Genomic DNA, 72,089 nt, shown 5'->3' with positions numbered 1-72,089 from the left:
CGATGAGGGAATGGATTCAACGTTCTGGCCAGCTAATGTCATCTGTGATTTCAGCAAGATGATGTCATTGCTTACGACCTTGATGGGAAATCGGACGCAACGATCACAAAACGGACGCAACGTTTGGAGGAATGGACGTTCCGTTCTGCTTCTATAAATAGAGGGTCCGAGAGCTCATTTCACTCCCACCTCTTGTCTCTTCTCTCTCGATTCCTTAGCCTTCTAGCTTAGATCTAGGGAATTCTAGGCGTCCTATGGGGAATCCGGAAGTGTCATAGCGATCCAGGCATCGTAGCGGAGCTGTGGCCTAGTTTTGAGGCAAGCGGCAGCAAAGGGCTGACGACGGATGCAGGTATAGCTTTGGCTTTCTAAAAATATTTAGGATTATGAAATAACTTAGTTAAGGCTTTTAGAGCTGATTTAATGATGCATGGGTATTTGCATTGTATTAGCAGTAGTGCGGTCTAGTAGGCATGTGATATAGACCAGTGGTGCTAGGTTTGACCCACAGTATTAGAGGTACGTAAGTATTGACAGCTGACATGATATATATGCTTATATGTTGCATGAGTATGTGCTATAGGTTTTACCGGATTTACTGCTTTAGCACATGCATGTTTTATACGGGACTACATCTTGTGAGATTGGAGTCATTGACAGTCTCTATTGGGAGCTTGTAACTCATCATGGACTCGAGTCAGGTATTGTCAGTTTCCATGTGAGCCTTGTGTCCTGTTTTGGATTCGAGTCAGGTTTTTGGGGAGGCTCAGCCCCTGGTTTTGCTATCACTAGGAGCGACCACGATGGTGGAGTAGACGCTATAGTTGATAGGGTGAATATACGAGTACCCCCGCGATGTCGCTCTCTGGCAAGGTACTGTATATTCGATGGCGCCCTGAGCAGGCTGTTTTACCTAGGATTTTAAAGTCATTTGCTTGATGCATATTAGTCTATATATCATTGCTTTCGTATTGATCGTTGTCGCTCATGCCCTGTGTTTGGTGTTCTTGGGATACCTTGTGGCGGGGAAGGTTTGAGGCTGAACGGTCCTGGAGGCTCGCACTAGGAGTGAGGCCGGTGCCGGAGGCAGTGAGAGTTAGGGGTAGGGTTATGACCCTATGAACTTTCTATTTGGTTGTATAAGTATTTTACACTTTTGTTATCGTCGGTTGTATTCTGCCGATCAGATTTGTTGTATTTTGTGTAATCCGCTATTCACGCTTTTAATATTATTGCATGCGCTTTATTAAATCTGATTAGGTAGTAAATCCGGGTAGGGTAGCTACAATAATTATTGTTGTCAAATGAGTCATAGAGTGTATTTACAAAATACACGAGTCAATAATTCAATGATTTTGACTATTTCTGGATATCTGGTAATAATGATATTTTTGAATAATTGTTGAAATATTGGAATTAAAAATAATTATTTATGCTAGAGAATTTAATTTAGAAGAATGTTTGACCGAGTTGATTGGTCAAAGTGTTGGATGTTTGGTCAGAACCTAAGATTGACTCAATTTATTTGTTGGGAAATTTACTGGTCAAGTTTACCAGTCAAAGTCAACTATTTCAAATAAATTGTAAAAATGTGCTAAAATACATATTGGAGTAAAATAACACAAGATTATTCAATTGGATCGGACCGGGTCATTTTAGGACAATTTTCTATGCTTAGTAAGTATTTTCCTCTCTCACGCACAAAACACCAAAACACACACTAAACCCTAACCCCCAATTTTTGCCCCTCACGTCGCCGGTCGTCGTGCGCCGCCCATTGCCGTCGATTTACCATGCCATCTTTAAGCTCTCGTCAAGGCGTTCACAATCATACCAAGAATCGTGAGTTTTGATGTCCGTTTGGTCCGGTTCGAAGCAATTGGTGGTCACTGTTCATCGTCTTCCTCGGGCGAAATGGATGAATTTGAAGTCTATTATTGTTGTTTTTAAGTTGATAAGAAGTTCTAGGATGTGTGTAGATCATTTTCCAAGCTTATTACAGCTTTTTTCGTTGAAAAATCGCACAGATCGAAGCTCGAGTCTCTCGCCTGCGCCGCCTCTGGTTTTCGCCAATTCCAGCCGCCTCGTTGGTCCGTTTGGTCGTGGCCTAGTGCGTTGGAATCATCGCATTGAGCTCTACAACCTTGCCAAATTTCATGAATTTTGGAGTATTTTTGGACATTGTCGCCGTCTCCCCCATTTTTCCCGCGACCATCGACATGGTAATCATTTTTGATCGGTTCGACGCGATAGATCAAAAAATCCAAGTTTCGAGTCGAGATTCAAAACCGTGAAGCGGTGAGAACGCAATAAACTTTGGAAATTTTTTGGTCAAAGTTTGACCAGAGTTTACTAGGGTTGACTTTTGACCATTATGTGATTTTTTTGCTGATCGAAAGATAGTTGAGGATATTTAGAGGCAGAAATCAACCGTTTAGGGAATTGATCTTTCCACAATTGGGAATTATGAGATTCCTGAGTCCTGATATACGTAACCACAACTGTATAATTTTTTCGTGCGTTTTAAATGCAAAGCATGTTATACTCTTCCTTGCTCACCCATTTAGATCATTATATCCATTGTTTTGATGATTAAATCGTGTTGTTGAATTTGTATGTGGATATGATAGCTCAAATTTTAAGTTTCATGCATCATTCACGTTTTATGCATTGTGGCTTGGTTTTAGATGATTTTTCTATCATGGTTGGGTCTTAGTTGCTGCTCATTGATTTGGTGGTTGGGTTAGTTCCCTTTGGGTCTTTGATAGAGATGGCTTGAGCTAGTGTTGGCTAGGTGAAGATCTGGATGATTGTAAGGATGGTCTACCTAGCGGGCAGCTCAGGCAAAAGGGTTTTCCAGGTCAGGTCAAGTTTATTAGGGTCATATGTTATGGGTTTGGGTCCGGGTTATTTTATTTCGGGTTGGGTAATTTATTTAGGAGTCCAAGTGTTTAGTTTTTTTATTGGGCCAAATTCGTTTATTGGGCCAAGTTTATTTATTGAGTCAAGTTTGTTTGTTGGACCAAGTTGTTGGGCCAAATCTTATTGGACTTAAGAAATTTATTGGAGGTTAATTTATTAATTGGGCTAAACTTTTTAATGGGTAAGTTGATTAATTTATTTGGTTGGGCTAAGTTCTAAGTTGGGCTGAGATTATTGGGTCAATCTAGGTTTAATTGGGTAATTTTTGGCCAAGATAAATGTTAATGAGTCAGTCTAAGTTTATAGGGTTTAGTTAAGGGGCAGCAACTCAAACTAGCCAGTAAAAAATAAAATAGTCCGTAAATATATATTTAATAAATATATACGTATATTTTGATATAAGTATGATTTTTATGGAAAATGAATGAAATATATATTTACGGGCAGAAATTTTTTGGAAAATGATATTTTTAAGTTCATGATTCATTCATGTACTTTGTGATGAGATAATGGGAATGTAAAGAAAATATTTTGGGAAATTGATGTGATTTGTGACAAATACGGGACTGAAGGTTGGGATACCGGGCCCGATTACCTTTCCACTCATGTTTATGAGCCTTCGGATCCCCAGAGGTTTGGTGAAGAGGCATAGGAGGCGTAGAGAAACCCCATAGGTTCGGTGAACCTTTCCGCCACGTACGTTGGTTTTTAGATTGATCAATCGCTTAGGTTGCACTTTACTGATATGACCTACAGGAAAATTATTTTTTATGTCTATGACATACCAATGCTTATGTTATGTATTTATGTTACGTATTATGTATGATCCAGATCTTGATGATGTTTATGTTTACGTTTATGATTCAGTATTATGCAAACGTTTTTACGATCATGCATGCATTAGATACCTCAGGATATTTTTATACAATACGTGCTTACATGCAATTTTATTATGTAGTATTTGTTATTAAAGGGTAGAGCATGATGAGCCTTTAGGCTCATTGGATCTAAATGGTGTGCAGGTGAGTTTGATGTTAGTCAGGAGGTTGTGGTCCCGACTGGCAGCGAGGACTTCTGAGCATCTGTGGCGAGCTAGCACGCCCATGACCTTCTCCAGCTTATGTCTCAGTTGATTTAGTTTATGATGGAATATTTTAAGTATTGAGTTATTTTCCGCACATGTTTCTCACTGGTTTGCATACTTTTGAGATTCTAGTCGTTTGCATGGATTTTAAATTGTTCGAGTATTTAAATTTTTTGACATGCAATCGATTTTTATTATGTATTAAATCTTATGAAAATCTATTTTCATTATAGATGCATATATGTATAGGAATATATGCAATATAAAAAAATTTCAAGTAAGGGTCGTTTCATGATGACCCTCATGAAGTCGGTAAACGAGTCAAAGCACAACCATAACCACGGACTTATCCATTCGATGAATGATAACCACTTGGGAAGTCCGAGGGAGGATATTTCAGTGAACTCATTGTATGAGCACCAATATATTTGATTGAACATCTCTATGTCCATACAAATATAACATGATACACAACATCACAAATTCTAGACTCGATCTCGAGTGATCCTTATCCTTATTTTGGACGACCCAATCGATAGGAACTTGATTTAGAATATATAGTAATTTAAAATGTGTATTTCATGATTGTCATCACATGCACAACCTCATATTTATTTACTATAGTATATTCAAGGTATTTATCTATGAATCTTGCATGGGTATGTAGATAAAGTAAATGCAAAAATTGAATAACAGAGTATTTATATTGAAATAAATATTGTTTATTACACTTAAGTCAAAATCTCTAGCCAATAGTTGGCTTGCAGGACATCTACTCAAATAATCTTTCACTTGCTCTAGAGCCAACTATTCATGAATTTAAATCTCATTGCTTCGCGATGCTTTTCAAACAATGGTCTTGACAATGGTTTTGTAAGTGAATCGGCAACGTTATCTGTAGAGGCAACTCGTTCGACTGATATATCTCCTCTTGCCACTATCTTGCAGATGATGTGGAATTTCCTCAGTATATGGTTGGATCGCTGATGAGACTTTGGTGCCTTTGCTTGTGCAACGTCACCAGTGTTGTCCCAGTATATCGGGACTGGATCAACTCAATTTAGAATAACGCCCAACTCTTGGACAAAATTCCTCATCCAAACTCCTTCTTTGGCTACATCAGACGTTGCAATGTATGCGATTTCAGTTGTGGAGTCCACAATTATGTCTTGCTTGGAACTTTTCCAAGAGACAGTAGCACCATTAAACATGAATACAAAACCAGACATAGATTTTGAATCATACTCATCACATTGGAAGCTAGAATCAGTATAGCCTTCCAATTTTAATTTTCCACCCCCATAAACCATGAAAAAATTCTTATTCCTTCTCAAGTATTTAAGAATATCCTTCACGTCTTTCCAATTCCATGGACCAGGGTTCGCTTGATATCTGCTTTCAACACTCAGAGCATATGCGACATCAGGGCGTGTTGATATCATATCGTACATGATACTACCAATCACTGACGCGTAGGAAACGTGTGTCATCATCTCTATCTCTTCATCAGTCTTGGGGCACATTTCTTTGGATAGAGTAACACCATGACACATTGGTAAGTATCCTCTCTTAGACTCTTCCATAGAGAATCTCTTTAGTATGATATCAATATAAGTGACTTGGGTGAGCCCCAACATCCTTTTTGATCTATCTCTATAGATCTGTATTCCCAATACATAGGAAGCTTCACCCATGTCCTTCATGGAGAATTTACTTGTCAATCATACTTTAGTCGATTGCAACAGTCCTACATCATTCCCAATGAGGAGGAATACATCAACATAAAGCACCCAAAATGTCACTGCACTACCGTTAACTTTCTTGTACACAAATGGTTCCTCAAGATTTTTAACAAAATCAAACTCTTTGATAGTGCCGTCAAATTTGAGGCTCCAACTTCTAGATGCCTGCTTGAGACCGTAGATCGATTTATGAAGTTTGCATACCTTATGCTCACTTCCTACTGATGTGAAACCCTCAGGTTGAGAAATGTAGATCTATTCTTTAATGTCTCCATTAAGTAATCATGTTTTCACATCCATTTCCCATATTTCATAGTCATACCATGTATCTATGGCTAGCAATATTCTAATGGACTTGAACATAGCAACTGGTGAAAAGGTTTCCTCATAAAATCTTTGTCTCTGAGTATAGCCTTTAGCCAGTAGTCTTGATTTGAAAGTCAATACTTTCTCATCCGCCCCAAGTTTTCTCTTGTAAATCCATTTGCATCATATGGGAACAATTCCCTCAGGTGGATATACTAAAGTCCATACTTGGTTCGAATACGTGGAGTCCATCTCAGACTGCATGTCTTCAAGACATTTAAATGATTCAGCATCAGATATCACTTCTTTAAAATTTCTTGGATCAAACCCATCACTAGGAACATCATGGCCTTGGTCATGAAGAAGTGTATATTTAGCAGGCACTATGATCATTCTATCAGACCTTCTAGGTGCGTGTGATTCAACCACTGCTGTTGGGGATCAGGTTCGATTGTAAGTTTGATTATTACAGTCATGGGTATGTCTCGGATTTCCTCGAGTTCTATCATCTCACCATTTATATCTCATAGAAAATCCTTCCCTAAGAAGGTGGAATTTCTCGAAAAAAAACACCTTTTTTTTGGGATGATTGGTAGCGCTAAGTCGTATCGCGGCCAAATTACCCAACTCAATCAGAAACCACAAAAATGTAGTAGCGTGAGTAGGGATCGTTCCCACGAGAAAAGGTAAATTTAATGTGTCCTAAGTAAACTAAAGGGTGGTTTTGAGTTTTGGATTAACTACTAAAAATTTAAGCAATTAAAAATTGATAAAATCACTAGCATGCAAGAATGAAAATTAAATTGAAGAAATCAATAGGAGACAAACCTTGGTATCAGTCGACTACACCCTTGATATTTATTCATTCAATCATCGATTCCCTAAAAATAATTAATCCTATCAAATATTCGTCATTGAAAACCAAATTCCTATTTCACCTTAATTTTAGTTAATTAGACACCAGCGTTCTAGATTAACCCTTACCAATAAATTAATCTGGATTCCAGCGATCTAGATTTAAATCTAAGATAACATGCAAACTAGTAAAACTGACGAATCTAGACAACACAAACACCAGCGGTTGTATTTAGCCTAGTCAATAATTGATCCTATGATTTAATAAATTCAACAGCAGAAAATATCAAACATAGTTGCTTCGTAAATTAGTTGATTCAAACAATTACAGATTTGAATTCTAATTTAGCTATAGTTTATGTAGAAAAATCCTAAGATGGCCAGTCTAAGAAATTCACATACAAACATGAAATAAAACAGATCTAAAATTGATACTTAATAAGAATTAAACACTAAAAATCAAATCGCATGAATAAATTATATCAAGGTTCCGTCTCCCTCAACCAAGAATAAAAGTTTAGGTACAACGATTGATCACAAACTCAAGAAAAATTCAAAAGAAAAGAAGAAAACTTGAGAGAGATGTAAAATAAAACCTAGCCTCCTTAGAGATCTTCAAAGTCTGATAATAATCCCTTCAAAACGGAATTAAAATCCTAATAAAGCCTAGAATCTAAAATAACAAAGTTTCCAAAATTAAAACAAATCTTCCCGAACAGACTAGCGCGCTCGATCGCATGAGTACGTCCGATCGAGCGCGCTAGAATATGCAATCTTCTGTTTTCAATCTCCTCGGCCGCGCTCGATCTCATGAGTTCCTCGGATCGAGCGCGGTAAAAATGTCTCGCCCACTGCCTTGAATCTCCAGATGCCGTGCTCGATCCTATGAGTTCGTGGGATCGAGCGCATGAAAAATGCCAATATTCTGCCTTTCTTCTTCAACTTTGATATCTCCTACACATTAAACCCGAGACCATGTTATGAAGATAAATGCATGCAAACAAAAAAAATAAGATAAAACATGAACTAAAACAAATTAATGCATGTAATCTACTAACAAAATAACATAACCAAATGCAAATAAAACACAACTATCAATGATAGAAATAATAACCAACAGATTTCTTTGGATATCACACAAAGTAGCACAAAATAGATCTAATATCCAATTTATCTCTCACTGTCTGCTTCACGTAAGCAGGACATCCTCATATTCTTAGGTAAGAATATTTGGGAGGTTTTTCCATCCATATCTCATATGGTATTTTATCCACTGCTTTTGTATGGATATTATTCAACAACATTATCGCAGTTTCAAGCGCAAATCCCAAAAACAATGTATGCAATTCATTGAATCCCATCATAGATCGAACCATGTCCATCAAAGCTCGATTGCGACGTTTAGAAACATCATTCAAATGTGGCGTGGCTGGCGGAGTCCACTGTGAGAGAATCTCATTCTCTTTTAGATAGTCCAAAAATTTAGTACTAAAGTATTCTCCACCTCGATCAAATCAGAGTGTTTTAATACATTTTCCTAATTGTTTCTCAACTTCAGATCTGAATTCTTTGAAATTTTCAAATGCTTCAGACTTGTGTTTCATCAAATGCACATACCTATACCTCAAGTAGTCATCAGTAAAGGTAATGAAGTAGGACTGTCCGTATTTAGTACTAGCTAACACTTAGTGGGCCACATATGTCTGTATGGATCAAATCCAAAAGACCATATGCACGTTTTACATTCACTTTGAAGGGATTCTTGGTCATTTTTCTTTTTAGACAAGATTCACAAATCGGTAGAGAGTTTATATCTGACATGTCAAACATACCCTCTCCTACTAACTTGTTCATCCTTCTTTGAGAAATATGACCTAGTCTAGTGTGCCATATATGTGTAGGGTTTGGATTATCTTGCTTTATTTTTTTTGTTGTCGTTATCTTTTGTACATTGTTTAATGAAATATTTTTCAATTTTAAGTTGTAGATATCGTTTTGTAATTCGTCAGTTTCAATCAAACATTCATTCTTGTAATAATTGCTAACACCATTAGCAAAAAAAAAACACAAAAATAATCATATTTATCAAGCATAGAAACATAACTAATGTTTTTAACCAAATAAAGAACATATAAAACGTCTTTCAAAATTAACTTAAAATTCATTGTTTAAAACAACGTCTCATATGGTCTTGGAAGCAACTATTTGCTCCTTCACCTAAATCTTAGAAAGCTCTCTCACTCTCTAAGCTTCTTGTTATCATTTGCAGATCATCACAAAATTGAGAACCATATCTCGTATCCAATATCCAAGAAGAATTTTCTGGGACATTAACTTTTATATTAAACAAATCATAGCCAGAACACTTTTGGATTATATATTCCTTATGATGTCCATATGCTTTTCAGTAGAAATAGATTTGTTCAGTTTTGTTGGATTTAGTGGACTTCTTGTTTGTTTCATCGAATGAGGTTGTGCACTATACAACTCTTGCAATTGCAGATGAATGTCAACAACATCCACCTTTTCATCGAACCATCTCTATAGTTCTTTTGATATAGAAGTCAACATATAACACTTTGCTTGCAGATCATAGTCCTACCATTTCTCAAGCTTTTCAAGTTCTACAAGGCTGACATTGATCATGCGCATCCGTTGGATGGCCTTCGCAAGTTCATATGCGATTCTTTTCGACATTAGAAAAATCTTCAAATTTCTTGGTTAGTCTTAATTGTTAGTTTTGGTTGATAATCATGAATAATGGATTATAATAAATCGATTCAAAATATATACTGAGTATCAAGACAGATAAATATCGCAGACTATTTTAAATAATTAAATAAGATATAAAATAAAGACTTTATTGTTATAAATTTCCTCTCACTATTTTTGAAATTTTCACCATCCTCTGATGAAAACGGGAAATCATATTTCTTAAGTGAGCAAGTGGAGTCCATTTAGACAATCATGATCCCTAATTATATTAGCCAATCATAATTTCTAAAAGGTAGAGCCCAATTTCATCCCCATTTAACCTCCACATGTTTCGACTCACTCTTGATAAGGACCCAATAATATGACGTCGTTTATCATTGAGTGTCAAGCCGACCCATAAATGTTGAATCATAGTAGAAGGTCGACATGAGTTCCCTCAATAATATGAGCCGAAGTCATGAGAGTTTCACCCAATTCAAATCATATATGTCAGTGGAAGTCACAGATTTCCGGCGTCCAGGCCTCCCCAATAATATATGTAACGCCCAAAATTTTTTTTTACGTAAACCTGCATGCATAACTAGGGAATTAATAATTTTAAAAATATAAAAAAGGAATGATGTTTTATGTGAAATATGTGATGTGTTTATATGTTTTAAAGTTAATTATGATATTTAATTCAAGTATGTTGAGGATTATGGATTTTTAAGAAAAATTGATTTACAATTGCGTAGACGGAACCGTGAACAAACGAGGTAAAAGTTTTTCATCGAAATTTATGTCTAATATTTTTAGGGGTCTTAAATAATTATTTTAATACTTATTTTAAAGAAAATTATGAGTAATATATATGAATATTTAAAAGCCCGTTTCTCACCTAATTAAGCTATTTTATGGGCTTTTTGAGTATTTAAAAAACCCAATATAATATTATTACGAAAAGTAACACTTTTATTTTTTAATTAACATCTTTTAATTTTAATATTAATGGGATAAATCTATTAGAATCCTATTACAACCCTAAGTCTGATTTTTATGTAAATAAATACCTAAAATTAAGATTCCACCTCCATTATTCTTATTTTCACGTTCAAACTTTGAGAGAAATAAAGAACACAGCCGTCACACACTTTACACACACTTACACATGAACTTTGAAGAAAAATCAAGGGTTAGTCGCCCCGTTCGTCCCGGACAATGATCTACGCGACGGTTTGTGATTTTCGAACGTTTTAAACGCAAATGCATGTTTTATCCATTATTTCTCAACATTTAAATCATATGTACAATTTTTTATGATAAAAAAATTATGATGATTGCATGGTATGTGGTTAGAACAAGAAAAACATGAGTTCATGCATGGTTTTCACGTTTTCATGGTTGATGCTCAACCTTTCTCACGTTTTTTCTCATGGCTGTCAAAGGGGGCTGCTCCAGGGTGTTCATGGGTCAAGTTAGGGTGCTTAGGAGTCTAATGGATAGGTTGGATTGGTCTCTTAGGGCAGGAGAAGGGCTGGTCGATCGAGTTCTCTTCTGGTGCGCGTGCAGGTCTAAGGTTCTGGTAGAATGGCTTGTTCTCTTCCTATGGGGCACGGTTTTGGGTCAGTTTTGCTGGGTTAGAACTGAATGGATTTTTTGTAAGTCTCGGTAGTGGTTTTACGGCCAAAGGTGGCCGGAGCATGGAGAACGAACATGATTTGTGAAGTCGCTACAGCTGCGCGCGAGAAGAAGGTTGGCTGGAAAGTTTGGGTTTGTTCTATTCCTGTATGTCTGAGTTTGGTCTGGGCCTTGGCTGATTAGAACTACCTAGACCTTGGGAAGGTTTGGGTGGCGGGACTTTGGCCATTGGTGGCCGGAGCAGTTGGTCCGATTATTATTTGTACAACTGCGCAGGTTTGGGCGAATTGGGCATAGGGATGTGTTCTATTGGTTTGGGCAGCCAGGCAACGGGTCGGTCAGGGACGTTTTGGGTTGGGTTAGATGTTAAGTGGGTCAATTCAGGTTGTTTTGGGTCCGGGTTAGTTTATTTCGGGCTCGGATAATTTAATTATGGGCCTAAGTATTTTATTAAGTTATGTTATGGGCTTGAGCGTTTAAGTTGGTTAATGGCTTAAGTTATAAATTTATGTTGATCCATTGGTTGTATTGGGCCTAGTGATCCATGAGAGTAATCGGGCTCAGTTGTGATGGGCTAAGTATTAATGGACCGAGTTATGTTTTTATTGGCCAATCTAGTTTAACAGACTTAAGGAAAGGATCAGTCAAATCGATTAAGTCATGACAAGTAAAAAGTCCATAAATATATATTTAATATATATATATATATATGTATTATTTTTATATATGCATGTTTTTTATGAAAAAAAATTAAATATATATTTATGGGCAGATTTTCAAAGATTATGAAAAAGATGATTTTTAAGTTCATGCATCATGCATTTATTTTATGATAGATTATAGGCATGTAAGAAAAATATTTTTGGGAATTTGAAGTGATTGTGGCAATTACGGGATTGGGGATGGGATGCCTAGGCCCGGAGGTCTTTTCATATGTTTACGGGACTGTGCCTTTCCATATGTTAATTTTTATGAGCCTTCGGATCCCCCAAAGGTTTGGTGAAGAGGCATAAGAGGCGTAGGGAATCCCCATAGGTTCGGTGAACCTCGCCGTCACGTACGTTAGTTTATAGATTGATCAATCGCTTATTTTTACGGTCCACACATCATGGATATGACTCATAGTAACGATTTTATGATTATGACATACCATAGCTATGTTATGTATTATGATATGCATTATGATTATGATCATGTTACGACTAAGTATTATGCATAAATTTTTATGATCATGCATGCATACGATAGTATAATGTATTATTTTTATCTGATACTTGTGTGCGATTTTATTATTTAGTATTTGTGATTATTGGATGGAATATGTTGAGCCTCTAGGATCTTTAGATTTAAATAGTGTACGTGCAGGGTGAAAATGATTTTATAGTTGATGATGTGGTCTCTACTACTGGTGAGAACGTCTGAGTATCCAGTGCAGCTAGTGTACCCGTGACCATCGCACGCTTATGATATGATTATTTATGAGATTTTTAATATGTTATTATTTTTATTCCGCACACGAATTGTAATACCCGAAAATTCATTTACGTAAACCTGCATGTATAACTAGGGAATTTAATGATTTAAAAGTAAATAAAAAAGGGTTAAAAGATTTTTATGTGCTATTATGTGAATTATGTGATGTGTATGCATGTTTTAAAATTATTTATGATGTTTAACCCATTACTTTGAAAGTTATGGATATTAAAGAAAGATTATTTAATGATCGCGTAGACGAGACCATGGACGAACGAGATGAAGATTTTTCATTGAAAAATTTGACTAAGATTTTTTAGGGCTAGAAATAATTATTTTAAGATCTATTTTACATAAATTAAATATTTATATATATATATATATATATATATATTAGAAATATATTTTTCTCAAAACAGACCATTTTAAGGGCTTTTAATACATTTTTAAAAATAGGGCTTTTAATATTTCGAAAATTATGAGTTTTAGTCTGATTATTAATAGGTTTAAATTATAATTAAGTATTTTTAACTAGAATCCTAGCCCAAGTCCAAAAGTAAAATTTATTTAAACCTAGTCTCCTACATTGAACTCTATTTCACGTTAAAATCTCTTCTCCTTCACCACACACATTCAGCAGCCATATTCTTCACCATCACACACACTTTCACATAGAATTTTAAGAAAGTTTGAAGATTCGAAGCCCCGTTCGTCTCGAACAACGTTTTACGCATCGGTATAGTATTTTCGAACGTATATAACGCAAAGGCACATTCGAATCCCTTCTTGAACACCATTTGAGTCATATTATTCTTATTTTAGCATGAAAATTATGATCTTTCCTAATGTATGTGGTTTTAATGAAGAACATTCATGAACATGCATAGAACCCACGTTTTTAAGGCTTATGCATCAATTTTCTCATGTTTTTATGTCATGGATGGTTTTAGCTTGCTGACCAACGGGTTTAGGGTTGAGACAGGGTCCCTAGGGTCATGGTTGGATGGTGGTTTAGGATGGATAGGCGTTGGTTTAGGCTGAAGTCACCATAAAATCAAGATGAAGAGCAGATTGAGCAGTTTTTGGAAAATGGCTAGTTCTTGGTCCACAAAGCGAGTTAGGGTCTGCTTTTGGTGGGGTTAGAACCGAAAGACAATGAGAAAGATAGGACAGGTGGTTCTCTAGCCGGTGGTGGCCGGATCTAGGCGGCCAAATGGCCTAAATCTTGGATCGTGTTTTGCGCACGTGAGCAACAAAGTGGCTCTGTTGTTTTGGTTTGTTCTCCTTCTACGGAGCTTGTTTTAAGGTAAAATTTGTTGGGTTAGAACCGCCTGGATGTTGTCTAAGTATGGGAAGTGGTTTTATAGCCAAAGGTGGCCAGATGAGGCAGCACAAATAGATTTGCTGCAACTGCTCAGAGCTGCGCGTGAGTTGGGCTTAGGGAGAGGAAGGCTAGGGTTGTGTCTTGTGTTCAAGCGGGCCGGGCTCGGGTTTTTGGGTTTGGTTTGGGTCTAAAATATAACGAGTCAAGTAAATTGGGTCCAGGTCCGGTTTATGTTAGTTGGGCTTGGGTATTTTTAATTTTATTTAATTAAGAGTTTAAATTATAAATAATGGGCTTGAGTAAGATTAAGTAATTAATTGAGGTACTTGAATTTATGTAATGAGCTTAAATAATTATTTAAGTGAGCCCATTATTTTTCATGGGCCACGTGGTCCGTGGGAATTATTTGGACAGATCACGTTAAATTAAGTTTAATGGGCCAGATTAGGTTGTTATTCGGCTTGGGTTGTTTAATGGACCAAGTTGAGTGTTAATGGGCTTGGATATTTTATTTTGGCTAAAACTTAAATTAATGGGACTAAGTTTAGTTATTGGGCCAGTCTGGTAATTTATGGGCTCGAACAAGTCTTTGGAAAATAAAAGGTCCGTAAATATATATTTAATGCATGCATGCATTTTTATTAGATATATAAGTATGATTTTTAAGAAAATAAATTAAATATATATTTACGAGCAAATTTTCATTAAATCAAGAAATAATGAGAATTTTCTTTGCATCATGTAAGAATTTTTATGAGAAGTTTAAGGTCATGTTAAGAAAGATAAATTTTTTAAGGTAGTTGAAGTGAATGTGGAAAGTGATGTGGTTGGAGGCCGGGATACCTGGGCTCGGTGACCTTCCAGATAATGTTTATGTTATAATGAGCTTATAGATCCAACATCGAGTGTTGGTGAAGTGGCAGCACAGAGGTGGAAACTCCACCGTCACGTACGTTGGTTTTTGTAATTGATCAATCGTTAAGTATGAGGCCACCGACATGGATACGACATGTTGAAATTTAAGAATTTAAGACATGCCATTTTATGAGACGTACGTATTAAGTATAATGTTTATGATAAAGTATGATGATATTGTTTATGTTTAAGCGATACATGTTTATATGCATATGTTTTTAAAATCATGCACATATAAGTATATTCATGTTATTTTATATGAGGTGTTCTTGCATGTGGTTTCATGTCGTTATGTAAGGATAGAACGTGTTGAGCCTTTAGGCTCACTAGATTTAAATGGTGCAGTTAAGCCTGAGAATATTGAAGAAAATGTGGTCCCGACTGGCGATGAGGGTGTATGAGTATCCAGACAGCTAGCACACCCGTGACCATTGCAAGTGTTGATATTACTCTTATGAGATTTTTAAGATGCTATTATTATTATTATTATTATTATTATTATTATTATTATTATTATTATTATTATTATTATTATTATTATTTATTCCGCACATGAATATTAATTATCTTTATTGGTTTGCATGATTTTAGGATTTTTATGTATGCATGGGTTTGACGAGGGAATAGTATTTAAGTATTTATGTTATGAATTCTCAATTAAATTTTACTTCATGTAATATATATTAATATATTGTATAGTATCTCATGGAAAATTATTTTAAGTATAATATGTATATATATAGTATTATTATTATTATTTTGAAGTAAAAAAATAGAATAAAATATAAAAAAAATTTAGTAGTATTTTTTGGGTCGTTTCACGAATATTATTTATTATTATGGTTTGCATGGTTTTGGGATTTTGAACGTATGCATGAGATTTACGTATGCATGGATTTTTTAGTATGTTTAAATATTTAATTTAATGTTTTAATTGCATGCAAATATATATTATATAGTATGTTTTATGAAAAACTAATTTTAAGCACAAATATTTTAAAGATATTATGTATTATATTTTATGAAGAATTAATTTAAGTATAAATACATATATGTATGGACATATATGTATCATCAATATTTTTAAAGCAAAGTATTAAAAAAATTAGTAGTAGTATCGGGTTGTTTTATTTTGTATCAGAGACATGGTCATTGGAGGGTAACTAGCCTGCTACGTTGAGCTCAGAAACCGCACTGCCAGTTTGTGAGTTTTAAATATTTTAATTATGTTTTTACGTATGAGACACGTGATTTATGTTTTCAATGATTTATGTTATGAGAATTTTAAGTTAAGATACTTACTTATGTGTGGTGGTTACGTGAGAAATTTATGGAAATTAAGTATGCCTCTGAGACATGTTATACGACAGGATGAACTCGAGGACTTTCGAAATTTGGGAATTAGGTTATATTTATTTATTTTTTATTTTTTTTGAAACTAAGTTTGAAGATTTATGATATATGGGATTTTATTTGACATTTGAATTTTTGGTAATAACTTATTGATTTTAAGTTAGCATGATTTTATAAGTGAATTATTGGTTTAAGTTAGATTAATTTTATGATTGGTAATTAGAGTAAATTATAGTTGTAATTATTAAATCGTGATTTTGAGGTGTATAGGAAATTATTTGAGAATTATGGTCTACACGTATATGTTATGATATTGGGATTTATAAAAAAATCATACGAGAACTATATAGTTTCCACTAAGTCGGGAAAAATATTTGGGAATTACATTATGATTCCTCAAGTTTAAGTTTGACATTTATATTTGTAGATTAAGTTATGATTTTAGAATTAAGTTTGACAAGTTAGAATTTTTAAGATTTAAGTTGAATTTTAGATTTGCAAATTAAGTTATGTTTTTGGGATTTAAGTTTGAAAATTATTTTTGAAATAGTTTAGTCATGTGTTATTAGACGACTAAGTTAAATCAAATTTCGAGAATAAAATTCCATTTAAATGGGGAAGAATTGTAACGCCCAAAATTTTTTTACGTAAACCCGCATGCATAACTAGGGAATTAATTATTTTAAAAATTTATTAAAAGGGGTTAAATGATATTTTATGTTAAATATGTGATGCGTTTATATGTTTTAAAGTTAATTATGATATTTAATTCAAGTATGTTGAGGATTATGGATTTTTAAGAAAAGTTGATTTACGATCGCGTAGACGGGACCGTTGACGAACGAGGTAAAAGTTTTATATCGAAACTTATTTATAATATTTTTAAGGGTCTTAAATAACTATTTTAAGACTTATTTTAAAGAAAATTATGAGTTTTATATATATGAATAATTAAAAGCCCATTTTTCACCTAATAAGCTATTTTATATGCTTTTTGAGTATTTAAAAAACTCAATATAAAATTATTACGAAAATTAACACTTTTATTTTTAAATTAACATATTTTAATTTTAATATTAATGAGTTAAATCTATTAGAATCCTAGTACAACCCTAAGTCCAATTTTTATGTAAATAAATACCTAGAATTAAGATTCCACCTCCATTGTTCTTATTTTCAGGTTCAAACTTGGAGAGAAAGCAAGAATACAGCCGTCACACACTTTACACACACTTACATGTGAACTTTGAAGAAAATTTGAGGGTTCGTCGTCTCGTTCATCCCGGACAATGATCTACGCGACGGTTTGTGATTTTCGAGCGTTTTAAACGCAAATGCATGTTTTTATCCATGATTTCTCACCGTTTAAATCATATGTGCAATGTTTTATGATAAAAAGGTATGATGATTGCATGGTATGTGGTTTAGAACAAGAAACACATGCGTTCATGCATGGTTTTCACGTTTTCATGGTTGTTGCTCAACTTTTCTCACGTTTTTTGTCATGGCTATCAAAGGGGGATGCTCCAGGGTGTTCATGGGTCAAGGTAGGGTCCTTATGAGTCTAATGGATATGTTGGATTGGTCTCTTAGGGCAGGAGAAGGGCTGGTCGATCGAGTTCTCTTTTGGTGCGCGCACAGGTCTAGGGTTGTGGTTCAATTATCCTGATGGGAGGTTCATCACTATCACTTTCATCATTTAAAATGGTTGTTTCCAGCCTATTAACTATATCTTTAATATTCATCTGAGATTGATCTGCACATACGGTAGTTTCATCAAAAATAACATGAATGGTTTCCTCTACTGTCAGTGACTTATTATTGAATACTCTATAAGCTCGACTGACTGAGGAATAACCAATGAATATGTCTTCGTCTGCCTTTGCATCAAAAGCTGTTAAGTGATGTTTTCCATTTTCATGGATAAACCACTTGCATCCAAATGTTTTGAAATATGAGACATCGGGTTTAATGTCATTCCATATCTCATAAGGTGTTATGTTGTGTCTCTTGTTAATCATAGATCTGTTTTGAGTGTAAAATGTTGCGTTAATTTCTTCTGCCCAAAGTCTTTGAGAGGCGTTAGAATCAGCAATCATAGTTCTAGCTGCTTCCTTGGGAGTGCGATTCATTTGCTCAGCAATACCATTTTGTTGTGGGATCCGTGCAGCTGATAACTCATACTTGATTCCCTGGTCATCTAGATAGGATCCAAGGGTTTTGTTTAAAAACTCAATACCTCTATCACTCCTGATCCGATCTATCCCAGTACGCTTCTCATTTTGCAAATGTTTTAACATTTTAATCAAGTGAGTAGCTGTTTGATATTTAGAAGACAAAAAGATTACTCAGGTAAAGCCAAGAATAATCATCCACAATGACTAGAGTATATCTCATTCACCCTATGCTTCTGACTGGTATAGGACCAAATAGATCCATGTGCAATAAGTCTAAGCATTTGGAAGAAGACATACACTCTTTTATTTTAAAAGTAGCTCTCATTTGTTTGTCTTGCTGACAAGCAGAACATATTTTATTCTTTTTGAAATCTCTTTTGGGCAAGCCAAGAACCAATTCATGTTTGCTCAGATGTTTAATGGACTTAAAATTTAAATGATTCAAACACTTGTGACATAGCCAATGCTTATCACTTTGAGCAACAAAACATGTAGAAAAAGATGGTTGATCACTCTGCCAATTTATCCTATATGTGTTTCGTTCTCTTAATCCGGTTAGCATAGTTTCACCTTTACTAGATTTGATTGGGTATGTGTGTTTGTGGAATTCAACAATATGACCATTATCACACAGTTGACTGATGCCGATCAAGTTATAGCATAGATTATCAACAAGTAACACGTAATTAATTATGAGTAATCTTACCCTTACCCACGATCTTACCCTTTGAGTTATCACCGAAGATTATTTTTGGTCATTTGTATTATATGATTTCAGATAGTAATTCTTTGTTTTCAGTCATGTGCCTTGAGCATCGACTATCAAGATACCAGGTTGTCTTTTTCAACTGTTTTGTTTCTCTCGAATGATTTTACTGATAGTACCTACAAAAGAAAATATGACTATGACACCCTTATCTATTTGGGTCCAAACTGAATTAGTCCTTTTGGGGCCCACACCTGAATTACCCTTACGGGCTTACCCATGTGTGCATCCAAAAAGTGAATCGGTCGAGGGGTTTTATGTGTACTTGTGTGTGGTCTGGATACTACTGTGTGTTTTTTGAGCTTTTGATTTTTTTTATTCAGTCTATATCACTTTTGAACGGACTTACAATTGAAGTACTGGTTCTGTATCACACGATAATTCCTGTACTTGGATTGACTTGTTTCAAACTTTGATTGTTTGAACTCAGATCAGTTTCCCTTTCTTTGTTCATTCAGTCTAGGTCTGACCCATGTTTCTCCTTTCCCTGGATTCTGAGGTTCTACATATCCCAGCCCTCTATGCTTAGCTTTGTTCTCATAGAGCATTGGCTGTTTTACATTGATCTCAGGCTCATTGTGTTCATATATGTACTATATCGAACAAATCTTATGATATTAGGATTGTCCTTATAAGATTGAGTACCTTCCTGAATAAGAGTGCAGTCATTTGAACCATATCCTAGGCCGGTTTTGTCACCTGCCTGTTTCTGGTTCTCATGTATCTTACTTAACGAGGTAGAAGCATTATTCCAAGAGTTGATTGTTTTAAGCAACTTTTGATTTTCATACAAAGTAGCTTGGAGTACTCGTCACATGTTATCATTCTCAGCTGCTAGCAGGTTTATCTTGGTCCTTATACTATCAAGATCCATTCGCTGTGAACAGCTGGATTCTCTTGACTTATCAATGATACTTGCTTTTTCTGCTTTCACTTTCTCGAATGATACAGAGAGCTCCTGATACTCATTGAACATGTCATTAAGTTCTTGAACAAGGTCCTCACGTGTAAAATAAGATGAGTTAAATCAAATGCCTCAGTATCATCATATCCTAATTGAGAATTGGCCATTAGGCACTGGACTTGCTCCTCCTCACTTTCTTCGAACGAGCTGTCCGAATCCGATGACTCAGATTCAGTTTCTGCCCACTTTCTTTTTTCCTTCATCAGCAACTAGCACTCTTTGTTCTTTCTTCTTTTTTAACATTCTTCTTCCTTCTTTTCCTTTTTCTTCTCATAATGCTGTTTCTTTTCATCATTCTTGGGCTTGGTACATCTGCAATGAAGTGGCTTTTCTTGCCACAGTTAAAGATGAGGGACCATTGTCTGTATGGTCTTGTTTGTAGTAAGGTTTATTAAACTTTGTTTGATTTTTATGCATAAACTTACCAAATTTCTTAATAAAGAGAGACATTGCTTCATTGCTCATTTTCTCAGTTGTTTCTTTGCTGACACTTCCTCAATCGGTTGAGGTACGACAGTTGAGGTCAATGCTTTAGTAGGATTAGAATTAAATGGTTCTTCTTCATTTTTTATTCCAAGTTCAAACTCGTAGGCCTTGAGATCAGCAAACAAATCATGAAGCTCCAGTTTTCTTAAGTCTTTTGATTCCCTCATGGCTATAGTCTTGACATCTCATTCTCTGGGCAGTGCACGCATAACCTTTAAAGTAATTTCATGATTAGTATAAATTTTATCTAGAGATATAAGTTCACAAATAATGTTACTAAATCTTTCATCAAACTCAGTCATGGTTTCTCCTGGCTTCATCTTGGCATTATCAAACTTTTGAATGGCTACTGTGAGTTTGTTCTCTTTGGTTTGGTCATTGACCTCACACAGTTGAGTAAGTTTCTCCCAGATCTCTTTGGCAGTTGAACAAGTCTTGATCTAGCTGAACATGTTTTTGTTCAAAGTCTTGTATAGAATATCCTTGGCTACGTTGTCAAGATTTGCTTTTTTCTTGTCTTCGACGCTCCATTCTGCTCTGGGTTTTTCAACCATCTGTGGTTCACCTCCTGAAATGGCTATAGTTGTATTGACTTTGAGAATCTTCATTGGGCCATTAGTGATAACATACCACATATCATCATCTTGAGCAGAATGATGTGCATGCATACGTATTGTTCAATCATCATAATCTTCCTTAGAGAACATAAGAATTTTGTTTAGAGAATTCATGATGCTCAAGTAAATATCAGCAGCTGAGAAAGAAATCCTCTCTGATACCACTTGTTGGGGATCGGTAGTATGTGTAGAGAGGGGGGGGGGGGTGAATACACACACTGAAATTTTTCTGCTTTAACGTGATAAGATTAATCAAATGTTAGTCTACTTAACAAATTTTTTCAGCTTCCTATATGAGTAAGAACTACTATATTATAGTGCAAAAATGGCTCTCACAAAGCTAGGTGATAATAATGAAAGTATGATATGATGCAGTAATGTAAATGTGCACGGAATTGTTCATGGATATTCGGAGCTCAATCTCCTACGTCACCCCTTTTTCCTCACAGGAAGGATATACTAGAAGACTTTGGTTATTACAACTTTTTGTAATACTCCCGATTTAAGTTAGGACTTATCACTGCCTAAAGTGGAACTCCTAGTTTTTAACTGATAATATTACTAAGCTCTTATCAAACTTCTTCAGTTGATGATGATGATGATGAATGCCTAAGATTTTAAAGCTTAGAATCTCAAATCCTTGGAATAGTCAATGTTCTTCAAACGACAGATTGGATTTGAGTAACCCTTGAAAAGATCTCTCAAAAGATCAGATATTCTTCTGCTTTAGCAAAGGGTTGAAAGAGCAGTAACGTGTTTTTTAAAATTCGAGTGCTTGGATACTTTTATAATCTGATGGACGTGTATGTCTTATTTTCTTCATATAGCTTGAATATTTATCTCTCAATCTTCAACGTCTCTTTTACTTTGTCAATGGTAAAGAACGTGTTTTTAGGCAGATATAGAGCAGACAATATTTCTTTTTTGTGGAGTGAGGTCTGTTCGTCTTCAAATATATGTACTTGAAGTTTATTTAATGTTCATTCAATATGTATTCATAATAAATGCTATTAATTGCCTTTCGAGCTTTATCAGACGGCTCCTTAAATGCTTTGTCCTTTCGCATTTAAGTTGTCTTGTCAAGGATCTGTTACTAAGCATTTGTGTCTTGTGAAATCGGTAGATGACCTTGAGACTTGTATCCCGGTTGACATCAATTCTAATAATATGTGTCTAAGATCGGTTGATGTCTGGGAGTCGGCTGATATCTTCAGGTCAGTGGAGGTCTTTCACTCTGTAGACGTTTTCCTGTCTATACATATAAATGGAGGCCATACTATAATAATGATGCATTGTTTTTTTATCACCAAAAGTTAGGATTCAACAGAAACACATGAGTTCATGCATGGTTTTCACGTTTTCATGGTTGATGCTCAACTTTTCTCATGGCTGTCAAAGGGGGATACTCCAAGGTGTTCATGGGTCAAGTTAGGGTCCTAAGGAATCTAATGGATAGGTTGGATTGGCCGCTTAGGGTAGGAGAAGGGCTGGTTGATCGAGTTCTCTTCTGGTGCATGCGCAGATCTAGGGTTCTGGTAGAATGGTTTGTTCTCTTTCTATAGGGCACGGTTTTGTATCAGGTTTGTTGGGTTAGAATTGTCTAGATGTTGGCTAAGTCTGGGCAATGTTTTTACGGCCAAAAGTGGCCGAAGCAGGGTGAACGAACGTGATTGGTGAAGTCGCTACAACTGCGCGCGAGCAGAAGGTAGGCTGGAAAGTTTGGGTTCGTTCTCTTCCTGTAGGGCTTGGTTTGGTCTGGGGCTTGGCTGGTTAGGACCACCTAGACATTGGAAGGTCTTGGTGGTGGGGCTCCTGCCAAGGATGGCCGGAGCAGGTGGTCTGATCATGATTTGTTCAGCTGCACAGGTTTGGGAAAATTGGGCATTGGGTTGTGTTCTATTGGTTCGGGCAGTCAGGCAAGGGGTCGGTCAGGGTTGTCCTGGGTCAGGTTAGATGTTAAGTGGGTCAAGTCAGGTTGGTTTGGGTCCAAGTTAGTTTAGTTTGGGCTCGGGTAATTTAATATGGACCTAAGTATTTTATTAAGTTATGTTATTGTGGGGACCTCGGGTTGCTAATCTCGTTTTAGGGCAGCTAATGATTAATTAAACAATTAATCAAACAATTAAAGAATAATAAATCAAGAGCAGAATTTTTTTTTTTTTTAAAATCTCAGAGCCTCGCTCGATCGGGCAATGTCAGCCGATCGAGCGAGCAAAATATCAAATTCTCGGGTCTGCACATATATTGGCCTCGCTCGATCGGTCAAAACCTACCGATCGAGCGAGCCCAAAATGCTCGATTTTCTGCCTTCAATCTAAGGGCCTCGCTCGATCGGTGAACTTCACCCGATCGAGCGGGCACCATTTCCAAAAAACATCAGAGGACATTTTCTTCTGTCAAGCTTGGAACAATGGCAAGATCCTTCAAATAAATTCAAGTCTATACATGATATAACATCTGAGAAAATGCATATTTTCATATACGAAGTCTCTGGCATCAAAACATGCGTTGAATACATCAATAAAAATAACATAATAGACATTAATTGAGCAAGCTACACAAAGACTCAAATGTGAGCTACAAGTCTATAAGTTCATATCAAGTTTGATGCTATCTAACTACCATTCTTCTGCTTAAAACCCGAGTCCACACTTGCTACATCTCTCTCCCGAACTATCAATGTCATCTCAGACCAGCTCCTGCCCCATCTGTTGTGATGCACACATACAAAACAAAACAACAGCCGGATAAACTCCGGTGAGAAATCATTCTCAGTATAAAAAGAAATCAACTCTAAACATATCAACTCAAGAATAGAGTAAAGATAACGCATATATCGACTCAAACTTCAAATCAAAACTCAATTTAAATAGCGCGCTTATCTCAAGAATTGATTCTTATCACTTCGTTGCCATCAAGATTCGTATCCGATCTTGACATGGATATCCATCTATCGTAGCCATTCCGGACTAGAAAATAAGGTTAACCGCAACCTTGGCATAGAATCAATTCAATATACAATCATATCAAAAGCAATAAAGATCCACTACCTGTGATGGATCGACAATAACATAAGTTCTACCTCAAGAACAAATACTTAAACAAGTATGTGGTTTGTTTGGGATAACTCAAGAATAGTCTTCTTGAGTTTCACAGTCCCTAACTCGCGATGTCGTCATTATACCTTTCATTCTTGAGTTGACGATGTTCCACATCTGGATAGGAAGTACAACAACTCCTACAAGAATTTGATCATTCAAACATCAATCATCTTCACTCATATTCGCTTCCATCTTGATCACTTCTTCTTCGGTTTCAAGTTGAGGTTCTTGAGTCAATAGTCTCCTATTAAACTCTAAAACATATCATTAAAACATGTATATCAAACCTCATTCTATTCAATCATTTCAGAATTGAATCAAAATCATCAATATAGATTCAATCAACATCATTTCAAACTTCAACTCCTTCTTATTCGATACAACTCGGAGTCGTGAATCGTTAGTATTCGAAACTCAACTGAAATCGAGAAATACAAATGCCATAACATTCATAACATCTAACCAACTATCTCAACTCAGTTATAGGCTATCAAAACGAAGTCAAAACATCAACCGGCGGCATAGCGATTGAAAATCGAGAACTGACTCGGTATCGAATTCATTTCTAATCAACTCAATCATTCGTATCACTTATATCAGCTGAATTCATCATTCAATTCATCATATCAGTAGCTATAATCACATGTTAACAAGTTAAAAACATGCTGAAACCATGACAAGTTCGTTTCTTCATTCATTTCCAATCCAACTGCGATATCGAACAGCATACGAACTCAAAAACACAACATAGTTTCATAATCTGATCTCTGCCCTATTTCGTTCTTCAAAACATGCCAAGAGAACAAAATACTTACATCAAATAGATGCCCTTGTCGCAAGAATTCCAGAACATCTTTCGGAATCGAAATCGGACGAGCGGATCAAAAGTTATCGACGTTTGAAAAATCCAATTCCAAAGAAAATAAAGAGGATCTCGGCTTTGCTTCAGGATTTCCGACTTCAATATATAACATACACGTATTCAATATGACTAATATAAATTAAAGTTGGATATGTATTCAAATAATTGCAATTTAGTCCCTCAAGTCTTCATTAATTGCAATTCAGTCCTCGGCCTTCGTTTTAATTCAATTTCAATCCAAAATAATTTAAGAATATTAGAATTAAAATTGAAACTCTAAATATTCCTAAATTAAATACACTCGGATTAAAATTAAATAAATTCGGATTAAATCAATAATCCCGGCCTTTTGCACTTTAGCCCTCGAATCTTTGATATTTTCAAATCAACCCCTGGTCGGGTTTCATCTTCAAAATTAATCTTTGTTAATTCCCGAAACATGGAATTTAATCTTAAATTCCATAAATATTCAAATCGAATATTTATTCTATTAATTTAAGAATTCTCGGAATTTAATTCGCAAAATCCGTAAATTCTCAAATTAAATATTTTCGGTTCAGAAATTAAATCTATCATTTCCATAACTTCTCAAATAGATATTAGCCCATAATATGAAATTTAATTTTCAAATCTCATAATTAATAATTTAATATTTTCGAGCCTTACAATTCCTCCCCTCTAAAAAATGATTTCGTCCTCGAAATCGTATTCATCCAGAATATCAAATCTAATAGACTGAATGAGTATCTGAAGTGATTCTCACTTCAATCATCCACTCTGCATTTCGTATCTCACTTCATCTTTCAATCTCTTGTCAGATTATTACTTCGAATCTGCTTCTATTCTCTTGTATTTGGTATCTATTCAGTTGTATTTTAAGTCATTGAAACGACTTTGTTCTGAGCTGTTTCTTTCTTCAATCAAGGATTTGTCGAATAATCGACTTAACTCAAAATCTCGTCAATGTCTATCTCATCTGAATAAAGTACATAAGAAGAATCTACTAATACTTCTTTCAATTAGATACTGAACTTATCCAGCTGAAAAGAATACATTCGTTCAATACAATCATCAATTCCATCTGACATGTCTTAGTCAGTGAAATTCAACTTCAGTAACGACTTGTTTCTTTCTCGATATCATTCTATACAGAGTATAGAACATAAATCAAGTCTACACTGTTCTTCAATTCATCGTTTCAAAATCAGTTTTCACATTCATATTCTGAATCTGTATCTCAACTTCGTTCTTTCTCAATTCTGAATCGAATGATGTTCAGGAATAACTTTTATGCTTAACAAGTCAGTTTCAGTTTCAAAAGTTATATCTATCATTCAATTACTAATTCTAATTCTTCTTCTCTGTTTTCATTTCATACAGATTCATCTTCAACATCTTTGTGTCTCTCAAATCAAATCTGATCTAATATCAACAAATCATGTCTGATCTGATGTCATATACTTCAGTAGTATCATTTCAACACAAAGAAAATCGGATTTTCTTTCCTCATATCATCATAACATTATCTCAAAATCGATTCATTAGCTATTACAGAAATTATAATCATCAAGTGGCAACACATCAAATCAAGTAATACCGAATCAGGTATTAAAGTTCTGAGAATGTTCTCAACATTTTGAAAATCAACTCAAATAATCCATCAATTGAAAAAATGGTATAATGCAATCACATATAACCAACTCTCAGAACATCAATCAATCAATCGATGCCACATATGTCGAATAAATCTAAAGTCTTAATCCTAACAATAGATTTTTATCATTCCTGTAATTTCATCATATCTCTTTCTTCGTCACAGATCTGAATAGACAGCTGTTATTCACATCTCATACAATGTATTCTACAAAACTGATTAGTCTATTCGGATTATTTCGTAATCAGAGTTTATGATGTAGTCACAGAGTTCAACGTATTCAGAACTGTTGATAATCGGTATCATGTCAGATAAAAATTCATTCTCAAAATTCAATTCATATTTTCTGCTTATTCTTCCACTTCAAGGATATCAAATTGCACCTTTACCTCAAAAAGTACTCAAATTCTCCGAATCATCTGTATTACAATGTAATAGTAAACCCAATGTTTCAATCTGAAATATTATTTCTTGGCTTACTGTTCGTCTTACAACGAATCTAATCATAATTCAGTGATTTAATCATACAGAAAATTCATCGTAGACAGTAATTTCCATCAATCTGTTCATAACTACCACCTGTTTACATCACATAAACTGTTTCATCTTGGTAGTTTCGCAAAATATTCTTTCAAATCATAATCTCATTTCAATTATGGAGTTTTTAAACTATCACTGAACTCATCTGGTCAACGATTTTCAAATTCATCGGAAACTCTCTGTACGTTTAACTTCGAAAACGTACTAATTCTGTTACTTCTATTTGCTTTATCGTCTAATAAAACAATTATCGGATGAATATTGAATTTATTGTTGTGCAATTCTTCAAATTATGATATCTCTTTTTGGAAATATCAGGCACAATCAAATAATCAATCATAATAGAATTCATTCATTCTGATCTGAGGCTTCAATTCATATCTCTATATGGCATTCTATACTGAATTCTCATCACTTCAGTTTACTTTCTGTGTTTCTTTCATCTTCTAAAAAGTTCTAGATTGCTTTCAATCAAAAATCATTACGATTGGTCATACATTCATCTGAATATTTAAACCAAAATACATAAAAATCTGAAATCAATTGATCGAATGCCTGTTTCATTCTTCATTTCTATGTCTCAATTGAATTCCAATCACTTGATCTCATCTCAATGTGCTTTCATCCTTCCAAATCAATTCCACTTCATTTGGATTACAGCAATTTTGACTGTTTTAGTATCTATCTCGATACTCAAGCACATAAATTCAAAGATCATTCAATCACACATTCATCTCTTCTCTTCGTTCTATTTCCCAAATCTCAATTGGAAATTCTATCAGTTACGAGTTCAAAAATATTATAATATACTGAATGTATACATCAACCAATCAGTAACTCTTGAAATTCATAATCAGGGAAACTCACTTAAGTCAAGGTCATCCAAAGAACAATAATATGAATGAAAATATGCTAAGTGAAAACAACTCACTAGCATCTCAACTAAAGACGAGTAAATCAAATCAGACCCTAACAAAGAATAAGAGTCCATCAAAATCGATTGAGGTCGGTACCAAAACCTCGAAATCAATATCAAGAATTTCAAAAATCATGATTTTATGATGTAATAACTTCAGTAAAATCAAATAAAAGACTCATCTGTAACTAATTTTCATATCATCATCAATTTTGTAAACCTCAAAAGCAATATTCAATTCATAAACTCATCAATTCTCTGATAAATTCCAATTTACAACTTAAACTAAAGTCAAGAATCTTACTGAAATATATATCTGCCATCTCTACTCATCGGCATATCTTTCAATTCTGGTTTAGATCATGAACATATCTAGTGCATTGAATATATTTATTTTGGCATACTTCTGTAATCAAACATCATATAGAAAACCGAAATCACAGAATCTTAATTCGAGATTTTATATCATCATATTTAATTGCACATTATGTTCTTACTGATCTAATTTAATCGCTTTTTATCATCAATTCTTCTACTAATCCATATTTGTAACGCCCCGTTTTTATCTTAAATGAGTTTATTTGATTTAATCGGAGATTCCAGAGTTCAAGAGCCGACTTGATTTTGATTAGGGTCCTTTTTGCAAATTTTGGATTTTTCAGGGACTAAAATGCAAATATAGAGTTTTTTAGATATTTATAGCTTGTTTTGACTTTTTATTCACTTCATCATCTTCCCTTCCATCGGTTCCTCCATTGGAGAAGAAAGAAACGACATCTCAAGCTTTCAGATTTGAGTTTTCGGTCGATCCGTCCGTTGGAATTTAATTCTGAAGGCAGATTAACGATCACAGCTGAGAGAGCTCTGTTATACCGTAAGTTTTTCTCCGATCAAATACGTTCTAGTTTTGGGATGTCGTTAGAATCGTTTGAGATTCGAGTATGTTGATCTTGGAAAAGTTATGATCATTTATTCTCTGTCGGTTTTGAAATAGAGCGTCGTTCGGAATTGTTATGAATTTTTGAAGGGATTTTCGAAAATGTGAGTTTGGATATGTGTTGGATTTGAGTTTTAATGTTTGAATGATGATTTTTATGAGTTGTTGGGATTGATATTATGTTGTCTGCGTTTTCGGTTTATCAGATTATAGCCGTTATGCCGTCATTTTGAAGTTTGAATATCGTTTCGTTGTTTTGATTAAACGATGTTTGATTGAAGAATTGGAATGCCGATATTGATCTTTATGACTTCTTTGTTAGATTGATTTGAAGCCAGTGGAGTTGCGAGATTTCAGCTTTGAACAGTTCTAAATATTGTAGCCGGTATCGTATCGATCTTCTTATTGTCGACTAGAAAGTTTGATTGAATCTTGAGTGAATTATTGTTGTTGTTCCAGGTTCGGATCATCGACGTCTTGAGAAGAGGTATAAGATGAATTAGACTGGAATGGAACGTGTGACTCGAATCCGACTTGATTCGAGTGTTCCGGAAAAATCACATACTTGCATGTTATTTGATTATTTGAGTTTTTTGAGTTATGTTTTGCATTGCATTCATATTGAGCTAAGAATCCTTGATTTGAGCAGCGGGCAGGACGGCCCTTTTATGATAGACGTTTTGGGGATTATATTGTGAGTGGCCTGAGTGTAGCCATTTCACCTAGTACTAGCATACTCCTTATAGTCGCACCAAAGTCTAGAGGATGGAGATACATAGCACCACCTCGATCGGGAGAGTCGGTGAGTTGTTTACATGACCTCGTCCTCGGGATCCCAAAAGCAAAAGCAGCAACTCTTTTGATTATCCGACTTGATAATTCAAGATTTAAAGACATGCATTGCATTTATGCATCTGAATTGAGTTTATATATGCTTTCAGAATTGCATGGTTGTTAATTGAATATCTGGAAGTTGATGCATTTCGTTTGAGATGTTTTTATGATATTCATGTTTGTCTCTTTTACTGGGAATTATATTCTCACCGGATTATCCGGCTGTTGTCTTTGTTTGTATGTGTACTTGGCAACAGGTGGGGCAGGACCGAGTCAGAGGCAGCATGGCTAGGTGGTTGAGATGATAGACGTAAGGCCTTGCTGTTTTAGAATTCGAATATGTAATCGAACGTAGATTGTATTCGAACTCGTTTTGTATCGGTTTTGGAACTTAGAAGTGATGCATGTTCTACTAGATTGATTATTGTACAACTCTAGAACTTCATATATTGTATTTTGACAGTTTGGTGTATCAATGCATGCTTATGATTAAGTTGGTTTATGGTTTTGCACTTTTCCAAGCTTTAGTTTTGCTTTTTGGGAGTGTTTTTCAGTGCAGGTCGAAGGGGCAGCGCGCCCGCGCGACTTGAGGAGCGCCCGCGCCTCCCCTCGGCTTGGAATTTCGCATTTTGCAAAATTCCGGCGCGCCCGCGCCTGAAGCTCGATTTTTAAAAAAAAAGAAAAAATTTTTTGTTGTTTCGCGACGTGATTTTGCGTTTCCAAATTTCCGATTTTGCGTTGCCAATTATGCTGGATTAATTTTATGTTTTCTTTGGCGAGATTAGATGATTAGAATCGAGGTCTCACATTAAGTGGTATCAGAGCATAAGATTTTTGGACTGAATTTAGAAGTGAGAGGGGTAGATCGAGTCCGCATGAATTGAATTCTCGCATGTGTTTGAGTTATTAAATTGATTTATTAAATAGATGAGGTCATGCTTTATTAATTGAGAATTATTTGAATTACATGACTTTGTGATTTAAATTATAAAGCATGATGTATTTGAGATATGAACTGTGTTTCAACTGGTATACGAATTCCAAGCGGTTGTAAGGGCACCGAATTTCAGCGATTGAGATATCTTGTGTCCTAACCTTTGATTATCAGATGGGTCCTCGACGAGTTATTAATAGGAATCCACCGCCAGTTATTCCTACAACTGAGCAAGCTAGTACTGAAACGGTTGAGATGGATGCTTCAGCGACACCTATGGAAACCTTGCTGAAGAGGTTTCAGTCGTTCAATCCGCCGTTGTTGATGGGTTCAGAAAATCCAGTTGACTATGAGAGTTGGTTGGATGATATCGATCAGTTGTTCGATTCCATCAATTACACAGATGACCGTCGAATCAGGTTAGTCATTCATCAGCTTTGTGGGGTTGCTAAGAGTTGGTGGATCATGACGAAGAAAGCAATGGAGAATAGAGGTACGGAAGTTACTTGGACTCTTTTCAAATCTGAATTTTATAAGCGGTTTTTCCCTATCTCGTACCGTAAGGATAAGGGAGCTGAGTTTGCCAAGCTGAGGCAAGGGAATCTGAACATTGAAGAGTACGTAGCCAAGTTTGATAGTCTGTTGCGTTTTGAACCGCTAATTGCCGGTGATGAGGAAGCTAAAGCCGACCATTTCATTAATGGCTTGAACCCTGATATCTTCACGTTGGTAAACACTGTTAGGCCAGATAATTTTGCGGATGCCATGAATCACGCAAAAAGAGCTGAAGCAGGTTTGTGGAGACAGAGAGGAAATCAGTTTGTGCCTCAGCAGTAGCAAGGACAGTTTCAGGCACAATCTTCTCAATACCAAAACCAACCGTTCCCTTACCAGAATCAATCCTTTCAGTTTCAGAACCAACCACCGAGTTCTGAGGGTGGTAACAGTGGAGGTAACAGGAAGGATTACTATCTCCCGAAGGGAAAGCAGTTTAAGAAGCACGGAACCAGTTCTTCAAGCTCTAGTGGTTCGAGGCAGTATGGATCGGGACAGAGTTCGGGACAGTCAGGCATGTCTTGTGCCGACTGCGGAGGTCGTCACTCCAGTGATCAGTGTAGAGGTATTTTTGGAAGCTGTCATATTTGTAACCAGGCGGGGCATTTTGCGAGAACGTGTCCTCAGCGTGTTCTTCAGCAAGCTCAGAGTGGAATTTTTCCGAGACAGACAGCTCAGCCTCAGCAGCAAGCACCTACTATCCACTCTTTCCAACCTCAGCAACAGAATGTGCCGAAAGGTAATCAGTATGCAAGCCAGCCTCCCAGACAGCAGGCACGAGTTTTTGCTTTGTTTGAGGATCCGCAGACTCAGGCTGCACCCGATAATGATAGATCAGGTAACGTTTGATATTGAGTTTTCTATTTTTATTGGACTGTTAGATACTGGCGAATCTCTTGCCTTCTTATTGAAGAATCTGTATATGTTTAACGTGCCTCTTTTAAATTGTTGAATCGTTCGAATTGATGAATGCTCCAGTAGTGTTGTTAACTTCTGTTAACCGGATCTTTCAGAAGAATTAGTTGAGACTAGGAATTCTTATCATTGATTTCTTATCTTTTGGAATGAGAATTGTGCTGATCTTTCAGAGTTTTTGAGAATCGTATAACAGATATTAGTACCAAGCAGTTGTTGTTATTCTTCAATGTTGGAATTCTTTTGGATTGGAGGGTCTTCTTCGATTGTTTGAGTTAATGATGGAATTTGTGCCGATCAACGCTCTCTTCTTATCGAGATTTTGGGATTTATTCTTATTCAGAGGAATCGCGCTATAGTCTGGACATCGGGACAGCTGAAGACGCTCAAGACTCAATGTCTGAATCTAGACTTCGAGCTCGCAGCGATCTTATTGATTTGGGGATCTGTTATCTATTTTTTTTTCTTATGAAGAAATTTCCATGATCTTTTCTTTGATTAGGGAGTTGGAGTAATTGTTTTCATAGTTGGAGCTGTTTTGGAGGTAGAAAAGAGGATTAGATTGTTTGAGATTTCTGACTGCGAATTTTTATCTGAGGAATTGTATGAAGCAACCGATGTTTAGAGTTGTTCTTATTTTATCTACTATCTGATTTGATTGACTGATTGTTGGAATCTGCTACCGTATTCCGTACAGAATGACTTTCATTCAAGATTAGAGGATTGAGATCTTGTCAGAGGTCGTCAGATGTCATGTTTTGGCAAAGTCTATCAGTTCAGACAGAGATCCTTGATGCACTCATGCTTTCAGCAAGGACTTCGATGAAATTTTGTTGTCTAATTTTAACTTTTTCAGTTTGATATCCTCAGAACGACGGATAGCCAGATTAGACGAGTTGAACTTTAGATGTTATGCCTTGAGTTGGAACCAGAGATGATTCAATTGTAACTGAGCTTAGGAGGATTTGTTGATGAGAATGAGTCGACTTTTGATTGAGAAACTTGAAGGAGTAAGTTGTGAGACACAGTTCGTGTTGGAACCGTGTTTGATTTCGAGGACGAAATCTTTTCTTAGAGGGGGAGAATTGTAACGCCCCGTTTTTATCTTAAATGAGTTTATTTGAGTTAATCGGAGATTCCGGAGTTCAAGAGCCAACTTGATTTTGATCAGGATCCTTTTTGCAAATTTTGGATTTTTCAGGGACTAAAATGCAAATATGGAGTTTGTTAGATATTTATAGCTTGTTTTGACTTTTTATTCACTTCATCATCTTCCCTTCCATCGGTTCCTCCATTGGAGAAGAAAAAAACGACATCTCAAGCTTTCAGATTTGAGTTTTCGGTCAATCCATCCGTTGGAATTTAATTCTAAAGGCAGATTAACGATCACAGCTGAGAGAGCTCTGTTATACCGTAAGTTTTTCTCCGATCAAATACGTTCTAGTTTTGGGATGTCGTTAGAATCGTTTGAGATTCGACTATGTTGATCTTGGAAAAGTTCTGATCGTTTATTCTCTGTCGGTTTTGAAATAGAGCGTCGTTCGGAATTGTTATGAATTTTTGAAGGGATTTTCGAAAATGTGAGTTTGGATATGTGTTGGATTTGAGTTTGAATGTTTGAATGATGATTGTTATGAGTTGTTGGGATTGATATTATGCTGTCTGCGTTTCCGGTTTATCAGATTATAGCCTTTATGCCGTCATTTTGAAGTTTGAATATCGTTTCGTTGTTTTGATTAAACGATGTTTGATTGAAGAATTGGAATGCCGATATTGATCTTTATGACTTCTTTGTTAGATTGATTTGAAGCCAGTGGAGTTGCGAGATTTCAGCTTTGAACAGTTCTGAAGATTGTAGCCGGTATCGTATCGATCTTCTTATTGTCGACTAGAAAGTTTGATTGAATCTTGAGTGAATTATTGTTGTTGTTCCAGGTTCGGAGCATCGACGTCTTGAGAAGAGGTATAAGATGACTTAGACTGGAATGGAACGTGTGACTCAAATCCGACTTGATTCGAGTGTTCCGGAAAAATCACATACTTGCATGTTATTTGATTATTTGAGTTATGTTTTGCATTGCATTCATATTGAGCTAAGAATTCTTGATTTGAGCAGTGGGCAGGACGGCCCTTTTATGATATACGTTTTGGGGATTATATTGTGAGTGGCCTGGGTGTAGCCATTTCACCTAGTGCTAGCATACTCCTTATAGTCGCACCAAAGTCTAGAGGATGGAGATACGTAGCACCACCTCGATCGGGAGAGTCGGTGAGTTGTTTACGTGACCTCATCCTCGGGATCCCAAAAGCAAAAGCAGCAACTCTTTTGATTATCCGACTTGATAATCCCATATTTAAAGACATGCATTGCATTTATGCATCTGAATTGAGTTTATATATGCTTTCGGAATTGCATGGTTGTTAATTGAATATCTGAAAGTTGATGCATTTCGTTTGAGATGTTTTTATGATATGCATGTTTGTCTCTTTTACTGAGAATTATATTCTCACCGGATTATCCGGCTGTTGTCTTTGTTTGTATGTGTACTTGGCAACAGGTGGGGCAGGACCGAGTCAGAGGCAGCATGGCTAGGTGGTTGAGATGATAGACGTGAGGCCTTGTTGTTTTAGAAGTCGAATATGTAATCGAACGTAGATTGTATTCGAACTCGTTTTGTATCGGTTATGGAACTTAGAAGTGATGCATGTTCTACTAGATTGATTATTGTACAACTCTAGAACTTCATGTATTGTTTTTTGACAGTTTGGTGTATCAATGCATGCTTATGATTAAGTTGGTTTATGGTTTTGCACTTTTCCAAGCTTTAGTTTTGCTTTTTGGGAGTGTTTTTCAGTGCAGGTCGAAGGGGCAGCGCGCTCGCGCGACTTGAGGAGCGCCCGCGCCTCCCCTGGGCTTGGAATTTTGCATTTGCACGCCCGCGCCACCAAGAGGCGCGCCCGCGCCTGAAGCCCGATTTTAAAAAAAAAGAAAATTTTTTTTGTTGTTTCGCGACGTGATTTTGCGTCCCCAAATGTCCGATTTTGCGTCGCCAATTGTGCTAGATTAATTTTATATTTTCTTTGGCGAGATTAGATGATTAGAATCGAGGTCTCACAATTCGATTATTGCATCATCATCTATCATGCAATATAAACAGATATTTCAATATGAACAAAATCATGTTCAGTTTCAGTTCATTGAAGGAATAGTTCCATTCTTCAGTTCAATTCACACAGTCTCTTTTCTGATACAGAGGTGATCATATAATAAGCTTTCAGCTATCATGAATCTATTGCACCAATAATAGACAGGTCAAAACAAAATAAATCTGTTACCTGCAATTTCATTCTCAGGTGCAATTTAATTCTGATTCTCTATATACTTTTGGAATAGAAATTGTAGCTAAATATGTGTTTTTCTCACACACCGTAGCATCTTTACAATTTCAGTCCTTTTGCTTCATCATTCAGCTTTAGTTCCATTAAACAAGATTATGTCTTTCATAACATACTTCATTCGTCAACATTTATTCAGACATATTCTTCGAATTCAAGCCATAATTAAACAACTCAATCTTGAGCTTTTTCATCATCTCCAATTCAAAGAATTATAATAGGCTTGAAAATCTAACAAGACATTCTTCAATACTCAAAATATTCAGCTTCTAAAAGGTATATGTTTTCTTTTCTTCTCATCATTTCTATCTGTTGTGGCAAAGAACTATAAACAAAAATCATATTTTAAGCACTTACCAACAAAGTAATATACCTCTGTTCTTTCATCATTTCTTCATCAAATTTCATCAGCTGATTGCTAGGTTTCAAAGTTGGTAGACAGTCAATCTAATGCATCATTCATCGGTATCTTTTAGGTATCTGAACGATTGATCAAGTTCTTCAGAACAACTTCTACCTGCAATACATCTATTCATTCGCTGATATTCTGTTCTGTTCAATCAGAGATACTTCTTTCAGCTGAGCAATAATACAGTTCTGTTCAATCTGACCATACCATTATGTTCAGTCTGGCCATACAACTCTGTCAGTCTGGGGTGCTTACATCACCCAAAGAACAATATTCTCTTTGATTCTGGGTGCTTACATCACCCGGGGAAATTCTTATAATAACATCGATAAGAATTCGAAAATTACAAATCTGTAAATTAATCAATTCAATTTCAAAGGTAGATCAAAAGCACATGCAATTTAGTAAATCATCGAATCAAATACTGCATAATCGTGCAATACTATAAATGCATGTGACTCACTCTACCCCGCTCAGTTTCTATCTCAGTCCAGAACCTACGCTCTGATACCACCTGTTGTGGGGACCTCGGGTTGCTAATCTCGTTTTAGGGCAGCTAATAATTAATTAAACAATTAATCAAACAATTAAAAAATAATAAATCAAGAGCAGAAATTTTTTTTTTTTTTTAAATCTCAGAGCCTCGCTCGATCGGGCAAAGTCAGCCGATCGAGCGAGCAAAATATCAAATTCTCGGGTCTGCAAATATATTGGCCTCGATCGATCGGTCAAAACCTACCGATCAAGCGAGCCCAAAATGCTCGATTTTTTGCCTTCAATCTAAGGGCCTCGCTCGATCGGTGAACTTCACCCGATCGAGTGGGCACCATTTCCAGAAAACATCAGAGGACATTTTCTGCTGTCAAGCTTGGAACAATGGCAAGATCCTTCAAATAAATTCAAGTCTATACATGATATAACATCTGAGAACATGCATATTTTCATATGCAAAGTCTCTGGCATCAAAACATGCGTTGAATACATCAATACAAATAACATAATAGACATTAATTGAGCAAGCTACACAAAGACTCAAATGTGAGCTACAAGTCTATAAGTTCATATCAAGTTTGATGATATCTAACTACCATTCTTCTGCTTAAAACCCGAGTCCACACTTGCTACATCTCTCTCCCGAGCTATCAATGTCATCTCAGACCAGCTCCTGCCACATCTGTTGTGATGCACACATACAAAACAAAACAACAGCCGAATAAAATCCGGTGAGAAATCATTCTCAGTATAATCGACATATAAATGCGTTAATTAAATTCATATCAACTCTAAACATATCAACTCAAGAATAGAGTAAAGATAACACATATATCAACTCAAACTTCAAATCAAAACTCAATTTATATAGCGCACTTATCTCAAGAATTGATTCTTATCACTTCATTGCCATCAAGATTCGTATCCAATCTTGACATGGATATCCATCTATCGTAGCCATTTCGGGCTAGAAAATAAGGTTAACCGCAACCTTGGCATAGAATCAATTCAATATACTATCATATCAAAAGCAATAAAGATCCACTACCTGTAATGGATCGACAATAACATAAGTTCTACCTCAAGAACAAATACTTAAACAAGTATATGGTTTGTTCGGGATAACTCAAGAATAGTCGTTCTTGAGTTTCACAGTCCCTGGCTCGCGATGTCGTCATTATACCTTTCATTCTCGAGTTGACGATGTTCCACATCTGAATAGAAAGTACAACAACTCCTACAAGAATCTGATCATTCAAACATCAATCATCTTCACTCACATTCGCTTCCATCTTGATCACTTCTTATTCGGTTTCAAGTTGAGGTTCTTGAGTCAATAGTCTCCTATTAAACTCTGAAACATATCATCAAAACATGTATATCAAACCTCATTCTATTCAATAATTTCAGAATTGAATCAAAATCATCAATATAGATTCAATCAACATCATTTCAAACTTCAACTCCTTCTTATTCGATACAACTCGGAGTCGTGAATCGTTAGCCTTCGAAACTCAACTGAAATCGAGAAATACAAATGCCATAACATTCATAACATCTAACCAACTATCTCAACTCAGTTATAGGCTATCAAAAAGAAGTCAAAACATCAACTGGTGGTGTAGCGATTGAAAATCGGGAACTGACTTGGTACCGAATTCATTTCTAATCAACTCAATCATTCGTATCACTTATATCAGCTGAATTCATCATTCAATTCATCATATCAGCAGCTATAATCACATGTTAACAAGTCAAAAACATGCTGAAATCATGACAAGTTCGTTTCTTCATTCATTTCCAATCCAACTGCGATATCGAACATCATACGAACTCAAAAACACAACATAGTTTCATAATCTGATCTCTGCCCTATTTCGTTCTTCAAAACATGCCAAGAGAACAAAATACTTACATCAAATCGAAGCCCTCGTTGCAAGGATTCCAGAACATCTTTCGGAATCGAAATCGGACGAGCGGATCAAAAGTTATCGACGTTTGAAAAATCCAATTCCAAAGAAAATAAAGAGGATCTCGGCTCTGCTTCAGGATTTCCGACTTCAATATATAACATACACGTATTCAATCTGACTAATATAACTTAAAGTTGGATATGTATTCAAATAATTTCAATTTAGTCCCTCAAGTCTTCATTAATTGCAATTCAGTCCTCGGCCTTCGTTTTAATTCAATTTCAATCCAAAATAATTTAAGAATATTAGAATTAAAATCGAAACTCTAAATATTTCCAAATTAAATACACTCGGATTAAAATTAAATAAATTCAAATTAAATCAATAATCCCGGCCTTTTGCACTTTAGCCCTCGAATCTTCGATATTTTCAAATCAACCCCTGGTCGGGTTTCATCTTCAAAATTAATCTTCGTTAATTCCCGAAACATGGAATTTAATCTTAAATTCCATAAATATTCAAATCGAATATTTATTCTATTAATTTAAGAATTCTCGGAATTTAATTCGCAAAATCCGTAAATTCTCAAATTAAATATTTTCGGTTCGGAAATTAAATCTATCATTTCCATAACTTCTCAAATCGATATTAGCCCATAATATGAAATTTAATTCTCAAATCTCATAATTAATAATTTAATATTTTCTAGCCTTACAGTTATGGTCTTGAGCGTTTATGTTGCTTAAAGGCTTAAGTTATAAATTTATGTTGATCCATTGGTTGTATTAAGCCTAGTGATCCATGAGAGTAATTGGGCTCATTTTTGATAGGCTAAGTATTAATGGGCCGGGTTATGTGTTTATGGGCCAGTCTAGTTTAACAGACTTAAGTAAAGGAGCAGTTAAATCGATTAAGCCATGACAAGTAAATAGTCCATAAATATATATTTAATATATATATATATATTAATTTTATATATGCATGATTTTTATGGAAAATAATTAAATATATATTTATGGACAGATTTTCAAACATAATGAAAAATATGATTTTTAAGTTCATGCATCATGCATTTATTTTATGAAAGATTAAAGGCATGTAAGAAAAATATTTTTGGAAAGTTGAAGTGATTGTGTCAATTACGGGATTGGGGATGAGTTGCTTAGGCCCAGAGTCCATTCCATATGTTTACGGGACTGTGAGTCGGGATACTAGGGCCCGATTTCCTTTCCATATGTTAATGTTTATGAGCCATTGGATCCCCAAAGGTTTGGTGAAGAGGCATAAGAGGTGTAGGGAATCCCCATAGGTTCGGTGAACCTCGCCACCACGTACGTTGATTTATAGATTGATCAATCGCTTATGTTTACGGTCCACACATCATGGAAATAACTCACAGTAACGATTTTATAATTATGACATGCCATAGCTATGTTATGTATTATGATATGCATTATGATTATGATCATGTTACGACTAAGTATTATGCATAAGTTTTTACTATCATGCATACATACGATGGTATAAGGTATTATTTTTATATGATATGTGCTTGTGTGCGATTTTATTATATAGTATTTGTTATTACTGGATGGAATATGCTGAGCCTCTAGGCTCACTAGATTTAAACGGTATGTAGGTGAAAATGATTTTATAGTTGATGATGTGGTCCCTACTGGTGGTGAGGACGTCTGAGTATCCAGTGCAGCTAGCGTACCCGTGACCATCACATGCTTATGATACGATTATTTATGAGATTTTTAAGATGTTATTATTTTTATTCCACACACGAATATTAGTACCAATCCCGTATTGCCACCACAAAGACACATAAGACATCAAAATATTTTCGTGCATCAACATATCATATCATGCTCCATCTTAACATCATTCATTCATGCTTCATCATCTTTCATTTCATCATAACTTATCATTCATCATATCATTTCATTCATTATGAAGCATCATTGTTTCATCGTAACTTCCGTCATAACTTTCATTTCATGAACATAAAACTTTACTCGATAACTTCATGCATGATTAAAATCATGTTTTCATATTGAACATAGCTTTCATGAGAACATAATAACATATATTGCATCACATAAATAAACCGATCTACGTGAGTCGTTCTTTTCGTTCTTGACATAAAACTTGAAACTGTTTGCATAGGAACTCTTAAACATACTTAAAACACCTTAATATATATCATTAAACATGCATTTAGAACTTAAAAGCATGCAAGCAAAGTGTTAGGGGTAGAACCATTCTCGCTCGAGTGGAAGAAATTCGCGCTCAAGCGCGTCCTATTCTGCTGCAACCTATTGCAAGCGCTGAAACTCTATTTTTCTGTCGGAATTGGATAAGTGGTAAACATGAAAGTTTTAAATCTTTTTCTTGGCTTTAAAATGCCACTGGTTTTACCCCAATTGGATTTTTTAATAAAACGTTATGCCCGATCTACCAAAATGTGTCACTGCCAAAAATATGGTACACTCGACACACTTCGGAGTGATTTTGGCCACACTTTCAAACTGATTTTGAGAAAACTCAAAACATGAAAGTTGTAGATATATGAGCTAGATTTCAAATAAAATTAGCTTCATATCATTTGTATTAGTACACTAGTTTTATCCTCAAAATCGTAACAAATATCGCTAATCCGAAACAACCCAGCACATGTAACAATTCCAGGGGCGGATCTAGGATTTTGCTTTAGGGGGGCCGCTTAAAAAATATATACAAAATATTAAAAGATAAAAGATAAAAATAACTTTTAACAAATATATTTTTAGCTAAAAGTAATTCGACGTTCCTTAAAACTTTCAAAGTCTTTAATGATATTATCAATATAAAGATTTTTTACAATGTCTCTATCAATAAATATCATCAATTCATTCGAGAAAAAATTATAATTCATTTTGCTCCGAAGCCTAGTTTCAAGATGAACAACCCTTTTATTTTTTGTATTAGTTCGAAATTTTTTATTATATATATATAAACTTAGACGAAAGCATATGTATTTTCAATTTCACGATGAATATCTATTTTATTTTTATTTTTTTAAAATTTCTTATTTTATATAGTTTTAGAAGAAATTTAGAAGAAGAAAATTAGAAATACATGGGGTTTCACTTTTTATTTTTATTAGTTTGAATGAATAGACCTTTTTTATTTTTATTAGTTCGTAAATTATTATTATTATCTATTACTATTTAATAAAGTGAGAGTATTTTATAGTAACTTTTTTTGTACTTTTAAGTGAATTTTCAAAAATACCCTTCACTTAATAAAGTAATTTTAATTAAAAAATCAAATGTGTTGATTTTCAAATTTTGTAAAATAACTTATACCATGTATTTAACTGTTTGAGGATTTTTTTTAAAAAAATAATAATAATTATTATTATTATTAAATAAATTTTTTTGGGGAAATACTTTTTTTGGTCCATTAACTAGTCAATGTTTTGGTTTTGGTCCATTAACTTTTCCGATGTGGGTTTTGATACACTAACTTTTCATTTTCAGTTATTTTTTATCCAACTGCATATGTGTCAGCTTCTGATTGGTCCACGTCATCGTTTTGGACCAATCAGAAGTTGACACGTATGCAGTTGGACCAAAAATCACTGAAAATAAAAATTTAATGTACCAAAACCCACATCGAAAGAGTTAATGGACCAAAACCAAAAGGGGGTAAAGTTACTGGACCAAAAAACTTATTTTCCCTATTTTTTCTATAGTTTAATAATACATGCATATATTAACAAACATACGCATTGCGTGTGCAAGTAGTTGGTTATTATAATATATATATATATATAGAAAACAAAAAATTACATATTTTAACAAAAAAAGGTAAAAGGAAGAAAATATATTAACAAACACACGCGTTGCGTGTGCAAGTCGCTATATATATAGAAAACAAAAAATTACATATTTTAATAAAAAAAAAAGGTAAAAGGGAGAAAATATATTAACAAACACACATGTTGCGTGTGCAAGTCGCTAGTTATTATAATATATATATATATATATATATATATATATATATATTGCGTGTGCAAGTCGCTAGTTATTATAATATATATATATATATATATATAATTTACATATTTTAATAAAAAAAAAGGTAAAAGGGAGAAACATATTTGGCAGAGATTCGAACACGAGCCTTTCATCAAGTTAAAAATATGGCCTATCAATAAGCCACACAACTATTTATTAAACTTGAGGGGCCAAATATTTATATATTATTTTTTCACGAAATATATACATATATACTACGAAAAATTTCAAAAATTTTTGTGGGGGCCGTGGCCCACCTTCGCCCTATGGTGGCTCCGCTTCTGAACATTTCAAAGTTTTAACTGAAACTAACTCAATACTTTAAAATCATGATATTTTCTACTAATCTTGCTTTAAACTTTGAATAAAAAATATTTAGAATCTCAAGAACTCATCAAAACTTTAAAAAAATGTGAATCTTTCTAATCATACTCAAGAACTTGACAAAAACGACTTACGCTTCACCATTTCGTAAGAGAATCATAACTTCATGCTCTTAAAATTCTTTAAAATCATACATACATATCTAAACAAACATCATTTCATATCAAAATAGATATACCTTGAATAATGGTTTCAAAACCTTTAAAAATAGTTGCACATGCCTTTTTATCTACGAAGAACCGAATTAACTTGGACCTAGGTAGAGATATAGCCTTACTCAAATGAAATCGAGACATGATCAAAAGGCAGCCGAAGGAAGATGAAATCCAGGAATTGGTTTAGATGTTCCTATGCTCAAAATAACACTTTTAAATGGTGAGAAGACTATTAAATGGAGAGAAGACACCAAGAATCAAAGGTATAATCTAAGAAGAAATGGAATAGAAAATCTGTGCAGAAACATCTTTCAAGAAGGCTTTGATCTAGGATGAAATTACCATCAAAAATAGTGATTCATGATTCAAATCGAAGCTACGGACGTAAGGAAGATAACCCTTCAAACAGATTGATATGAGCCATCTAAGGCAGCTGCACAAAGGGAGGCAAGATGGAGAGATGAAGATTGAGAAGTGAGAGGAAGAAGATGGAGGAATTCATGTGATTGGAGGGGGAAGAAGACAATGATGGAGGAGACAAGGAGACAATACAATAAATTGGGGTGAGGAGAAATAAGTAATTTTACGTTAGGTGGAATGGCTACATCAAAACGTAGTCAGTCCAACACGACTGAAATTGGGCTAATACAATTTTCTCCTCCTGATACTAAAAATAAAACCATAGCGATATATACTCAAAATGCTCGTTAAATCATTTTCTACGATATCGTTCATAGGTTAGTCTCAATTTCTCAGTCCAAAATCAATTACATCGCGAAAATATTAAATTATCTTGCAAGGAATAAAAATATATTAGGCATATACCTAACATCAAGTAATTTAAATCATAACTTTATACTTCATAAATAAATTTCATAAAACCATTAAAATTATTTAACACAATAAGTAAACGTGTATTTAAACACATGAAACATCAATTTTTAAATCATTTACACAACACAATAAAATACTTAATTGAGAATAAGCTTTAAATCATAAATTATAAAATACAATAACTTAAAATTCCTTTAAAATTCTTTTAATAAATCATGAATAGATTTATGAATTTTTCGGATATTACAATAACAGTAAATAAAAATATATCACGGAAAGCTTTAAATAAATGCTGGCCAGCAGAATACAACCGGCTAAACAAAAACCATAATTTACAACACAATCGAATAAACCTCGATAAACAAAATAAGCCTAACAGCTAACCCTACTGTCTCTTCCCTTATCACTGACTCCACAAAGTCTCTGGATGCACTACCTATACCTGCACCTGCCCCGTCAAATGGGGTGTCCAGACAACAAGAAAATACTGGACGTGCGCGCTAACGCTCAATACGATAGTACGGGTAAACATACAAACATGATGCATGCAAATGAATGTCGGGATATCATACTGAGAATCATATCCTGCTAAGTCTAGGCGCCATGATATATAGCACGCTGGGCCGCCGCATCAGGAGGTGGCTCCCATACCATAAACTGTGGACGTATCAGGGTCCCAAAACTATGGTTCCCATCCACACATGCAATGGGGCTGAGAAAATCCCCTATACGGGGTAAGCCAACAATATCGGCTAAATAAAAATGTATGCACATGTAGCATAACAGAAACATACAGTAATGGCACATAAATGCAACATATAAGCATGCATATTGTAACGTCCCAATATTTGTTGGAGCATTACTCAACATACATACTTAAAAGAATTCGGAGAAATAACAAAAACGTTTGCGAAAGCATCATCTTCTTTATTAAAAATTAGTATTTAAATAGTGCACAAAATAATGGAATAAACAATCAAAATATTTTTCCTAACATGGCCATCAGAAGAAATAATAAACTTTTTTTCAATTCATAGACTTAAAATTGTTTATACAACTCTCATTCAAAAGCATCTGCACTCATGAATCGCCCGCTGAACCGACCCCTGCCTTCTCTTCATGTCCACCAATGTAATCATCAATGAATGCATCAACGTCATCGTTACCTACGCCATTCAAGTATAGTGAGTCTAAAGACTCGGCAAGAAAAATTCATAAAAATAATTTTCCGAAAACTTAAAAGGAGAAAAGCATCAACATAGTATTTCATGCAAAAAACTTATCCTAAATGCATCTTGATGTAACCGTAACATAAAACATTTAAGGGTGATGAAGTATGGGTATTGTTGTAACCGTCATAATGATCCATTCATAGATTGTAGTAACCCGTATCCGGAATTAACAATTAATGCATAATTAATCATGTTATCATGTTTAGGTTAAGTAAAACATGATTAAGGAAATTCCAAATGGATTAATGAAGTCCAGAAATGGATTCAGGATACTCGGAAATGGTGGGTAAGTTTCGAAGGGTTCGGACGCTCCGAACCTGAGTTCGGAGGATCCGAACATGGACGGTGCCAGGCTTCGGAGGCTCTGAAGAATTTGGACGATCCAAAGTGGGTTCAAACGACCCGAACTATAGCCTAGCCAACTGTCCTGAAATATTATGTCATCGGTGACGTCATAGGGGTGACTTCGGACGATCCGAAGAGGCAGTTCGGACAATCCAAACAGTGTTCGGGACAGGTGCATGGTTGCATGCGATTGGATTGACACGTGGCGGAGATCAGATGATTGGATGGCCCGAAGCAGTTCGGATGCTCCGAAGGCTAGTTCGGACGATCCAAATGTGTTCTATAAATATGAGTTCCGAGCTCCTCATTCGTGCAAATTCCGAAATCCTCTCCTTCGCCCACGTGGCTCTATTTTAGGGCTTTGGGTACTCTTATTTTAGAGTTGGAGTAGGAAAAATATTCTAGCATAGTCAGACAGTGTCTGACATAGTAGCGGAGCAGTGCTCGTGTAGTGGAGCCGTGCTCAAGGCTGTAGAGCTGCAGCAGGGGTGTGCCCCTAGTTGCGGGATAGTCTCCATCAGTGGGCTGACGACGGACGCAGGTATAGCTATGGTCTCCTTAAATTATTTAGGAGTATGCAATAGCTTAGTTAAGGCTTTTAGAGCTTAATTAATGATGCATGGGTGTTTGCATTGTAGAGTTGTTGATAGGCTTGGAACCTAGAGTGGGACCGCTAGGACTACCTGTAATAAGGTACGTAAGTACTGACTGAGATAGCCAGCGGGTTTTGCATGCTTATATGTTGCATTTGTGTGTCATATTATTATGCAGCATGTGCATATCATATTGTGTTTGTACATATTTTTAGATGAGCTATGGAGGGCCGCTCAGCCCTGTTCGGACAGTTGATGTCAAGCGCCCCGCGACCGACGGGTTAGCCGGCACTGGAATCTGTAAGACACGGTCTACGTCCATTGGGAATGAGCAGTGTACACATGGTTTGCTCCCCGGGTTGTACCACTCATTTCCTAGGAGCCATTACTGAGCAGTTGTATACAGTTATCCCAGATATGGATACCCTGTCATTTGCATGCATCATGTTTGTATGTTTTACCCGTGCTTTCGTATTGAGCTTAGAGCTCACGTCCAGCCTTTTCTGTGTATCTGGGCACCCCATTCGACGGGGCAGGTGTAGGTGCAAGGTTGAGCACCAGGAGCTTGGAGTAGCCAGTGACCAGTGAAGATAGCAAGATTATCTGTAGGTTTTTCCCTTTAGGCTCATTCATTCGATTGGGTTGTATAATTTGTTTAACCGGTTGTATTCTGCCGGTCTGCTTTTATTTAAGTCTTCCTCAGCGATTTATTTTAATGCATGCTTAATTATGCTCTTAACTCTGATTAGGTAGTGGATCCGGGTTGGGTCGCTATATTTATTGGTATCAAAGTGCATGCATGCAAGAGACTTGGGATATAGTATTAAAACTTTGGGTTATCCTTATAGGATTGATGAGACCTTGGAAGAGGTGGTAATGCGACGATTAGTTTGCTCAAAGACTATCATCATCGACTGGATTTCTGAAGATTTGGCTTATGGGATACCAGCAAGTGCGGACAGGAGTGATGGATTGTGTCCGAGCGTTCGAGATTTCTACACATGTGGATCCTAGCTTTGGATCGAGTACCAGATGCCAGAGGAAGTGGAAGAAAATTGGTGGGGAATTACTTGATGCTTGCATCTGTACAGTCATTACCATGATGACACTACTCTGAAGATTCTCCAGTCGTAGTTGAAGAGATTGTCAGATAGACCTTTACCAGGGAATGCCTCGAGTGCCTAAGGCATGACAGGTTTCGAGCGTAAGGTCATTAAACTCATGTAGAACATAGTTTTGCCGGTATGCTTTCATCGATGCGTTCGGTAGGCAAACGGGAAACTTCATGTTCAAAATCAAGATTTGGTTACAAGAAGAAGGCTGACGGTAGGTCGTGAGCAGAAGAGGTCAACTGACATGCACTGATACAGAGCATAGCTGTTTAGCTATCACGTGCCATTTCTCCGGAGTTTTTTGTAGGAGGACAGTTAGAGAGACTTGGTTGGGAGTATGCTTGTATCGATGCGTGTGTCGATTAGAAGCTTCATGCTTAAGAAATGAAGACTAGTTCGATGATTTAAATACTGTATTGATGTAATTTGTAAACAGTATTTCAGTTGTAATGAATCATCATAGTTTGGTTGTATCATTTCAAGTTCGATTGTACATTTCATTGTATTTTGAATACTGTATGTATTACATGAGATTGTAATAAAGAGAATTATACATAACTTGAAATAAGTGATACATGTATTATTTATCCAGCAAATCGTGAATGATTGCAAGTGATTTTGCTAAAGTTTGGATTAGGTTTAGTTGATTAGTGTTCAACTATTGCAGCTCATGGGATTTGAGTGGGCCGACTGTGACTATTTGACTTGTGGTTAGTCTAGGCGTTTTCCTAGGATTGACCTAGTTAGTCAGTGGACTAAGATAGTGCCAGTAATGAGTGGACTCATCTAGAGGCATTAAGATTATTGTTCGGTTTAGAACATTGGGCTTTGTTCTAGGTTGTTTTCTTAGAACAGTAAGCTGTCTGACCTTTGTTAGGTTGAGACTTTTGATGATGGTTTTTCATCGAGATACCAGGTCCAGTATATGCCGAGAGTTGTGGGCTATGACCATGACTAGACGTGATGGAGCGCGACCCTATGCCAGTGTTACTCTGAGAGTCCTTGTACTTCAGAGGGTACCTGGGATCCTTCGTGCTTCAGGATTGGCGGTGGGAAGGCTACTCGATCTAGGGATTTGGTAGCAGTCACGACAGGGTATGACCTTGGATTAAGATATCAGGTTTGATATCGATGGTTCGATATCGTCTGGTGTGCCAGAGATATAGTTTGAGTGTTCTGCTATGGGAACCAGTCATGGAGGGATTTCCTTGACAAGTGTGTACTCTGAGCAGATAGGTTTTAACCTTTGGGTTACTGTTAGACATGTGGATCTAGTAAGTGGACGGATTTCTACCAGCGATGACTAGGGGTTGTCATCAAATTTGTGGTTAAAGTTTCCCTGTGATAGGAATTATCCAAGAACTTGGATGGGATGTTGTTTTAAGACTTTGACTCGAATACGAGGACTACTCTATGATGATTGGCTTCATCTGTGATGGATTATATCAGAAGTTGAGGATTGTACAGTACTATTTAAGATGAGAGGAAAGCATGGCCTATGATCGTGAAGCCTTGGTGGTTGTCCAGGTGGGTTATCATGGTAAGCTACCTTAGTCTTGAATTGTTGCACAATATTAACGAGAGATATAATCAAGAGTGTGTCCGAAGATTGTAAGAATCTTGGAGATTCGTTAGTTATGATTCTGAATTTGACGAATCGTGATATTCATCTTGGAACAACGAAGCAAGGATAGTTAGGGCAGTGTTTGCGCTAAGTACTGTCTGATATTTTCAGAGATTGAGCGTAGGATTTTCCATGGGATGGAAATGGGCTTAGTTTATCTTGATGTTTGCCTTGGGTGAACAAAACAACGATTGGTAGTGCTAAGGTGGCACGAGATTTGTGCTAATGACTACTAGCGGTTATTGGCTAACTCTGTCAGAGTTAGGTTGATTAAGTTCAGTGTATGAGGCAGCTGTCAGTAGTAAGGCATGAGGTTGTGTTGATAGACTACTTATAGCTATTTTCTGGATATCAAATGTGGGTGTGTTAAAACCAGAGCAATTTGGGTATTCCAAGTGTTTGGAAATAGCTCTTCGTGGCAGCTGAGTCATGGTTATTGATTGAGCCACGTAGGTTTAGATGATCAGCGGTTGTTTGATCGGACAAGTGCGAGCATCAGTAGTTTGACGAGATAGATAGGGTAAATCCAATCAGCGATGATTTGGATATAGCAATCGAGAAATACTTGAGATAGTATTTTGTCGCTTAGTGCTTAGGAGATGAGTACTGGGTACAGTCTCAGAGCATTCGGCAATTTGGATGATTTGGAGTCTATAGGTTTGCCAGAGACGAATATACCGAAAGATTTCAATTGACTTGTATGGTCATGTTAGGTACTAACTTGACAGGAGAAACAAGCGAGTGAATTGGTAGTTCCCAGGACAGTGTTCTTGTGATGATGTCTTAGTATACCATTGGGTTTGAGATCCAATGAGAATTGTGTACTTGTATGGACATCAGTTGACTGATCGTGAGGTATGACGTTAGCTGGGGATCTAGTTCTCAAGGTCCAGCAGAGTGTGTCACTAATTTCTAGTGTATAGTGCGTGAGATCATTGAGATGATCGAGACAGTCATTGATCGATTTAGTAGCCAACGAGGTTTGTCTTTGGACTCAAAGATCGGGACGGATCAAATTTGTTCTTTCGGGTCAGTAAGTCACATCCATGCAGACTGTTTGTCAAGAATATTGTGTTTTAGCAATGAACGACAATCAGGAGCGTTTTGTATGACAACTTACTTCGAGCATAAGTGTTTTTTCGGAGCGACTAGGGAATAGATGAATAAGTCCTACCTTATTGTGTTTGTGAACGACAATCAGGAGCGTTTTGTATGACAACTTACTCTCAATAGTGGCCGCCCCCTTTCTCCCCTCTGCTCGGAAAATCCAGTCTGTGAATTTTGAATTGCAGTCTGGTTTAACGGATCAAATTCGTTAATCTCTTCGTAGAAACTTCTGATAGATTTTCTAGTGCAATCTATCAGAGGGATTAAATATCCGTTCGTGGACCTGATTGAAGAACAGTTCGTCCATCAGTTCCAGGGATATGCAACAAGATCAGAGCAATCTGTTGGTGTCCAATATCTCGATTCGAGATTGAAGGTAAAAATTTATAATTGTTATTTAATTTTTACAGACACAATTTAATCGTAAAATTTTGATACCCATTATGGAATCGTTCCATATAAAAATTTTAAACTTCCGCTGCACCGGGTATCAATCCTGATTGATCTGATCGCCGCGTTCTCCAACAGTGGTATCAGAGCCAGGTTTCTCAGATCAAGCGATTAAATTAATCGATTTTACAAAAAAAAAATTTTTTGGCCTCGGTTTTTGAAACAAAATAAATATTTTAAAATAAAAAAAAATATTTTTCGGGCAAAAACCCGGGCAACGATTGGATCACTGCCCATGGGCAGCGATGTGATCGCTGCCCAGGGCAGCGATCGTCGCTGCCCGGCCCGAGCCCTACGGGGCGCGGGCAGCCCGGGAATGTCCCGGGCGGCCCGCGGAAAAATTAATTTTTTTTAATTTTTAAATTAAATTTTAATATGTTAAAATTCTATTTTTGGTCCGATCGAAAATTGTTTTGATTGGTCCACGAGGCGTCGGATCGAATTGTTCGAGTTCGAAAATTTTAAAATTGATTTTTGGATAAATTTGAATTTTTGGAAAATTTAAATATTTTATCCGTTAAATTGAATTTTGAAATTAATTATTTTTGGTACAATTGATGATAAGATATGATCTTATGGATATATTGATAAAATATGATTTTATGTATAAAATTAGATTTTATAGATAAAATATGATTTTATTAGATAAAAAGATAAAATATGATTTTATATGTAAAATAAGATTTTATGTATAAAATATGATTTTATCCTTTTAAATTTAAATTGTCATTGCATGTTATCCAATAAATTAATTTTGAATTAAATGTTATTGGATAAGGATGATCGATTGCCATGACCAATTTTGTAGGTGTATGTTAGGAATTTACATTTGTTTTATTGTTGTTGGTTTTATTAATGGGCCTGGTTTATGGCCCAATATGAATGTCATATGTAATAAAAGTGGGCTTGGTTTATGGCCCGTTCCCACCCCTTAAAAATGTATCCCATACTTGTCATTATTATTTATTGTAAATACATTAGATTTAGTGGGAGATCAAGATTTGAAGATGGAGGTGGGCCCAGCAGACAATAAAGACAGAAGAAATGTAAATTGGAAGCAAATGTAATAGGATTGCATTGCATACTGCATATTACCTAGGATTGGACTAAGACTCGTGATTGGCAACCACGGGTCGATTAGAAATGGAATCGATCATCCTATATAATATGTGATATTATAGTTGTATGCATGTTTTAGACATAATTGTGTGAATCCGGCAAGCATACAAAAATTTTAAAAATGATGAGACAAATTTTTATAATTAAAAATCCCTCATTTTAAATTTGATTTAAAATTGATATCAAGATAAATAAAGGAAATTTAAATTTGTTTAAATGTTCCTACCTTCCATCAACGATCAATGTATGAGATGCTACCCGCAGATACGGTCCGGCTCATATTATTGGGGGGGCCCGTTCGTCGGAAAGCTGTACATTGGATCGACACATGTTGTAAGTTGGGTGAAACTCCCATGGGATCGGCTCATATTATTGGGGGATCCACATGGCGACCGTCCATCACAACTTAATATTGATGGGTCATCTTGACATGTCACAATAAACGGCATCATATTATTGGGCCCTTATTGGACATGAGGTAAAAACATGGAGATTGCTTTGGAAGCAATTGGGCTCTACCTTTTGAAAATTATGGTTGGCTGATATTATTCGGGACCATAAGTTTGTCAATTGGACTCCATGTTCTCACTAAGGAAAACAGTTTCCCGTTTTCACTAGAGGGTAGTGAAATCGTTAAAATAGTGGGAGTGAGATTCATAAAATAAATTTCGCCTATTTTATGTCTTAGTAAATTGCTTAAACAATCATCGATAATTGTCTGTTTCATCTCAGTAATCCACATGTTTCTATTCTCCAACAAAACGAACTTACTGGCGCAAACAATACAGAATGATTCCATAAGTTAAGATTGTCCTAAGTTCAGAAAAGATTTTCTAAAGTGTTAGAAAAGGCTTCTCCGAAAACAGCCCCGGCTGATGTAACTGCCGAAAGGTTGGCCGAACTAGAGAAATGGTTGGACCATGATCTCAAGGCCAAATGTTACATGCAAAATTGGACAAGTCTAAACAAGTTTGCCATCATTGCAAGAAACCCGGTCATTGGAAACGTAACTGCAAGGAATACCTCAAGCAGTTTCGAACTGCAAAGGGTATGTTTTACATTAAAATATTTTTCTTAATACTACTTCTTGGGTATTGGATACCAGATGTAGATCTCATATTTGCAATGAGTTGCAAATGATGACAAGAAGTAATAGGCTTAGAATGGGTGAGACCCAGCTGAGGCTCGGAAATGGTTTCAGAGTTGAAGCTAAAGCCGTGGGAGATGTTTATTTATTTTTGCAGAACGGTTTTAAGTTACTTTTAAGAGATGTTTTATTTGTTCCGGATTTGATTAAAAACATTATTTCTGTTTCTATGCTTGATAGAGATGGTTATTCTTGCAATTTTGTGAATGGGATTTGCAATATTTACAAGAATGAATGTTTGATTGGAAATGGACAACTTGAAAACGATCTATACAACTTAAAACTAAAAGACGTTCCAATAAATTATGTTGATAAGCCGGCAACAACAAACAAGAGGAAAATCGATAGCCAAAACCCGGCAAACCTTTGGCACGCTAGGCTAGGTCATATTTCCTCAAGGAGGATGAACAAGCTAGTTGGAGAGGGCATGTTTGATATGTCTGATATTAACTCTCTACCTACTTGTGAATCCTGCCTAAAAGGAAAAATGACTAAATCTCCTTTTAAGAGGAAACCTGAGCGTAGTCAAAATCTGTTGGATTTGATCCATACAGATGTTTGTGGTCCATTTAGAGTTGGGACTCAATATGGCCACACCTACTTCATTACCTTTACTGATGATTATTCAAGGTATGGGTATTTATATTTAATGAAATATAAGTCTGAAGCATTTGAAAAGTTCAAAGAATTCAAGGCTGAAGTAGAAAACAAGCTAGGTAAAAGTATTAAAGCACTTCGATCGGATCGAGGTGGAGAATACTTGAGTACCGAGTTTTTGGACTATCTAAAAGAGAATGGGATTCTCTCTCAGTGGACTCCTCCTATGACACCACAGCTTAATGGTGTATCGGAGCGTCGTAATCGAACTTTGTTGGACATGGTTCGGTCCATGATGAGCTTCACTGAGCTTCCACCTTCGTTTTGGGGCTATGCGCTTGAAACGGCGGTATTGTTGTTGAACAACGTCCACACTAAAGCAGTGGACAAAACACCATACGAGTTATGGAATGGCAAAGCTCCTAAGTATTCGTACTTGAGGATTTGGGGATGTCCTGCTTACGTGAAGCGGACAGTGGGAGATAAGTTGGATAGTCGATCCAGCTTATGTTATTTTGTAGGGTATCCGAAGAATTCAATCGGATATTATTTCTATCATCCTGCTGAAACAAAGGTGTTTGTTTCAAGGAATGCCACATTCTTGGAGAAGGAGTTCTTATTGGATAAGAAAGGCGAGATGATGGAACTCGAAGAAATTCGAGAAGAACCCGAAATACAAAATAACGATCCTACACCTCAGGAACCATTGCTGGACACGCCTATACCTAGAAGATCCGAGAGGACTTCTAGACCTCCTATTCGATATGGTCTTCTTCTTGAAGGGGATCAAGATGAACCCGATGTTGGATGTGATCCAAGAAACTTCAAGGAAGCAATTTCTGATGCGGATTCAAATTTATGGCTTGAAGCTATGCAGTCGGAAATAGATTCGATGCATACAAATCAAGTTTGGTCTTTAGTAGATCCTCCCGATGGAATTGTTCCAATAGGGTGTAAATGGATCTACAAGAGAAAGCTTGGGCCTGATGGTAAGGTATTGACCTACAAGGCGTGATTGGTGGCGAAAGGTTATACTCAAAGACAAGGAGTTGACTATGATGAAACCTTTTCACCAGTTGCAATGTTCAAGTCCATAAGAATCCTTATTGCCATAGCTGCATGGTATGACTATGAGATATGGCAAATGGATGTGAAGACTGCTTTTCTTAATGGAGATATTAAGGAAGAGATCTATATGAAGCAGCCTGAGGGGTACACATCCATGGGAAGCGAGCATAAGGTATGCAAGCTTCAGAGATCAATTTATGGTCTAAAACAAGCATCAAGAAGTTGGAACCAAAAATTTGATGAAACAATAAAAGATTTTGGTTTCATCAAGAATCCGGAAGAACCATGTGTGTACAAGAAAGTAGTTAAGGATGCTGTGACATTCTTAGTACTTTATGTTGATGACATCTTACTCATTGGGAATGATGTAGGGATGTTGGAGTCAACAAAGATATGGTTATCAGGTAGATTCTCGATGAAGGATTTGGGTGAGGCATCCTATATTCTTGGGATACAGATCTATAGAGATAGATCTAAGAGAATGATAGGACTCACTCAATCAACCTACATCGACACCATATTGAAACGGTTTTCAATGGATGGGTCCAAGAGAGGATATCTACCCATGTGTCATGGAGTTTCTCTATCCAAGTCTATGTGTCCCAAGACTGATGAAGAGATAGAGAAAATGACACATGTACCATATGCGTCAGCCATAGGTAGTATCATGTATGGGATGATATCTACCAGACCGGATGTAGCATTTGCTCTGAGTGTCACGAGCAGATATCAAGCTAATCCCGGTCAAATGCATTGGAAAGCCGTGAAGGACATTCTTAAGTACTTACGAAGGACTAAGAATATGTTCATGGTATATGGAGGAAGAGAACTAAAATTGGAAGGCTATACCGACTCTAGCTTCCAAAGTGACGTGGATGACTCGAAGTCAACCTCTGGATTTGTGTTCATGCTCAATGGCGGTGCTGTCTCTTGGAAGAGTTCCAAGCAGGACACCACAGCGGATTCCACCACTGAAGCTGAATACATTGCAGCATCAGCTGCTGCTAAAGAGGCCGTTTGGATGAGGAATTTCTTCCAAGAGTTGGGCGTCATTCCTGAAGTTGTTGGTCCATTCTCGGTGTACTGTGACAACACGGGTGCCGTTGCTCAGGCAAAGGAACCAAGGTCTCATCAAAGATCCAAACACGTACTGAGGAAATACCACATCATCCGGGAGATTGTGGAAAGAGAAGACATCACTGTCGAAAGAGTGGCCTCTGCAGACAATATCGCTGATCCACTTACTAAGCCCTTTCCAGGACCATTATTTGACAAACATCGCGAAGCAATGGGTCTACGTAGTATGACTAGTTGGCTTTAGGGCAAGTGGGAGATTGAAAGAGTGGGTGCCCGGTGAGCCAACTTGTGGCTAAGGGCTTTGATGACTCTTTGTATAAACAATCTTTTGTTTAATATAATTTACACTTTTATTAATGGCAATGAATTTATCTTTCTTCATATTGTTATATTGTGATATACTATTGTTGTTTTGATAAAGACCTTGAATATACTATAGTGTATGTAAGATGTGGTAGAACATGGAGATGTCTATCATGAAACACATCTTATAGTCACTGTATATTCTAAACTGTTCCTAGTCGATTGAGCCGTCCGATAATAAGGATAAGGATCGCTCGAGTTTGAGACTAGCATTTGCGATGCAGAGTACCACGTTTCATTGGTAGGGAACATAGAGATGTTCGAAGCATGCAAATGGATATTCATACGATGAATGATCGAACTATCCTATCCGTACTTTCCAAGTGGTTATCACTTATCGAGTGGATATAGTCCGCGGTTTTGGTTGTACACCATTAGTCCTTACTACTTGAGACATCATTGAGACTCTATATGCTAGTACTGTGCTTTGACTCATTTACCGACTCTATTGGGGTCATCAGGTGTCGGGATTGGGTACAGTTACAACACATATAGGAGTCGATGCTTTGTTGTCAAGGATTCACCACATACTTGCGAGTGTGGATATCCTATGCGATCTGAGGAGATATTAGTGTGACGAATCTCTGGCCAGAGTACATGATGTGATTTAAAAAATGGTTTCTTAGTAGCACATGCGATGTCACTATTTGATCTTCAAGATGCATTGCATAGTTATCGAATCTCGAGCGACTCTCGATATACCAATGGTTGTTGATTTGATCGGGATATATGGATGAAGGGACCGTACTGTACGCTAACCAAAATCTATTGGTTCTTGTAGGCACTATCAGTGATACCTAGGGAATCATGGGGCGATGTTGCTAGACGCTCTTACCATGATTCGATGGGCAAGTCGGAAATTGTTGTTCCGAGTCACAAGGAGTTGTGAGCCCACGGCTAGCTGTATCCCTGAACCATTGAGGGTCACACAGTGTAATGGATTTTTAATCCCCGTTGAGATAGTTAAATTTAAAGAGTTAAATTTAATGAACGAAGAAGTTGGACTTCTTATTTAAGAGTAGAGGAGTAAGATTTCCTAAAATGACATAGGGATGGCCATTTTTGGAAATCATTGAATTCGGATTCAGAAAAATTTATCTTGACTTTAAAAGGTGCAGAAATGGTTTCTGTGCACATTGGTGAAATCGGTTTATCAATCGGAGTCACGATGAATTTTATATTAATTTCTGAACATGCGGGCTTTGCTTGTCGGGCTTGAACTTATGACTAATGGGCCCTAAGCTGTTAGTGGCCTACATTATAAATAAGTTATTGCAGTACAGAAATTATACACAACAGGTCACAATTTTCGAAAACCCTAGTATTTTTCTCTCAATAGTGGCCGCCCCCTTTCTCCCCTCTGCTCGGAAAATCCAGTCTGTGAATTTTGAATTGCAGTCTGGTTTAACGGATCAAATTCGTTAATCTCTTCGTAGAAACTTCTGATAGATTTTCTAGTGCATCTATCAGAGGGATTAAATATCCGTTCGTGGACCTGATTGAAGAACAGTTCGTCCATCAGTTCCAGGGATATACAACAAGAGCAGAGCAATCTGTTGGTGTCCAATATCTCGATTCGAGATTGAAGGTAAAAATTTATAATTGTTATTTAATTTTTACACACACAATTTAATCGTAAAGTTTTGATACCCATTATGGAATCGTTCCATATAAAAATTTTAAACTTCCGCTGCACCGGGTATCAATCCTGATTGATCTGATCGCCGCGTTCTCCAACAGAAAACTTCAATACCTTTACACCATAGACATCAGGAACACCTCACGTTCACGTTTAAACATCATACCCATAAATTTTCAAGAAATCATGCATAGATTGTCAATCATTTGCATAGGGTTTTACCTTGAAAATACATACGTTACGCCTTAAAAGCATACAAATCTCGTAAATGAGATTAATGTTTTTAATACGATAACTTATCTTTTTTTGATAATTACAAAACCAGGTTAATTGTTACTGATGATTTAATGTGAGAAAATTGAAGATATTAATTATTAATGTTTTAAAACTCGAAGATCAATAATCGTGCAACAAAATCGAAAGAACAAAATTGAAGTAAATATTTTTTTGAACTGCCAAGATCGGACGGTCCGGTGGATGAATGGACGGTCCGATGATTTTTCATTTGTTTATTGAACGGAGACCAAATCGGTAGGCACGTTTGTGCAAGATCAGATGCTCCATTAGCATGATCAGACGGTCCGATCTCTTGACAGATTTGATAAGAGTTGTTCGGAAACTTTTTCACTACAATGAATTAAATGCTGAAGACCGGATGCTCCGATGGCTGACCAGGCCATCCGAACAGTACCAATCGCCGAAAAATGTTGACTTCTGAAGACTAAAGAACGGATGCTCCGTTGGCAGAACGTACGGTCCGATAGCACCGGAATCAGCACTATAAATTGAGGCATTCCGAGGCCATTTCAAACACAACTCATACTTCCAACTCTCTCAAGTATTCAAGCATCCTCTGAGCGATTATTCAAGCATTCCAAGCCCATTTGAGAGTCCCTCAATATATATTTGTGTATCGAGTTGTATAAGTTCTTGAAAATTGTAGTTGTGTATACTCGAGTGTAAAGCCGAGTTTATCGCATTGTTCTGGTTATCCTTGGAGCCCTTAAGGCCAAGTGTTTTGAGTTGTTGTAAGGCTATCCTTGGAGCCCTCAAGGCCAAGAGATGCGATGATCGTGTTGTTGTTGTATCGACTAACTTGGAGCCATCAAGGCCAAGACGAAGAGCTAGTGGAACCTTGGTTAATCGACCTTAACCAAGAAGTGGAGACGAAGATGATTTATCGTCGAACTTCCATAAACATATCCTCTCTTATTTACCGCTTTATTTACTTTTTGTCATTTACTTTATTTATTTACTGTATTTATATTTGACTGCCCTAAGTCTTCCGCTTGCATTTTTTGCAAAACCATTTTAAATTGCTAAAGTTATCAATAGAACCTAATTCCCCACCCCCCCCCCCCCCCACAAACCATTAGGTTTCAACAACATATATTCTTGAATGGGTTTCAAAACATTAAAAAAAATTTATTGATTTATTTGATTGGAATTAACCCGGATGAAAAGATGATCTAGCCTCGAGATGAACAAACCCTAGCCTTGCGATCGCAGTGTTTGAAATGAGAGAAAAGATGGATTTGGGAAAATAGAAGGGTTTCACGTGAGAATAAAGGGGAAAAGTTTTGAACGCTTTTTTTAATCTGTGACTAATGGGTTCCCAGCACGACCTATTAGTTATAATTAATGATCTTTAAAATTTTATCTCTCCCAAATAATAAAATACACTGCATCAACTTAAAATTATTTAAATAAAATATTTTCTTAATTCGCTCGAAGGATAGACTCGTCCCTACGATCCAGAATTAAATTCCAACCTGAAAACTTAAAAAAATCATACATATCACATAAATTTTTCAGGCCTTCAGATAATTCACATAATTAAACATAACAATTAAATATTCTAAATAACATGCATTAAATCATTTAATGTAATTAATTTATCGTGATTAAGTTAGTGGATTTTTTGGACCTTACACATACCCGCTAGCAATCTCAGTCTATACTTACGTACCTTACTAAGGCAGTCCTAGAAGCATCCATCTAGGTTCCAAGCCTACCATCCAACTCTACAAGTCAACAATGCAAAATACCCATTCATTACTAAACATGCTTTAAAAGCCTTAACTAAGCTAATAGATACTCTCTCATAATTTTTAGGGAACTTGGACCATACCTGCATCCGTCATCAGCCCGCTGATGGCGATTGTCCCACAACTTGGGCACAACTTTGCAAAAGCTCCGCTACTACTCTGGAGACTGACTAGGGATATAAAACTACTACGTACTCCTTAATCTTTAATAAAGAGTACCCAAAATCCCAAAAATGAGCTAACATGGGAGAGGAGAGGAAATTTTGAGCTCTAGAAAATGAGCTTATTGACCCATATTTATAGACATGGGTTCGGACCGTCCAATCCTAGTTCGGACCGTCGGATCTCCCATCGCCCCCGCCACATGACAATCCCATCACATGCAACCATACACATATTCCGAACAAACACTTAGTGTCGTGCAATGGTCACAAAATCTTAACTTCATCACTCTCGGCACATTCCACAAGTTTAACATTGTGCATAAAATTATCACAACACAATCAGAGGTTTTTCGATTCAAGTATAGAGCAACCAATCATGCAACAAAAAATATTCACAATCATCATAGGCCCATCATTTTATCATTCGTATTTGACTAAGAACTAAACACAATTATGCAAAACAAAATTTCTAACTTACAATGCAAACACAATGTAAAATGCAACTAAAACATATTAACATAAATAACAACTTTCAAATGCAATAAACTACACCCCATACTTATTCAAAGCATTGCCCTCAATGCTTCAAACACAAAATGCAACACAAACATGAAATTAAACAACACAAAACAATGCACTAAAAATAAAGAAAACGACACTCCCTTGGTATTTCTAGTCCTCCTCTTCTTCCTCAATCTCTGGAGGCGGTACTCTAGCTTGAAACTCCCGGTGTGGGGCGTCATACTGAAAGTGAAAGGACTGCGGAAATGGCGGTGGCTGCGGATAAGTAGATAGGTCTAAGCCCATCTGCATGGACATCTCGGACATCATGTTCTCCACAAAAGTCAGATGGGCAGTGACCGCTAAATTCGCAATCAACTAGCAAGTATACTAGGCCAAGTAATAGTAAGTGTACAACAAGTCCAAATATCGATCCCACAGAGACTGTAGTCAATTCTCAAGATTTTATTATTTAACTTAATCTAGACAAAAATAATAAAAAAAATGCAATGAATTAAATAAAAAAATAATTACTAAAAATAATAAGAATTAAAATAGCTAATAGATAAATTTAATTAAAACGAGACAACCAAGACACACAAAGGTACCGAAGAAATCATGCAAACAAGTGGCAAATCTCAGATCGAGATTAAATCTTAAATCATGGAGAATTCTCCTAACTTGTTTAACAGTCTATTTCTAAAACAGTTAAACGTATTCAAATATTGAAGGATAAAGTTTTATAATTCTAATCAAATTCAAATGCATTAGGAATTATGAAAATTCAGTTTTCACCTAAAGCCGCATACTGAAACCGAATACTATTTCTAGTCAGTTTAACCATATGTCAATTATTGGGGTGATCGAAATCAATTCCTAATCTGTTGACTCAGAATCAATTAACAAGCAAGTAAATAATTATCTAGATCATTCACAAGCATAATATAAATCCAACAATCAATAATCTTGATAAAAATCAATGATACTAAATAAACAACAACGTTTAACAATAATCTGTTAGGCCCAATCTCATAGTCTTGGTTGAAGAAAAATTAATAAAATAAGAAAAAACAATATTCAAACAAAAGTCTAAGAATCTAAAGAAGAAAGGAAGAAAAACTCTAAAGAAGATGGAGCAGATCTCCAATCTCCAAGCCTTCGCCCCAAGCCGCCTCTTCTCAGTTGTCTTGCGATCTCCCCCGTTTAATCTGGTCTCTAATCCTCTATTTATATGACTTTGAAATCTCATAAAATAAATCCCGCAAAATAAGAGTTTTAATTTCCAAAAAATTTTGATTTTTTTTATTCGCGATCTCTCGCTCGAGCGCATAAAGTTGCGCTCGAGCGAGCAACTTTCTATCAATATATATATTTTTTCACGCTTCTCCATACTCGCTTGAGCGCATGAACTTGCGTGATAAGTGAAATTTATGCACTTAATTTATATATGATTTGACTTGACTTTTGTGATGTATCGAGTGGATTTTATGTGTGTTTATTGTTTTCTTTGTGAGATGCAAGGATTGGGAGAAAAGTAGCAAGAAGAAACGAAAAGCCGAGTTACGGGACAGCAAAATTCAGAAACTTAGTGGGAATTTTTGATTGATACAAATCAAATCTCCACCATTCATAATACAGTTTAAGATGTTTTGAAGCTGATTTCCAAATTTCAGCTCAATCCGACGGTTATATTGTGAGATATGAATTTTTGAAAACTGTCGCTCAGCTGAAAAAATGCAGTAGCGCGGCTGCGCGAGAAACAAGCGCATCTGCGCAACTTGGACGAGAATTAAGGCGTATCTGCACAAGAAACGAGCGCATCTGCGCTTTCTCTGGGCTTTACATGAAGATTTTAAGCGCTTCTGCGCAAGAAAGACAGCAGCTGTGCCAAAATCCAGAAACTTGAAGAAACCTTAAGCGCTTCTGCGTGAAGGGAAGAGCGGCTGTGCCAAAGTCTAAAGATTTGAGAATGAAGATGCGCATCTGCGCTTATGGGAAAGCAACTCTGCGCGTGCAAGAAAGAAAATGAGGCGCAGCTGCGGAACATGAGAAGCGCATCTGCGCTTATTCGTATATTAGGAAAAAAAATCAGAGTTTGGAAATCTGAAAACACTCGAACCTTGGGCTTGATCTTGGGATTTTGAAGCAACATATAAAAGAGATTAAGAATATCAAAATTAGGATCAGCCACCACAATTCACAGGAAATAATTGGAGAGTTTGATCGTGAACTTTTTGGAGAGAAATCTGGGCAAAAACGTGAAGAGCTTTAACTGGAGCGAATACGGAGATCGATCGATCGGACACGGCGTCGCATATTCGGATTGAGTTCCTCTAGATTAATTGTTTTTTCAAGAATTGAATGTCTTTTCAATTACCTGATCAATAGTTGAATTGTAATATTTATTTGAAATCTGGAACTCGGGAGAGGAGATTATGAATAGAACCAATAGAAATAACACTGTTAATTATTTATATAACTCGGAAGAGTATATTATTTTAATATAGCCTTAAAAAAAACATTGTTTTACACATATATCACTGCAATTAGATTCTTAATAGGGATATTGGAATTGAACTATAGTTGATACAATCTATTTGGCACTAGGAAGAGGAAATAGAATAATCTTAGTGTTCTTGGTTATTAATTCATAGGAAGTCAAGAAAATAAATTAATTAGGAGTGATTGTTGTTGAAATCAGGTGAAATCAAAACCTCTAGACCATTTTTCCTCTGATTGATATTTTCTCTGAAAATTATGTTTGTGCTATAAAAATCCTTTGTTTATTTTTTATTTTCTGCAAACCTTCTGGATATTAATTTTCTAGATAACTTTAGACTATTTTAATTACAAGTACTGAATATTTCATTTTACTCCTCGTGGGTTTGACACTATATTCATCATTATATTAAAACTTGACACCGTGCACTTGCGGGCACAAATATTGCAACAAGTTTTTGGCGCCATTGGCGGGGAGTAAATTTTTGAATTTATTTTAGTCTTGTTACCAATTATTCTAGATTTTAATTTAGAGTTTTTTTATTTTATTTTAAGTTACTGATTGATTTCTTGTTATTCTTAATTGCAGTTTATGCGCCGATCTCAAAGCGCGAATTCTTTACTTTTTGATCCGGAGATCGAACGAACTGCACGTGCTTTGAGAAGAGATAGAAGAGAAGAACAACAAAATATGGCTGAATAAAATCAAGCTCCCTTGGTGCCAATAAGAGATCACTTCCGGACGACGATCCAGGCTCACTATTCTGGAATCGCTCGAGAGACAATAAATGCAAACAACTTTGAACTAAAGCCGGCGTTGATCAACATGGTTCAGCAGAACCAGTTCAATGGAAGCGCCACAGCTGATCCTCACTTACACTTGCGCACTTTCCTGGAAATAACTGATACGGTAAAAATGAATGTTGTTCATGAGGATATTATACGTTTACGCTTGTTTCCTTTTTCTCTCAGGGATAAGGCAAGGAGTTGGTTGCAGTCATTGCCGCTAGGAAGCATCAATACTTGGGAGGATATGGAGGTTAAATTTATAGAGAAATATTTTCCACCTGCCAAGTCCACCCAATTGAAAATTGAAATCAGCACCTTCAGGCAGATGAATTCTGAACAGCTCTACGAGGCGTGGGAAAGGTATAAGGATTTACTTAGACGTTGTCCTAACCATAAATTTGCATATTGGGAGCAAATAGAGTTGTTCTATAATGGGCTGAACGTACCTACTCGATTGTCGGTGGACTCTGCTGCTGGAGGCACCGTTTTTGCTAAGGACCCTGTACAGGCCTATGATATTTTGGAGCAAATGACGATCAATAGCTTTCAATGGCCATCTGAGCGTATGGGTGTCAAGAAGCATGTGGGAGTGTGTAACGCCCCGATTTTATCTTAATTGAGTTAATCGGAGATTACAAAGTTCAAGAGCCGACTTGTTTTTGAACAAGGTCTATTTTGCAAATGTTGGATTTTCAGGGACTAAAAAACGCAAAAATGGATTTTTATATATTGTCTAGCTTGGGTTGACTAGTCTCATTACACCATCATCTTCCCCAACTCGTTACCCTCCATTAGAGCCGCATCCTTTGATTTTCAAGATTTGGGATTTCAGTCCGAGCTCGATCCGTCCGTTGGAAATTATTTCTGAAGGCAGTTTAGCGATCACCGCAGCGAGAGCTCCGTTATAACGTAAGTATTTCTCCGATCAGATACCTTCTATTTTTCGGATGTTGTTAGAATCGTTTGAGTTTCGAGTATGTTGTTCTTGACAGAGTTCTGATCGTTTATTCTCAGTAAATTTTGGATTAGAGCGTTGTTCGAAATTGTTATGATTTTTGGAAGTTATTCGAAAATTTGGATTTCAAGATTTTTTGGGTTTGCAGTATTTTTGTTGTATTAGCATTGTAATGAGTTAGTATCGTTGATATAATGTTGTCTGCATTTCAAGTTTGTTCAGTTTATAGCCGTTATGTCGCCGGTTTGAGTTTTTGGGATTTCAAACCGTTTCGAGTTGTTGAAAATTGTCTATTGAGTTTGATCGTCATTGTTCATCATTTTTTGTCTCCGTACAGATTCGTTTGGAGTTGTCGAGCCCGAAGTTGACAGCATTGGATCTTCGAAGAGATTGGACGAAGAACGGTAAAGAGATTACCTTGAGCCGTTGTTGTTGTTAGGTTGTATAGTTTCTGATATAACCTTTTATTGTAGCTTATCCAGAGTTGGAGCTATTGCATTGAAAGATAAAAGCAGTCATCGTTAGCGGGATAGCATACTCGGGATAGTTGGTTCTCGAGTTTTCCCTTAAAATCACATACTTGCATTAATACTTGTTCTAGCATGTGGAACTTGTATTTTGTTGTTGATTGAGTTTTTGTTATGTGTCTTATGTTTTTACGTTCCTTCTGCATTCATCTTGAGCCAAAACCCTTGATTTCAGCGGGCAGAACAACCCTTTTTTGTTCAGATGTTTTGGGGGGTATACTGTGAGTGGCATGGGTGTAGAGGTTCACCTAGTGTCAGCATACTCCTTATAGTCGCACCAAAGTCTAGGGAAGTGGGATACATGGCACCACCTCGATCGGGAGAGTCGGTGAGTTGTTACGTGATCTCATCCTCGGGATCCCAAAAGCAGAGCAGCAATCCCTTGTTTATCAGAGTTGATATCCCTATTTTAAAGGCATGCATATCATTCATTTTGTTTTGATTATGTTGTCTTGAAAGCATGTTGTTGATATATTACATGTATTACTTGTTATGTTGTTTTTACTGGGAATATCTTTCTCACCGGAGTTATCCGGCTATTGCTTTATTTTGTATGTGTACTTGGCAACAGGAGGGGCAGGAACAAGTCAGTGAAGACCTGGTTAGCATCAAGAGGGAGTTTTAGTCGTGGGACTCGGTTTAGAAGTCGAATCAGCATGTTTATCTAGTTTAAGATTGAAGCATGTTAGAACTCGAACTTGTTAAGTATTGTAATTCAAACTTGTTCTGTATTCGGATTGTAGTCTAGAATCGAAGCATGTTTGGAATTTTATCGATCTAGACTTCTTGATTGATCTTAGGCTTTATGAAAGCATGTTTTGATAATGCGTGTATTCTCTACACCATGTTTTGTGTATGTATTTGAATGCATGTTGGAAGCGAGCGCGGAAGCTATGTTATTCTCGTTTTTATTTTTTGCCCAAGCCTTCCGCGCGCGAGCGAGAATGGATCTCGCGCGCGCAAGGATCTTTAGGGGCTCGGGTTTATTAGCCCAGCGCGCGTGGTAGTTGCATCTTGCGTGGGCACGAACCTTCAGCTGAGGTTCTGGAGGCGTAGCCTGCGCGTGCCCAAAAGGTGCATCTCGTGCGAGCGCGAGGCATTTTCTTTTTTTTTAAAAAACAATTTATTGCTTCTAATCCTTGTTTCGTAATTGTTGTTTAGTCCGAGATTACTTGTTTAGAACCGAGGTCTCACATTAAGTGATATCAGAGATATAAGATTCTTGGTTGAACTAGAAGTGAGCGGGGTAAATCGAGTCCACATGATTTGATTTCTCGCATGTGATTGAATCCTTAAATGATTATTTAAACGTCATGCGAGCATGCTTTATTATTCCATGAACTTTTTGAATTGCAGGATTATGTGATTTAAATATTAAAGCATGATATATTTTAGAATTACGGATTTAATTATTCCTGATATGGAATGATATTTTTGAACAAAGATTAAGGACACGAGATTATTGAATTGAGATATTTGTGTCCTAATTATCTTGAATATGAGATATGTTTCCTCGATGAATTTTTTGATCAGGAAACATTCAGTAGCAACCCCGATTGAACAGCTTTGTTCTGCGACTGAAAGAATGGATTTCACTCTGACTGCGATGGAAGAACTCTTGTTGAGGTTTCAGTCGTTCAACCCACCAACTCTGAAGAATAATGAGAATGTTGTGGAATGCGAGAATTGGATAGAATAAGTCGATCAGTTGTTTGATTCTCTTGACTATACCGATGAGCGTCGAATTTGGTTAGTAGTGTACCAACTTCAGGGTACGGCCAAAGGTTGGTGGATTTCAAGGAAGAAAGCCTTGAAAAATCAAGGTATGATTGTTTCTTGGAGTTTATTTAAAGCAAAATTTCTTCGGCAGATTCCGTTCCAACAACCGACTAGTTATATAGGAAGTAATACGAGGAATCAATTCCAACCAAGAGGGAAACAATTCAAGAAGTCTGGGAGCAGTTCTTCTAGCTCCAGCGGATCCCAACAGTTTGGTTCAGGACAGAGTTCTGGATCTTCCGGTTTATCTTGCACCAATTGTGGAGGTCGACAACTCAGCGAGCACTGTCTTGGAATTTATGGTAGTTGCAATATCTGCCATCAGACCAGACACTACGCGAGGAGATGTCCTCAGCGTGATACCGTTGGATCTCGGTCAGGATGTTCTTTTAGACCGATGGTTCAACAGGGACGGCAAGCTTCTGTGGTTCATTCCTTTCAGCCGCCACAGCAGAATCTTCGAGGAGGTTATCCGAATTTGAATCAACCTCCGATTCAACAGACTTTAGTCTTTGACCTTAATGAAGATCCGCAGACTCGGGCTGCACCTGGAGATGATAAGACAGGTAATCATTCGAATTTTTGGTTTTCTGCCTGTTAATGTTAGATATTGGTGCTTTCCCTACCTTTTCTTGAGGAATCTAGCTTGATGCTTTCCCATTTGTTGAACTTTTGAGGTTAATTTAGTAGCAACTCTTGTTTTGAATGGGAATAAGTTTGAACTGGGCAATTGATACTTAGGTTATCGGATTTTAAGTTTATTATCCGTTGAGCTGTTTAACCAAGTACCGGGCAACCAAGGATTATTTCAGAAAGTTTCCAGATTTCAGATCTGATTCGTTAGACGAGTGGAAATCCTCCGGTAAGAATTCTTGATTCATAGATTATTTTCATATTTTTTCTGTAGAATGACCGTTTATTACAGTATGTGCGGAGGAATTCGTTTGTTATCAAAGGGTGCCCTAAATTTTAACCCGGTCTGGTTGATACACCAGTGGTTGTAGAAATTGCAGATGATGACATAGCAGGATGAGCTTCCAGTTTTGTTTCTGATTTGTCAGTTTGACTTCAACTGGAATTGAAAGCGGAATATCATCTTCCTAAGACCGGACTCAGAACGAGGAGCCGAATCTTTCAGAGATACTTAGATGGATTCGTGACTATTCTTTTCGATGAAATTCTTATCCGTTCGAGGAGTCGTACAATCTTTCAGATCTTTTGAGAGATGTTGCTATATTGCATGCCGAGCAGTGGTGTGTTATTCTATCGACATCGGAATTTTGATCGGGATCAACGTCCTTATTTGAGTTTTGAATATGTATGAGTTATGTCCCTGAATCTTTGAGGAATTCTTATCGATTGTGAAGCCGATTACTCAGCAGAATATGTTCTTCTGTTTCGACTTAATCTTATGAGACCAGTTCTTATTGATTGGAAGAAGAGATTGATCACCACTTCAGAATTCTTTATTCTTCTTTATTAACTGCCTTACGGTGCTTTTCACTTCTTCTTATTGAGATATGAGGCCTATTCTAGTTCAGAAGAATCTCTTATAGCATGAGCATCGAGGCAGCTGAAGACGCTCGAGACTCAATGTCTGATTCTGGAATTGGATCTCGTAGCGATCTTATTGATTAGAATATCTAGCATCTATTTTCTTATGAGGAGATTCTCGTAATCTTCAAGATTTTAGAAGCTGTAGTACTGGTTTCACCGTGCATACTGAGTATGAGAAAGAGAAGATGATTAGAGGTACTGAGGAATTTCTGATTGGAAATCCTTTCTATCGGGAGTAATTGAATGCAGCAGCTGTTTCTTTGAGCCGAAAGATCTATGCCTATTTTATCTACTTTCGATATATTATTGTGATATTTTATTGTTGCACTTATGATTAGAGTTGAAGCAGATAGGAGGTCTATCAGAACCTTGCTTTCGAACAAGATTAGAATTGTTTGAGAAGATCAAGATCGATCAGAGATTTGATTCGATTTTTCAGTATTCGTTGAAGAAAGGTCAGAACTGAACCAGTCTGAGATTCAGGTTCGTGTTGATGCTTTATTTGTGTTTAAGCATTTTGTTGTGCCTGATGTTTCTGATGGAGACATCGTATCTTGAGATTGGCTCATTGCAGTCCTTTCAGTATTCTTTCCGTTAATTGAAAGGTATACGATGATTGCAGAGTTAGTTTTGGTATTAGCAGATAAAGAACATGGTTAGAGGTATTTTTTTCCGATGTTCTGAACTGTATGCAGTTGATAGCAGAGAGAACAACCCGACGGTCTGTTATATAGTTTATTCTGGTTCAGAATGGGATTTAGATCATGTTTCTGATGGATTCGTCATGAAACTTCTTGGGCAGTCTAAGTTTGAGGTACTATCTGTTTAAGACTGACCGATTGATGAAATCTGTTTCTGTATTCCATACAGAATGATTCTCAGACTTAATCAGATGATGGATATTTCGTCAGAATTTTGTCAGATTGTTTGATCGTTAGATTTGGGCATTTCAGTCGGAGATCTTGATATACCCTATCTTGGTATATTCTTCGAATAGGATTTTGTTATTCGATCGCAGCTGAGTACTTTTGTTATCCTCAGAACGACGGACAGTCAGAACAGACGTTTTGTATTAGAGGCTTTGCCGAGCTGTAGTGCTAGGCCAAACCATTATCTGTATAGCCTTATTTGGGCTAGGTTGAGGGTGAACGGTCCATGCCATCTCTTAAGCTCAATTATTACCAGATTTGGTAAATCATGGTACCTAGCCTGAAGGTCCATGGTTCGTATTAGAGGAAGATATGAAACTCCCTAACTCCGAGAGGAGAAGATCTGGAGTTTGGTGCTTGATCCTGCACTAGCTGACGAGTGTCGCTAACTCCTATGGAGTTTTGTACATCGACAACTATCAGATGATTATCTGGATGGCATATTTTGAAGAGTTTCTCGAGCAGAATTGAAAACCTCTTTTTTGGGATGATCCTTTTCTGAGTCACATGTTTTGGGACCAGATTTGTTTCAAGGTTTATTGAGCTGATGATGATTATCTAGCGCGAATAAAGACGGATTGGACTAGACAGTTGAAGTATACGAATCTTAGATGCAAAATTTTGTATTTGGATCAGAAAGATCAAATATTTCTGAAGATTTTGACTTTCAGTAAGAATTATCAGAGATGAGAAGAGAGAGAAACAGTCTCTGAGATTGTTTGAATCTCGCCAGAGTCTGAAGATGATAGGCAATCTTGCCTATAGGCTTGTTTGGTTACGTCTCCTTCTGGTTTTAACGAAGTACTTTTCCGTCTTTTGATGCGGATTATCACCAAAAATTCTCGTTGTTAAATTATCAAACCAGAATTTTCATTGCTTTTTAGCTGATGGTACCGGTTTTGTTGAGATGAAGAATTGCTCAAGACGACTGATTCAGAGTTTTGATCTAAATTTGAGGCAGTTCTGAAACAAACCGATTCTGCTTGTGTTAGGGCAGTGAAGCAGTTACAGATCTTAAGAAGAGTTTTGTGGGAACAGAGTCCGTTTTGAGACAGCGTCCCTGGACTTAATTCTGAGAGATGAATCCTCTTGCAGTTTTGGGTTATATCCCTTAGCTTTTGAGATTGAACAGTATTCGATTTCGAGGACGAAATCAGTTCTTAGAGGGGGAGAATTGTAATGCCCCGATTTTATCTTAATTGAGTTTAATTGAGTTAATCAGAGATTACAGAGTTCAAGAGCCGATTTTTTTTTGAACAGGGTCTATTTTGCAAATTTTGGATTTTCAGGGATTAAAATGCAAAAATGGATTTTAATATATTGTCTAGCTTGGCTTGACTAGTCTCATTACACCATAATCTTCCCCAACTCGTTACCCTCCATTAGAGCCGCCTCCTTTGATTTTCAATCTTTGGGATTTCAATCCGAGCTCGATCCGTCCGTTGAAAATTATTTCTAAAGACAGTTTAGCGATCGCCGCAGCGAGAGCTCCATTATATCGTAAGTATTTCTCCGATCAGATACCTTTTTTGGATGTTGTTAGAATTGTTTGAGTTTCGAGTATGTTGTTCTTGACAGAGTTCTGATCGTTTATTCTCAGTCAGTTTTGGATTAGAACATCGTTCGGAATTGTTATGATTTTTGGAAGTTATTCGAAAATTTGGAGTTTGAGATTTGTTGGGTTTGCAGTATTTTTTTTGTATTAGCATTGTAATGAGTTAGTATCATTGATATACTGTTGTCTGCATTTCCGGTTTGTTCAGTTTATAGTCGTTATGCCGCCGGTTTGAGTTTTGGGGATTTCAAACCGTTTCGAGTTGTTGAAAATTGGCTATTGAGTTGATCGTCTTTGTTGATCATCTTTTGTCTCCGTACAGATTCATTTGGAGTTGTCGAGCCCGATGTTGACAGCATTGGATCTTCGAAGAGATTGGACAAAGAACGGTCAAGAGATTACCTTGATACGTTGTTGTTGTTAGGTTGTATAGTTTCTTATATAACCTTTTATTGTAGCTTATACAGAGTTGGAGATATTGCATTGAAAGGTAAAAGAAGTCATCGTTAGCGGGATAGCATACTCGGGACAGTTGGTTCTCGAGTTTTCCCTTAAAATCACATACTTGCATTAATACTTGTTCTAGCATGTGAAACTTGTATTTTGTTGTTGATTGAGTTCTTGTTATGTGGCTTATGTTTTTACGTTCCTTATGCATTCATCTTGATCCAAAACCCTTGATTTCAGTGGGCAGAACAACCCCTTTTTGTTTAGACATTTTGGGGGCTATACTATGAGTGGCCAGGGTGTAGAGGTTCACCTAGTGTTAGCATACTCCTTATAGTGAGTTGTTACGTGATCTCATCCTTGGGATCCCAAAATCAGAGCAGCAATCCCTTGTTTATTAGAGTTGATATCCTTATTTTAAAGACATGCATATCATTCATTTTGTTTTGATTATGTTGTCTTGAAAGCATGTTGTTGATATATTACATGTATTACTTGTTATGTTGTTTTTACTGGGAATATCTTTCTCACCGGAGTTTTTCGGCTGTTGCTTTGTTTTGTATGTGTACTTGGCAACAGGAGGGGTAGGAACAAGTCAGCGAAGACCTGGTTAGCATCAATAGGGAGTGTTAGTCGTGGGACTCGGTTTAGA

Source organism: Henckelia pumila, chromosome 1 (genome assembly GCF_033568475.1).
Source record: "Henckelia pumila isolate YLH828 chromosome 1, ASM3356847v2, whole genome shotgun sequence".
Lineage (NCBI taxonomy): Eukaryota > Viridiplantae > Streptophyta > Magnoliopsida > Lamiales > Gesneriaceae > Henckelia > Henckelia pumila.
Note: the sequence above shows the minus strand (reverse complement) of the source record.